The sequence below is a fragment of the Raphanus sativus genome, chromosome 2 (assembly GCF_000801105.2).
Source record: "Raphanus sativus cultivar WK10039 chromosome 2, ASM80110v3, whole genome shotgun sequence".
NCBI lineage: Eukaryota > Viridiplantae > Streptophyta > Magnoliopsida > Brassicales > Brassicaceae > Raphanus > Raphanus sativus.
Window position 1 is genome coordinate 24522762 of NC_079512.1, and position 67952 is coordinate 24590713.

The following is a 67952-nucleotide window of genomic DNA, read 5'->3' on the forward strand; positions in this document are numbered from 1 at the left end:
TGGCGGATAATGAAGCATCCCGAGTCACTACTGGCACAAGTGCTAAAAGGAAAGTACTTCCCTGAGGGTACTTTCTTGGAGAGTGCAGCAAATTCAGGTTCATCACACGGGTGGACTAGTATACAGGCTGGTAAGGGGGTCCTAGAAAAAGGATTAGGCTATCTTGTGGGTAACGGAACTGAGATAAGGGTCTGGTCTGATAAATGGCTCTCTACTTCACGACCAGTAACCCCCTTCGGCCCACCTCCCCAAGCTACTGTTAATCTCTTAGTCTCGGATTTGCTTGACCCACAGACAAACGAGTGGGATGTGGAGAAAATTCGCCAGCATTTACCTCATTATGAGGACACAATCAGACTCCTTATCCCTGGTTCCTTAAATCCAAAGGATAGGCAAGTTTGGCTACCTGACCCTTCAGGACAGTATACTGCAAAAACAGGGTATAAATTACTCTTTGAAGAAAAGACAGAGGGCCAATTTGCTCAATTTGACTGGATGAAGAAGGTCTGGAAGTTGCAGGTTCCACCGAAAATTCAACAGTTCTTGTGGAGGGTTTTAAACAATGCAATACCAGTCGGCTCCTTGTTAGCAATTAGGGGAATCCAGTCGGCACTTAATTGCAAAAGGTGTGGAGATCTAGAAACAATATCTCACTTGTTTTTCTCCTGCCCTTTTGCAGTTCAGTTCTGGTCAAAAGCTCCCTTACTCATCCCTGTGGCAACTGAGGCAACTGAGGACCCGCTAGAAGAATTCAGACCTTGGTTCTCTTCTCACGTGCATAAAGCGGGCCTCCCCCCGCTAGGAGTTACCTCATCTCCTCTCTTTCCCTGGTTTTTGTGGAACCTTTGGATAGCAAGAAACAAATTGATCTTTGAAGGCAAATCTTACCAAGTGGAAGATATCATATCGAAGACAGTCTCAGAAGCTAGAGCATGGGAGGCTGCCATGTCGAAGAAAAAGAAGATCCAATGCCAGTCTCCCCCGGTCAGTCAAGTAAGAAATTCTTCTCACTCTTGCTGGATTGATGGGGCTTGGCAGGAATCTACAAAAACAGGAGGAATGGGATGGATCATTAAGAACTCAGCACGTGAAGTACTCTGTCGGGGATCATCAAACAGGTCACATGTTGGCTCGGCTTTAACGGTAGAAGCTCTAGCCTTGCGGGAGGCTCTCAAGCAAGCAAAGGATCTCCAACTCCAAAGTCTCCATATCTTTTCGGACTCTCAAGTCCTCATCATTACCCTTTGTGAAGGGCGCGACATGAATGAGATAGCAGGTATCCTTAGTGATATAAGGAACCTTGCCACTCTCTTCTGTCATCTATCCTACTCTTTCATTCCTCGTTTAGATAATTCTCAGGCAGACTCTTTGGCAAGAGCTAGTCTTGCTCGTTTAGGTGTGTAATGAACCTTTTATATTGAATGGCAATGCTTGTTGACAAAAAAAAAAGACAAAGTCGCTTTGGAACTAGTTCGTATGTGGAACCACATTCCACGTGAATTTTAACGCCAAGTAAAATATTACTGAGCAACAGAATTTTGGATATATTCGTATATAAAAATATCTTCAGTAATAAAGACGACTCGTGACTGTCCTTGCGTTAAGAAGTTTCTCTGTCGTTCGAAGTCTCTACCGTCATTTACGGGTTTCCCATAACAGTTCCAAAAAAGTTTGTTTTTAGCAAATACGATTTAAATGACACATTGTTAAATTACTTAACATAACTATTTTGTTAATTTGATATGGAAACCTTAACTAAGTACAAAACAAATACTTGAATAAACTAAAAATTATCATCACAGATTTAGTGACAGATTCTTATTTAGATTGTTTAATACGAAAGTTGTGATCATCTTATATGATTTGACTAAAAACTAAACGTAATAGAACAAAGAAACTATTCGAACTTGGTTAGAAATTTTAGCGTTTAATTTGAAATCAGTAAGTCATTGATATATAAAGCTTATGAACAACCAAATCAATTTGGTCTTGGTCTAGTAATAAAGGAGTTCCAGCTAGAGTTTCTGCTCTAGATTCGAACAACATTGACCATCTATAGACGCTTTAATTGGTAAAAAAATCCGGATTTCTAAGGATCTAGTAGGATTAGTCTTTGGGTTTTGAAAGCATTTGGTCCTATGGTTATAAAAAAACTTATGAATGATTTTATTTTTTATACATTATATGTACATGTGTTGTTTTCTTAGTCTATATGTTTAAATTAGTTAAAGAAGAAAAGTCCACATTAATTATGGCCCTAAGGGGAAGATGGTTCCTCGCCAGATTTTAGGAAAAGTGAGTCAAGGTTTCACATCTCGACTTTGACTACATAATCTTCGCCATCGACAACGGAATGTAATTTGTCAAGCCTATTTTCCACGTTAATTAATACTTTTCAATTGAGATGAACATGGAAATTTCGAACAACTTTTTCCAAATATATATTTAAAGCATACTCCAAATTAACATAATGTCTAGTTTTCAACATGTTAATGTTTTGTTTTGCCAATCAACTGTTTGCATTATTTGGGTTTGTACTCGAATGATAAATATAATCGCCGCACTAATATATACATAGAAATATTTACTTAATCATCATAGGTAGAGGATCCCCATTTTTTTTATAAACTCTAACGATTAATCTGGTCGGTCCTCGAAAAAACGTCTTTACTACTATAAAGTGTGTTAGTTCAAAAGTGTGATATACTATTTGACTCTAGTTTGGAATACATTCCGACTAATAATAGAAAGTGGACCGATCATAAAAAAAATTGATTTTACCTCTTTAAGAAAAATCCAAACATTATAAATAGTCATTCCCAACAAAAATAGAATCTATGTAGGTACAATCGTAGCTCATATACCACTAGACCAATTCAACATTAGTAACATTGGTCACAATGATAAATCATAACCATTGTTTTGGAACATGAAACTTTATTTTAAGTTTCAATTGATAATTTGATATACAATATGAAAGTTTATTGATATATTGAGTGAATAGTGGTATAAAACCATCTCTAGGATTATGATTCTCATAAAATGGCGAATTATTACGGATTAACGACCGTAATCTTAAATGCATCGACACTTAAAGTTCAAACGTATACAGAAAGATTGCTTTGTTTTCGTAATGAATCAAATAGATCATGATCGACCCAATTAATGTAACTACGACTCTTCAGTGACTGCCACGTAAACACGCATTGGTGTTTCAATAGTTAACACTATTGCCATTTATCATTGAAATTAAGAAACATAAATTGTATGTATCGATTTATCCTGCTCTATAAATAGGATATTGCTCCAACAGATACAACATCACCCCAAGAAAAACTCCTCTTCTTTTAGGCAAGTTTTCTATCAGCATTTTTCTTTTATATCTATCTTTGTGTGATCTCTACTTTACAGCATGGCTATGAAGACTGTCTTTGTTGTTTCTATGCTTCTCCTTGCCGTCTATTTGCAAACAACACTTGGTAAGTTTCTTTGGCCTGCAAATTACTAATAGCTAATAGTTTCTTATCATACATCATCTTTTTATTCCTTGAGAAAAACAAGGTTTTTTATTTAATTTGAATCGGAAAAAATTATATTATAGATTACTTAATGGAGTTTTTCTAAAACAAATGGAGGTTTTGCATATACATAAATAAGTACCATTGGAATTAATTTCGTAGGGAACGATGTGAAGTGCGAGAATTTGGACAAAGATACGTGCGCATTTGCGGTCTCCTCGACCGGAAAACGGTGCGTTCTGGAACAGAGCATTAAGAGGAGTGGAATCGAGACGTACACGTGTCGCTCATCGGAGATAGAAGCAGACAAGGTCACAAACATTATCGAATCAGACGAGTGCATCAAAGCGTGTGGTCTAGACCGGAAATCTTTGGGTATATCCTCGGACGCACTATTGGAATCCCGGTTTACTCAGAAACTATGCTCAGTTAAATGCTTAACCCAATGCCCTAACGTCGTCGATCTCTTCTTCAACCTTGCTGCTGGCGAAGGTACGGTGTTGTTAGACCTGTTTGGTTAAAATTACACCTTTTATCTAAATACATTTCGGTTTATTTTTTATACTAGGTGTATATTTGCCAAAGTTATGTGAATCACAAGAAGGACAATCAAGAAGAGCAATGTCGGAACTTAGGAGCTCGGGAATTACGATGGACACCCTTGGACCGGTTGGACCTGTCAGGTTGGGCGAGATGGCACCAGAGCCAGCTACTTCAATGGACTACATGCCTTACGCGCCGGCACCAGAGCCAGCTACTCCAACGGGCCACATGTCGTACGCGCCCGCCCCTGCATCGTATTAATTAATGCAAGCCAGCATGGAGAGAAGACGTACCATGTCTCTCATGAGAGATCCGAAGAGAATAATAAAGAACTTTGTGTTTAGTTTTGATGGTTTTATTACATCGTCTAATGTTTGCTTTTTATGTATTTCATAACACACACCAGGATGCATAAGGAGACTGTCAGAGAGTTGTGCTCGATCTGGTGAATTTATACTTGTAATATCGTATTATATGCTAGTAACGAGTTTGAGGTTACTGATACCTAGATAATCCTCAAAACAGATAACTCATTTATCTACTATTCTCTAGCAGAACCGCCCCTAGCCCCAAGTATGAGAGTTGTTTTTTTAACTAAAGTATTAGAATTGTTTTGTGGGTTCAATTAAAAATACATGTACAATATAAACTAGATACAAGTATACTGGCTGTGTTTAAGAATGAATGAAGAAAGTTAGGTTGAATTGCACAATTCTCTGAACTTTCATCACTTGCAATAAAAACATGGTACACAAAATTCAACAGGAAACAAACTGAATTTATTAACAAGAAAGAAGAAATTGTTCTTTTACCGTGTTCAAAGTAATTAATAGAAAAAAACTATTGATCTCAGCTGTATCTTTTTCTTAATTTTTCTGTTTCAAAAATTTCACACATATTAAGAAATATATCTAAAACTTTGATTATAAATGTATTATTTTTTGAAATTAACTATCTTTGTACCATAAAACATAAGGTAGTCAGCAATTGTGAGTTTGACACATGTCATTACAATATTCAAATTAATTTCTATTTGATATTCTTTCTAAAATCTACTCATAATTTTTCTCCACTAATATTTATTTTCCAAAAACTTTTATAACCAAAAAAATCAACAATATCTCCATCATCCATAAATTAACTCCCCAATTCCCATGTCATCACTATCCTAAATAACTCTCCATTTTCTACCACTCACCTTTTACATCTATCTAAAGTCAATTACTTTTTCTATAAAATCTCCAAAGAGAAAAATATTCATTAATTTTTATCAGAATAGCTAACTTTTATTTTCCATCTGTTTGTTTGTGGATATACTGTAACTACTATTCTTTGGGAGATTTAGGGTATTTCCAACATCTTGATGTACAAATAATATGACTCATAAGTTAGTTGAATATTGAATGATAGAGTTTGTATAAAAATTAGAGATAGAGGCTAAAAACAGAAGATATGTTTCGTAATCGAGAAGAAAAGAAAGAAAAGCAGGAGAGATGAAAAAGGTAGAACAGAGCATCAGAGAGAGAGATAGCTAGTAGAAAATAAGAAGAAGACCCCTTGTCTACAACGAACAGTGCAACACAGTGAGATTGCAGGCTGTGTATTAGAACTAGAACCAGACAAATGATGTAGGAATAGGAGAAAAAAAGTCATGAAACAGTTTGAATTAGTTAGAGGGATGAGCGTCTAATTAAGACCTCCCGTATGGGTATGGACACCAATAATCTCTTATTCTTTTATATTTTTCTCAATTTTCTTTCAGATCTATTATTAAAACTCAGTTTCAATGCTACGAATCTTGGATATTTGGAGGATTTTCTTTTAAATTCAGAATGAAAAAAGACCGGAAAATTATATCCTTTACGGAGTATCAAATCTGAAAATTTGCACTCCCGTCAACCCCATTGATCTCTAATTGTGAAGGTTAGTTTTATACTTCTATTGTTAAAGTTATGAATCTACTTTGCCTATTTATACATATTTAGTGATATAAATTTTTTGTATATGTAGAACAAGAAATATCATCATGATGGCCAAAATTTGATTTGAATACTTCCGTTAAGATTGAAAAACATCATATTATGTTCTTTAGCAAATATTTAGTCCATCTCTTGAGAAATTTTATTCTTACAGTTTATATATTCGACGAATTTATATATTTTTTAGTTTTTTTTTGTAATTTTATATATCTTTTAGTTTTATCATTTCTTTGAACTTCCAAATTATGGTTTTGCAATTATATATATAAATATATATAATCTCTTTTATTTATCAAATTAAATGTTTTTATTCTCCATATATTTAAATGATCAGTAGGTTTTTTACATTATTAGAACATGAGGAGGCCATCAAGGCCAGTAAATAAATTTACACAAACGTCAATCATAAAAACAAGAGAGATATCTTTTGAAGCACATAGCGGTCAATTATTAATGATAACAATATGTGTTAAGTTAATTAGATTGTAACCACGAGATGGTGGGCTAGTTGTTTTGAGAGAGCTTTAGCTTCGAAACTCCGTATGGTCATCCGGACTAGCGTTAAATCGTAAGAATACGTGGAATACCGTATGTCTCGTTGACTAGACGGTTGGCTTCGGTTGCAGGATTTCCACGGTTATCAAAAAAAGTTAATCAGATTGTCAACACTAGAGGTGTAAATTCTCAAGAAAATGTCAAAGAATTCTATTAATCTAATGTAGTTTAATAACCCGATGTATTACTCCTTTTATTTTGTACTTTTTTCCTTTCACCTATTAATTCAAGTGTAGAGATAATTTGAAAATTATCACTCAAGTCAACTAATAAGTTAAGAATAGTCTATTTACTTCTGAACCTATATGGTTTCATTAGATATATAATAAGAAAACCATAAACACAATAAGAAAATCATATATTTCAATAATGTTTATAGAACTGTGATGATAATATTTATTTTTCAGTTTGTGTTCAACACAAATTATGTACCATATATTAAACCAATATGTATTTTATAATTTTATTATTTCAATGCTTATCATTTATTAACAAAATATTTTCTGCATGTTTTCTAAATATATTATTTTTTTACGTCTTAGTCATATATCTTTAACTGGATCTATTATTTTTTGTATACAATAAAAAAAAAATTTAATTAAAGTTGTCATATTTGGTTTGCCTAAAGCAAATAACACATGTTGACTCTATTTTCCGGTGAATAGCACCATAAATAATATTAGTTTCTTATAAATTTTAACCAATAGAAATTTAATAAGTTCAATTATTTTTTATTATTTATAATTTAACATTATTGTTTAACGAATGAATTGAAAATGTGAAAATGTACTTTTTAGAAACAGTTTTTAAAAACATTGATTTTTTTGTAACAGAGGGAGTAATAAACTTTCCAATCAACAAATAATTTGCTTGTTGTAAAAAAAAAACTGAAAATAATTTGCTTCTAACAGCCCTGCAAATAAGAAACTAAGAAACTCATTATGTCAAGGCCCACAGATTCAGGTAATCTTTGAAGATCATGCCATTGCTTATAGATTCAGAACAATGTTGTGTAATTATTCAACCACAGCCAATTCTGTTTCAGATAATAATCTCTAAATAGGGCCATTTAAAAAAAATTAATAACCTTAGACAAAACATTGAATATGGATCCTATATATTATTTTTTTTCTTAGCTTTTTCTTGTTACACTTTTTAAGTTAATCTAATAGATTTTTTTCACTTTTGTCAAAAATTAAAATTATTAACTTTTTCACTGGAAAATTAGAAAATCCTGAAACACACAGATTGTTTTTGCTTTGTTATATTTGAATTAGTTTTAGTTAATTATGGGCCTTTTATTATTGTTTTACCAAATATTTAGTCTTTTAACAATTTAAAATAGATCTTTATAAGATCTTTATAATTAATAAAATAACACTAAAAAAATTATGGATCCATGGGGCAAGGGCAACTGTCCCTATTGCCATGGTCAATAGCCGGTACTGTCCTAAACCGATCAAAGAACCAAATGATTTAAACCGCAAAATCGCTTTGGCAAGGATAAGATGTAAATATACTATGCTAAAATTAGAGTAGATAAGTTGTCTGGAAATAGAGGATGGTTAAGCGAATCTGAAGGATAAGAATAGAAGAAAGGATGTGGTTTAATGTTAAAAGAGGAGAGGCATTGATGGTTGTCCGAGTTAGTCTCAGATTAGCCACTTCAAATCAAATTAAGAATCTCTTCTTTCTCACAAAAAGAGGACAAAAAACAAATCAAAACCAAAAAAAAACAAGAAGTCACATTCTCTAATATCTTTGCTGTCTTAGGTTTGCCTCCATCAACCAAACACAATGGTGTTTTCTCTCATTCTCTCTTGTCTCTTTTGTCTTCGTAATAATGTTGTGTTAGAGATGTTCGAAAATTGTTTTATTATTTGCGTTCACATAATTATATAATGGTTTCTTGAATTACGGTTTATAAATACATGTGTTTATGAATTTATAAAGGCGAACGCGGCGTCAGGAATGGCGGTGGAAGACGAATGTAAGCTGAAGTTTTTGGAGTTAAAAGCTAAAAGAAACTATAGATTCATAATATTCAGGATAGACGGACAACAAGTGGTGGTTGAAAAGCTTGGAAGTCCCGAGGAGAACTACGACGATTTTTCCAATTCCCTACCGCCCAACGAGTGCCGCTACGCTGTCTATGACTTCGACTTCACCACTACTGAGAATTGCCAGAAGAGCAAGATCTTCTTCATAGCATGGTAAGAACTCACACTTTTCTAGGATCCATTTGGGTACTGTAGATTTTCGAGGTTCTAGTACCAAAAATATTTTTAAAACCACAAAATTGGTTAAATTTAAATAAATTTTGGTTAAATTTTGACAACTATAACTATTAACTAAATATTTTAGGATATTTAGGTTTTTGGTGTTTCAATTATTCTGTTCATAAAATAACTGATAGCTTCGGGTTAATAATTATAATTTTAGGTATTTACGTTATTTAAATACCTAAAAATGATTAATATTTTTAAAATATTGTTTTTAAAAATTTTGAGCAACAGATTTCGTTCTTAGTTTGATTCTTCGAATATAGGAGTCGCAGACCCACTATGGTATTTAGTCGGGGTTTTATATCCTATTTGGTATCACTTTTCTGGGTCGGAGTTGTTGGATCTGGGTATTTTGCCTAGCCTCCCCTCTCCACCCCCTTCAACAACATGCATTATGTGGATTTGAACATGACACACAAGTTGCTAGATTAATTGTTATAAAGATAAATCATCATGATTTTTTTTTCAAAAAGAAAAGATAAATGATAAAGATTCAAAAAAACTGGATAATGATTGATGCATACATGTGGTAGGTCACCGGATTCATCGAGAGTGAGGATGAAGATGGTGTATGCAAGCTCAAAGGACAGGTTCAAGAGAGAACTGGATGGAATCCAGGTGGAGTTACAAGCCACGGACCCAAGCGAGATGAGTTTCGACATCATCAAAAGTCGAGCTCTCTAGATTCATATTGCCTAATTTCTCATCATATATCCATAAATGATCCATCATCAACAAATTAAAGAACTTCTCCATGTTATGTAACTTTCTTGGTTCATTCTCCTTCCTCTTTGACTTTTTTTGTTTATTTACATTTCAAACTGACATGGGTTTCATACTTTGGCTTGAGAAAAGCCTAAAACCATGCAGTTCTCGTGTAGTAGCTGCATACTCCGTTGGAAAATAAAATATATTACTTTTCCATTGCAAATTGTTGACATGTTAATATGTTATACTTGCTTAAAAGAAGAATGAATGTTATACACTAATAAATGTTAAATCTTTTTTTTTTATAACACAATAAATGTTAAATCAAATAATGTAAATGAAGACGGTATAAAAAGAGATAAGTGATGGAAGTCGACATATATTTTCTACATATACACTCCATTATTCATTGTTTTACTAAATTCTATTTGGTGATTTTTTTCTGTTGGTTTCCGTTTTGTAACATAAGCAATAACAACTAAAATCCAGTTGGAGCAGAACGTATATGAAAGAGAAAACAACAAAACCAGATTCAGTTACAACAGAACATATATAGTCTTTTTCTCTTGCATATTGCACTAGTCATGCCAATAAAATGAACAACATGTACAGATCAAGAGAGGCTAGATTTGATTACTTGAGCGGGCGATTTGCATCTCAGAGATTTTCGTCGGATAAAACGACGTTGGAGTCTAAGAGAAAAAAATGAATTAGAGAATTGAAAAACCTAGGATTAACTTAAAAGAGATTTAAGGATTTTTATTTTCTAATTTCTTTTATTTTATTTTTAACATTTTAATATATACTTGTTTCATAATAAGTGTCATTCTAATGTTTTTTTCTTATTACATAAAAATGTCACTTTACAATTCCAATACAAATTATATTTATTTTCAGCTGAAAATTAATTGCATACTGTATTAATATTATAAATAATTTTATTTATCTCAAATATTATTGGTTAAAGAGTTTAAAGAGCTGTAAATAATAACAACTTACATATATCATTTTTTTAATCTGTGTGAAAATGTCAAAGTGACATTTATTCAGAAAGCGAGGAAGTATTAATTAATTTTAATTGAGTTTAAAAATTTTAATTAAGGGTTTAATTAGGTTTTCTTTTTTTTGTTTTGTTTTGGACAGCGGTTTAATTAGGTTTTCATGAAGCTTTTCCTAATATATATGCCAATAAGGTACTAATAAGACAAGGACAACATTAAATTTCCAACTTTTCCTAATATATATGCCAATTCACATTTATAGGACCTCACAAATTTAACAAAACAAAAACGAAACAAAAAGTACCTTACAAAAAAAAAACAGGTATACAAGAGCTTAAAAATAAATAATGTTGCAAGAAAAAGAAAGAAGAGAATGTACAATAAAAATGGAAACAACCAAATAATAAATTTTTTTTATCTCTTGGGCTCACTCCAAGTCTTGCCTTCGAAGAACTCGTTAAGCATTCGCTCAAGATCTTCAGGAGTGAACCTTATGTACTTCTGTGGGTTCTTACCACTTTCTATCATAGGCCTGAGACACATCACAAACAAAGCAACAACATTTATTTATTGCTGGACACGAAACCACACAAACTAATCTGTTTAACGGTGTATAAGAATTGTACGTACCCGAAACGTTTGAGAAAGGATCTGAACGCAGGCAAAAGAACTTCCGCAACAGCAAGCCTAAGAGATTCACGCAACTCGCTGTCCGGAACTGTCCATTGGCATTGTCTTTGGTGAAGTTCTTCAAACTGAGAATTGAAAGTCTTGAATCTGTCTTTCACTGATGCTCTCGATATATTTGAGTTCTCTACCGGACCGCTCCCACTCGACTGAACCGTTAGACACTGCAAAATCTGCCAAAAGAAATGGCTAATCAGAAAACACTCTTTTAAGCAACTTCAGAGCTATCAAAGCAGCAACTAAACCTTTGCCCAGGAAACCCTCTTATACTGATTTGCGTGTTGCTGCACGATTCTTCTATGTATTTGAACCCAATCATCACCCAACAAATCCTTTGCTTCTGACCTGCGAAAATGCAAAACCTACTTCAGATTTTTTTTTTTGAGGCTTTTGATTCTGTATAAATTTATTGACCAGGAGAAGCAGAACAGAACCTCCTGACAGATCTCACTATGTAGTGAACATTGTTCATTAAGAAGAGTTGAGTTAATGCTGCATCTTTGTACTGCTTCGATTTACCATCCAAATTGTTCTGTAAAGCATGCATGATCCTTGTTGTTACAGCTCCAAGCTCAGAATCAGGATCTTTGCTGTCAAACTCTTGAAAAAGCAGCCTCAACGTCGATTGGTAACTGTCCCGAAATTGCAAAAAATAAAAAATCACTGAGAGATCCAACAAGATTAACGATTTCAAAGCTATAAACATTTCTTTAAGAATTTTAATTATTATTTCTTCTTGAAATTTGGCGGCTTCTATATAAAAGCTTTTCAAAAATTTTGGGAGTCGAAACCAATGTTTTATTCGAACAAGTTACTTACTCGAACAAGAACTTGACGTAGTTTATAACGTAGCTAGTAAGCGGATGCACGGTTCCATCCATAACCGCTGTTTTAGTAGCATCCTTTTCGACAGCTTCTTCGAAATCAGCAAATGTTTCTTGCGCTGTCTGAGCTAATCGTTTTGTCAGATTCAGCGCAGATTCTCTCATCTCGGTACAAGGTTGGCTTCCAAAGACCAACTCAATCTAACAAAAATAATGAAAAGAGATTAGGTGCGTTAATAATAATACACATAGTGTCATAGTGATGGAGTGAGAGAGAGGGAGAGAAAGAGTTAAAAACGTTACTTCGGGTTTAAGCTCTCTCATTATTTCATACATATCTAACAGAACAAACAGTTTTTCGGGCGATCTCTTGCTTTTAGCAATCGCCTCCCCGAAACTAAGCAGGATAGCTACACTATTCGCAGTAACTTCACCAAAACATTGGTCCCTCAGTGACTCGACACCGTCTAGTATTTGGTCGCAGATTTTCTTTTCCGCAGCAAATAACAGTTTCACCTGTCTCAAGTAAAGCAAATGCGTGTTAAATAAGGAACAATAATGGATCTATTAAGGTCATTTTAGAAAAAAATATTTATTTTACAGATATTCGCATGTAATGAATCCAATTCCCAATTTTGGCCTCTAAGACCTCCCATTGCATTCTCTGAACATCATCTTTGCTTAGCCTCTCCACACCTAATTTCTTAAGACTCTGCTCCAAAACTGCCGCACGCGCATCTCTATCATATATTACAAAAAAGGTAGTATGGATTTGGTACATAAATTATGTACAAAAAAACATGCTAAGATCTTTACAAAGGAATTAGCCTTAAAAGCAGCAAATAGCTTAGTTTATTTTATAATAAATTCATTTGAATTATCTTTGTTTATAAAATTTTGTTTTTGTTTCAAAAAACATCCTATTTGGTACATATATTATGTACAAAAAGGCATGCTAAGATCTTTGCAAAGAATCTAGCCTTAAAAGCAGCAAATAGCGTAGTTTTTTTTATAAAAAAATTTCATTTCAATTATAAAATTTTGATTGCTAGCCGTTGTGTTTGAAAAAAAAAAAGAAGATAAAGTGAACCTGTAAGTTTTGAAAAGTTGTTGCTGATGACCAGCTTGAACCATTTGTTGGGCCAAATCATGAAGCAAAGGGAGAACCCTCGGGGGAATGACTGTTGGGACTGTAAAGATGGCGTTTTCTAAGCTTTTCTGATGCGGATCATGAGTCTTACCGCCACCACTTTCACCGTCTGTTGATGGTCGAAGATTGCTTGGAAGACACTCAAACAGGCGATCAGGTTCCATTGGCTTGCTAAAAAATTATTTCGAAAAGAAATTAAAAAAAAAAGTCAAAACAATCCTTGTTTCAGTTAGAGGGCACAAACAAAATCTGTGTGACAGACGAAACCTGTAGTTTTGCAGTATCTGTCTGAACTCATCCTCTAACTTTGATAGAGCTTTAGAGAGCAAATTGTGAGCATTAGCAATAACTCCAGTGGCAGTACTCTTAAACATCTTGTTGTTGCTAAAGAACTTGATAGTGCCTCTTAGTTGATCAATTGCTTCCAGATAGCTTTCAAGATCCTCGTGTGGCCCTCTCAATATTTTAGCTTCAGCCTGACAAAACAAAAAAAAATCATCAAAATCTTGATTCAGCTTAACCATTTATTTTGCCACAAACAAAACGATCTTAGATTTTAGATGAAGACAAAACTCAGTAGTATGTGACCTACTATCCAAAGAAGAGCAACTTAAACTAACAACCTATGCATGCCTTATGCAATTTTGAAGTAAAATGAGGCTAGAGGCAAAACCTTAAAACAGACTACTATTTTTCTAAACTCAGAAAACATCCTCAAGACCACCTTAGGATACATACAGAATGTTAATTCAGAGAATAGCTTAAACATGAACCTCTAGAATCCATCTTGACAAATAAAATCAAGTAAAAATAACCATAAATAGAGGCAAAACCACAGAAGACTCCAGGAGGATCTACAAAGTAGATTCCTTTGTAATCTATAGGGTTCACTCACAGCATGAGAAAGCATAAATATGCTACAGGGATGTGTTATCCATTAAAAGTTTCAGTGATTGACAGAGAAAGGAGAATGTTAACCATCAACAAGAGTAAAATGTTAAACATAAAAAACACCTTAACCGAGCATTAAAAAGAAATGGAGGAAACATCTTTTAGGGGGAAAAAAGAATAATTACTTGAAAGACAAGTAAGCAAAGCAAATGAGAAGCGTAAAGAGTAAACCTTTTTACTGAGATCAAACTGATCCAATATAAGCTCAGCTTGTTTCAACGCCTTGTCTATATTCTCATGAGCTCTCCTTATAGAATGCGTTCTTATCTACACAACACACCCGTAAAATCCAAATGAAATTAGCCAAAATGATAAGAAGACGATGTGAGTCATTAACCTAACCCTAATCCAAAACCTAATATCAATTTCCAACAACAAAGATCAGATCTCAAATTTCCGACAACCTAGGATAATAATGTCCAAGAGAACATGGGGGAAAAAAAGAAAGAAAGACAAAAACATGGGGGACCTGAGTGGGACGCATGGCGGTCTCAAGAGCGGAGAGACGGTGGTCGAAAGAGCCGAGGATACCGACCATGTTGTCGGTAATGGTTTGGCTTTTCTGTAGAGACTCCTTCATCAGACCTGCTCGCTCCGTCAGAGCTTCCATCGCTTGAGCCACCCCCATATTTTTTTTCTCCGATTTAATTATCTTATTTGGATCGAAGAAAAGATTAAATGCGTTGCAGAAATGTTTTTGGGGGAAACTGGAAAATTGTTTTCAGCGATTTGGAGCCGAAGAATGATGAAATGATATTAAAAAGGTTCATGCGATCTTTGCTTAAGCCAAGCCCCACCTAGCGATAGATTCGCGAGTTTCATCTTTTTAGGTGATTTTGTGGGTCCCTTACTTCTTCTTTTTTTTTAATTGTTAAATGAGCCACGGTTTTGGTAACGGTGCTCCTGGTACATTTTTCTAAAATTAAAATTTGATTAAACCGTAAAATACCAAATATTAAAAGTTTTCGGTGGGGGTTGGGTTTTGAGTGTATGGGACTTACTCCAAGCATATGTTTAGGTGTTAGACTGGTTTTCCCGCTACCACCCACAAATGCAGTTTTTGCGGTTGATAGCGGTTGTTGGTGTTTTGTAACAATCACTCAAATCCTTTTAAATCGCTTCAAATCGCTTCAAACCGCTTCGAACCTCATAAATTCAAAAGCTGGTTTCAGCTAACGTTTGCGATTGTAGGCGGTTGCGGGAGGATAAATTTTTTTCTTTTTTTTCAAAAACAATATAAATACAAAAATAAAAATATTCAATAAAACTTTTAAATTAAAATCATTAAAATACTAAAATATATCTATTATATTTCAATTAATACTATAAAATTTTAAAATAAAAGTTTTCTTATAATTTTAAAAATTTTAAAACTATAAATTTTTAAATATAACTTTGATATTTATTACAATTTTATGATTTTTTGTATTTTATAATTATAAAAAAATATAAATACTATTACTTTATTATTCAACCGCTGATTAACCAGTCATAAGTATCCCGCAAACGCACAAATTTCTAACCGCAGTAACAGTCGTACAAATCGCTTAAAACCGCTAGAAACCGCAATCATCTGCATCCACAAACTCCCGCAACCGCAACTGCAACTCCTTTTTAATCTAAAACTAATTAAAGCTGTCCTGAGAGAAATAACAAGCCTTAATTTCAACGATTAAATTTATATAGAAACGCGGGAGTTAGGGCCTGACTGGTTTAACCGCAGCGGTTGCGTTTGCGGTTGCGGGAGTTTACGGGTGCGGATGGTTGCGGTTTCAAACGTTTTCTAGAAATTTGTACGACTGGTACATCGGTTAGTAATTGTTGCGTTTGCAGGTTTTTTATGACTGGTAAACTATCAAACACAACATCTGTTAAATAATAAATTAATAATATTTACATTTTATATATTTATATAAAATTATAAAAATATAATAAATATAAAATTTATATTTATAAAATCATATTATTAAATTTTAAAAATTTATAGAAAATATTTTGGTTTGAAATTTTTATAATATAAATTAAAATATAATATGTATACATTTTACAATTTCTATTATTTCAATTTAATTTTTTTATTGGATATTTTTAGTATTATTTTTATTTTTTTGTTTAAAAAAAAAAATTATCCTCCCACAACCGCCCGCAACCGCAAACGCTAGCTGGAACCAGCTTTTGATTCGGAGCGGTTTGAAATTATTTGTAGCGTTTTCTATGATTGTTTCGAAACGCCAACAACCGCTGCGAACTGCAAAAGCTGCGTTTGCAGGTGATAGCGGAGAAACCAGTCATGCTCTTAATTCTTACGGTATTTTTAAAATTGGATCTGAAGTTGAACCATAAAATATTTGGTTCATAGTTCAATATAGTTTGACCAGATCAAACATGTTTCAATAATCTAGTTTAATATATTTTTATTATATAAAATCAAAAATAATATTAATAAATATGATACATTATTAATATCTAAAAGAAATTTAAACATAAAACATTATTAAGTATAAACTAGTTTTATGTTTATATATAGATGATTTATATAAACTTTTGATAGTTATAATGACTTTTATCAATAAAAAATAACTTTGATGAACCAATTATTAGACCTAATCCAACTATATAACCAATTCATGATCGGACACGATTAATTCAACCATAGGATCAGTCCGATCTTAAAAAAACTGCTTTTAAACACACAAATAAGGATTACATCACATCAAAATACATTCAAGTGACAACACAAAGACACCAACAACACAAACATCATTTAGTAGCAAACCCCAAATCTTAGTTCCCAAATTCTCAAAGTTGTTTCTGAACTGCCACATCTCCGGTAGTACTGCCTGCCCCGCTTTCACCAGAATCCGAAAATCCTTTAGTCCCTACATATGCAACAAAACATTGAGTAAACCACAAGCAAAATATAAACACACCAAAACCTTATTCAAAAGCATTAACAAGGAGTCAAAGGATGCGTAAGTTTTTACCAACGGTGGAGCTAAGTGGTTGTGATGATGACTCATCAACTGAATTTGGAGATTTAGGCTTCACCTCCTCCGTACCACCGAGCCAATAATTGTACACCCCTTTAATCGTCCCCACTATTCCCCCTCCTTCTCCTCCTTTCCCTTCCTCTTCAACCGCCTCACCGCTTTTCGTCTCCTCCGGTAACTTGTCTGAAGGGATCTTCTCCACGGCTACTTCCTCCTTTACCGTTGTCTGCTTCTCTCCTCCAAGATTAATTTTCTCGGCGACCATATCAGAGAAGGCTTTGTCTTCTTCTTCTTCAGGTGTCAGCTTCTCCTCCAGATAATCTCTAGTCGGCACAAATTTGTCTTCCCGTTGTTCTGCCTCATCCGCTTCACGTCCATCGCCAGAGAAAGGCAACTTCGTCGTCACAGGTGATGCAGTTTCTTTGACATTTTCGTCGGTCGCTGAACCAATCATCTCTGAGTAGGTGGTGGGTTTCACCTCTTGTCTTGTCTGCTCAGCCTGTGAATCGAAATCATCTCTCTCTTTCGGACCAGAAAATTCTGGTGAGAAGCGATCATCAGTTATTGTTTCTGTCGACAAGTCTCTTCCCAACCCAATCTCGACTTTCGTATCATCATCACTTCTTGTCACGTCTCCGGGAAGTCTCGTGGGAGAATCTTTGCCGAATGCAGATTCAATCTCCTGATCGAACTCATAGCTTTTCCCCAAAAAATCTTCCCTCCGCTCAGTTCCTGCTTTTCCCGCGCCGTTATCCTCGCCGATCTCAGATCCGATCGTCTGTTCAAATTCATGGCTCTTCGCCGGAAAATCTTCACTCAGCTCATCAGTTCCTAGCTTTCCACCATCGTTCCCAAATTCGATCTTCTGATCATAGTCATGGCTTCTCGCTGGAAAATCATCCCTCGGCCCAGTTTCTGGTTTCCCGCCAAAAACGGTCGGCGAATCGCTGCCGATTTCAGATTCGAAGCTTCTTGTCGGAAGGTCCGTTTCTGATTCTCCACCAAATGTAACTGGCCAATCCTTTTTTATTCCAGATTCGGACCCTAGCTCAGCTCCTAGTCCTGACTTCTTCTGATCATCTTCTCCAGCTTCCCCACTCCCTAGATTAACCACAACAAACAATAGGTTACAGATTTAAAAAACCCTGGACACACACACACACAGAGATCCTTAGTTTTGGTCAAACTTGTTACCTTGTTGGGTGTGATAATAAGTAGATTCACCACCGCTCAGTTCCTCCTCGAATCTTGTGGGCATATCTGTGTTGACTTCCCGTTGACCACCCAGTAACCCATCTTCACCAGGACTCGTCTCATCCTCTGTTGAGGAGAGCAGAGAGACGGGAGTCTTCAGTGGCACGTGATGAGTCTCTCCTCTGCTCTCTTCCCTGTCCTCCGACACGTCTGATGTTCTTACAGGATAAGACGGTGCCTCATGTTCGTAACTACTAGCAGCATCTCGTAACGGTTCAGGTTCGACTCGTCCGGTGTAATCAGTTGAAGAACCCTTCGTCCCTGATGGAATGATCTCCTCCGTTTCTCCGGGATGAGTCAAAGACTCAGGTTGACTCGTTCTATAGCTTCTCACATTGGGAACTTCATTCACTGTATGTATTATACAGATATAAACGTTAATATTACCAAAAAAAAAAAAATAACCGCTAGACATTGAAAGGATGAATCAGAAAGAAAGTAACCTGGTGAGAGATGCTTCTCTTGCTCTGGCTCTGGCTCGTCAGATTCATCTTCTTCTTCTTCGTCCACTACATCGTGATTTTCTTGCTCATCACCATGATTAGTAAGTCTGTTCTTCAACTTCTTAGCTTTTGCCTTTACTTTCCCAAACATTTTAGATGCTCGGCTCTCATGTTGCTCTTCTTCCTCTGTTTTAGAATCGCAATCAATCAGGTAAATGAAAAACCCAAGTTTCTGAAACTAGAATCTAGTGTTTGTATATACCTGGATGGTGAATCTTGAGTGGATCCTCTGCTTGATCATGACCAGAAGAGGGACGTGTCAAATCCATTTTCCAAAGCTTTTTGTTTTTCTCTCTTTCTCTTTTCTTAGCTAACCAATCAAAACTCTTTCTCTGTTTCTGTGTATTGTTTTCTGTTTCTTCTTCGAGAAAATCAGAAGAGGGTTTTATGGACACACTGAGAGAGAAGGATCACTTGTGAGTTATGACTGAAGCAACCTCTGACGCGTGATGCGTCCACTTCCGACTTGCCACGTGTCCGACTTTTGCTCTCTTAACTTAAGTGCTTGTATGTCGGTATCCTTTTTTATATTTTTCTGATGTCGGCATGATATTTTACTCGGGGAAAATGGTAGACTGTCCTGTCCTTTCATTCAAAATTGATCTTTTATGTCGACTTGATCTTTCTATCCGATCTTAAGAGAAGTCTGTCGATGAAACTTCTACTAAAAGTACGTCGACGTATATTGGCCCATTACGTTTTTTTAACATAAACAAATATTAATTGGTGGCCCATTGTTCTCTTTCTCAAGGTCGTCTTATAAAGTTCCAAAGTACATTTAGATACATACTGCGTGCTGTTTTGCAATTATGTACACAACTCGATTAGACCAGAATACATCTTTACACGACAAACTTTTGTTTTCATTGCAACGTTAGAACATAATGTAGGGAGAAAAAAAACTTATAAGAACAAAATCATTAGAACATAATGTAATTAAGTTCAAGTTGGCAAAGTTGGATTATATATTGATATTGACTGTGTTTACAAGATCAATGAATATGAACATGACTGAAACTATCTGAAGAACAAAAGGTAAAACGAACTTGATGTGTTTGAGAGAGAACTCGAAGTCGAGTTGTATTATGTGCGTATGCGGGTGTGAATGCAATTTCTTGCTCTTGTTTTTCATTTTTATACTCGTTCTGGCTATTGATGTCTTCCTATATTCCCTTCTCTTAATCCAAAGATCTCAGAAGATTCTTCTCCTCTCGAATCTCGGTGTTCATTAGAGCATATTTTCTGATTTGGTCTTTTACCAACCTATGCAATTCTACATCAATTCCTGGCTTAACCTACTTGGCCTTTTGTGTTTGTTGAGCTAGGAGCTTCCAAATCCATACATCATCATTAGAGTGGGAACAACAAAATATCTGACTATTATCACCCTCTCTTAAAAGTATTTTGCATTTCGAGTTATAATACTCTTAGAGCCAGTAGCTAATAAGGAAAAACTCCTTAAGCAAATGTATTATTCATTTTTTGACACACACAAGGATTACAGTAAGATACGTCATAGTTGCAAACAAAGGCATCAACATAAACCACACAAACATTCAAAAGCAAACCCAAAGTCTCAGTTCCCAGAATCTTGAAGTCCTCTCTGCCCGGTCAGAGCTCCACCACTGGAATCTGAAAATCCCATAGTCCCTAACCATTGAAACAAAACAATGGTAAAACACATTTAGTAAAGTGCATAACTATTCCAAGCCACATAACAAAGACGATGATTGATGATGAAGTCTTACCAACGGTGGTTCCAAGCGACTGTGAAGACTGGTCAACAGAATCTGAAGACTTCGGTTTCACTTCCTCCGTAGTACCACCGAGCCAAGAACTCACCGCTCCTTTAAGCTTCCCCACCATTCCTCCTCCTCCTACTTTCCCTTCCTCTGCAACAACAGCCTCACCATGTTCCTTTTCCTCCACTATTTGGTCTGTAGGGATCTTCTCCACCGTTACCTCCACTTCCTTTGTAGTCGACGTCCTCTTGTTCTCTCCTCCAAGTTTCTCAGCAATCACCTCCGCTAATGCCTTGTCATCTTCTCCAGGTCTCAGCTTCTCCGCCAAGTAGTCTCTTGTCAACACACCTTTGCCTTCCACTCCTTTATTCTCCTCCGCTCCACTTCCACCACCAGAGAGGGGTAACTTCGCCATCACGGTTGATCCTGTTTCTTTAACCCTTTCGTAGACCGGAGTCAACTTATCAGCAACAGTTCCCGCCACTTTCTGACCGTATCCCGTGGCAGATCTAGGAGTTGCCTCGTCTCCAGTGGAGCTCGTGTGTTGCTCGGAGTAACCTAGCTTTGAGGCGAAGGTGTTCTTCGCAGCTATAGCTTTATCGGTTACAAACGAAGTCGCAGAACCTATCTTCTCTGTGTACGTACTTGGTTTCGACTCGTGCGCCTCTTCATCTCTCTCGACTTTCACATCATCACTTCTCGCCGGAATATCTTTCTCTGTTTGATCAGACTCATTCTTCAGACCAAACTCATGGCTTCTTGTCGGAAAGTCACTTTCAAATCCGGTCACTTTCATCCGACCGAGAGACTCAACAATCTCAGGTACTCCAGCTTCTCCACCTCCTACACAACAAAGAGTTACAAATGTCATAACATAAACAATTCTGAACGCAAGCTCAATGAATGTTCTTTTACCTTCACGAGTGGGATCAGTAACCTTGGACTGATAATTAGACACACCACTAAGGTAACTCGACCCTCCTTCTGGACCAGCTGGATCTTCCTCCAACCCTTTAGGCCTCTCGATGTCGACTTCAACCCTTTGACCACCACCGAGATATTCATCTTCACCAGGAGCAAACGTTCCCGTCACATCCTCTGTTGCTGATAACAGAGACGTGTTCATTGGTGTCTGATCTTCTCTCTCCGACATGTCGAATACTCTAAGAGGATGAGACGGTGCATCTCTTCTCTCACCACTATCGGAAATATCCATCAGATTAGAGGCTGCCTCGTGTCTGTACAAGGTATCTTGTAATGGCTCAGGTTCAACGGGTTTGGTGTCATCGGAAGGCACGACCGGGAAAACTTGTGTCCCTGGTGGAACGATCTCCTCAGGCGCTGGAACATTAGCGTTTCCGGGATGACGAAGTGATACAGGTTCACTCGTTACACCGCCTTGAGTATTGTACACTGTGTGTGCCATATAGATTTGAAACAGAGAAACCGTTAATGTTATAAAAACATAAACCGTTCTATTTTTTTATTTTTTGTTTCAAGCAAGCGACACAAACCTGGAGCGCCGTGCAATTGTGGGTCCTGCTCGTCATTTTCGTCGTCTTCTATTTCGACATCATGATCGTGCTCATGACCGTGACCATGTTTGGTAAGACTGTTCTTGATCTTCTTGGCTTTTTCTTTCACTTTCTTCAACACTTTAGTTGCTCCCTTCTCTTCATGCTCTTCTTCCTCTGTTCCCATAATAATATTAGACACACCCAAATACTAAGATATATACATATGATTGGCTTGGTTTAGTAAACATTAGTTTCTTGCGAATATGTATATAACCTGGATGGTGAACTCTGATTGGCTCATCAGCTTGATCATGAACATAAGGACGTGTCATCTGTGACTGCATATCCATTTTACAAAGCTGTGTTCTTTTTTTCTTCTAAAAATCAACAAAACTCTTCTCTGTTTCAGTGTATTGTTTTTCTTCTTCTCGGCATTTCTCTAAGAAGCATGATCAGGAGGGTTTAATAGAGAGACAAGAGAAAGAAACGATGACATGTGGCCGAACCATCTCCTTTTTGGCTTGTAACTCTTTGTAACTCTCTACTTCTGTAGGATACTGACACGTTCGATGCGTTTGTTTGGTACTGCCACGTCTCGGAGTTTGTTTTATACGTGGCTATGTATGTTGCCAAATTAAATTATTATCCTCAAGAACCCTGTCGACGTAACTTGTATTAAAAGGTAGGTCCACGTTTATTGGCCGCCCATCATGTGGTTTGTTTTACATATGCACTTGTGTGCTGTTTTAAAATATACTTAACGGCACATTGCTTTTGGTCGAGTTTTGAACAATGGGCCAAAGAAACTATAGATTCGATCCACGCTTTGAGGTCATTCTTATACGCAGGACACAGCCATATAAGATAATTGGGTTTATATAATCTTTTAGAGACAAAATGAATTTGAGAAAGATATAAAAAAAACAGTGATTTCTTGACAAAGTAGAAAGTAATGTTTTTATGAGAGAAACGAATTCTATTAACAACACAACCTCATATATAAAGTTATTCTTCGTCAATGTATATGATGTTACAAACAAACAATTTTGTATTAGCAATACAAAACAACTAAAACAACTTCTTACCGTTTCTTGAGGTTTCTGACAGCCATCACAAGCTCTTGTCTTTCTCCTTCAACCTCTGCAAATCTCAAGCTTATCTCTGAATACCTCTCTTCCATCTCTTTCAACTCTCTCTCCATTGAACTGTTTTTGTTCTTACAATACGCCAATTCGTCTGATAGCTTCGCTAGATTCTCCTCTTTCTTCCCATTCTCCTGTGCCCTTGCTTCCATCCTGTTTAATAATTTGTCAATATGTTAGAATAATCTTAACAACAAGAAGTTAAAATCTAAACACTTGTGTTATACCTTGCATCTAGGATCTTAGTCATCTCCTCTTCTTTCCTCCTGATATCTACTTTCAAGTTTGACACTTGTTTCCTCAGCTCCTCGTTCTCCATTTTCTCTTGAACAAAGCTGTTCTGTAACTCACTGTACTGCACGCTTAGACCTTCCACTTCTCTCTTCAGATTCCCAAGCCTGGTCTCCTTCTCATCGTTCGAACTCTTACTAAGACTCAACTCTCTCTTCGCTCTCTCCGCTTCCTCTTTAGCCAAAGCAAACTCATCTCTCTCTTTCCTCAACTCTCGCACCATCTTCTCCCTTTCACCAGCCGCTGCATCGGCCTCGTCTCTCATCTTAGTGAGCTTCAGGACCTCTCCTTCCAGCATCTCCACTTTCATCGACAGAGCTTCCTTCTTCTCTTCCATCTCTCTGTGCGCTTTCTCTTGCATCTCCTCTAGATTCCTCTTCTGCAGACGGAGGTTCTCCGCTTCGGCTGTCAGGTTATCATGCTCGCTCAGCTTCGACTCCATCTCTAGAGAAAGCCTCTTGCACTTCTCCTGAAGCCGCTCTGCTGCTATAGCGTTCTTCCACCTCGTTTTCCTCAGATTCTCCTCTGCTCTGATGGCTCTCTGCTCTTGCTCCGTCTTCTCCCTCATCATCGTCTCCATATCTTCCTCGAAGGCACGTGCTTGTTCCTCCAGCTCTTTCTTTAACTCCTTCACCTCGCTCTCCAGTTCAGAGTACTCCAGCGATTGCTGCTTCAGTCTGCCTTCCAAGATCTCTATCTGAGACTCCAATTCTTCGTCTCCTCCTTCTACATGTTTGTGATTCTCCTCCTTTAAAGACTCGTACTCTCGAGTAAGCTCATCCAGCAGAACCTCCTGCTCTTCGTTCTTTCTCCTGTAAGAGTCAACCTCCCATTCCAACTCTTCAATCTGTTGCTTCAGCTTATCCATCTCTTCACTATCCCTATCTTCTTCAACCTTCTTAGCCTCTTCTAGTGACCTACTCAGAGAAGCTATCTCGTTCTTTTTCTCCTCCAGCAACTCGTTGAGATCTCTCACAGCAAGAATCAGATTGGAGTTGGACTCTTGCGTCCTCTGCAGCTGCAGCTTAAGGTTACCGTTCAAATCCTTCTCGCAGCTCAGCTCATCTCTAATCTCCTCAATCATATTGCTCGAATCCTCGCTGACGCATCTCAACCTGCTCTCAGCGTCAGCTTCGTCTCTGCTCTTCTCCGCCCTGAGCTTCTCGCATTCCTCCAGAGCTCCGTCTCTTTCTCCCTTGAGAAAGCTAACTTCCTTGGACAGTTCTTGTATCCGTTTGCTCTCCTTCGCCGCCTGTTTCCTTAAAGACTGCTTCTCCAGCTCTGATAGCTCTGACTGCCTCCTCAGAGCTTCCAACTCCATCTTTAGCTTCTCGACGGGGTCGCTTGAATCCGTGGAGAATATTCCTCTTTGGAAGGTGTTCTCGGGACTGTTTCTTGACTCGACGTAGCTTTCGTCTGAGGTTGAACTAGCTGACCAGTCCGTGTTTGACCTCCTGTGACCGTTTTGGGTTGCGGGAACTGAGTTGTGACGTTGAGGCAGGCGTGCATTCCCCCCATCCATCCACCCTGATTCACCAATGGAATCAAAGGAACCTCCTCCTATACCACCAACGTTCTTAGCCGTGTTTGCATTCACGCTCCTTTCCTGTAAAATCATTACCAAAACGTTCAAATTCTCAAAGGACTTTGAGAGACAGATTTTAACTATCTGAACCTTACATCTTCTTGGTTATACCCCTCAAGGTCATCATTGCTAGGTAGACTTCTGAAGCTATCCTCATTGGAGTGTGATTGCAAGTCTTTATTTTCCTCAGTAAGTCTGCAAAAGTTTTGCTAAGTCAACAAGAATCTCTTAACTGATAATTAGATATACAAAACTGTTTTTTTACCTTGAATCATTTGCTCCTTGGATCCTCTCAATTGTTATCTGCATTCACCAACACACACAAACATCTTTACTTAATAATCTTTCAACCTTCTCAATACACATCAGATAAAGAGAAGAGAAGAGAGAATGATTTACATTTAAAACAGCACCAGAGTTGGCAAACTTAAGAGGTAAAGAGACAGTCAACGGCTCTGCTTCCGTAAGAAAATCTGCAAAATCAATCGACGCTTCTCCCAAAAATCCAGATTTTGAAGAACCCTGAAAAACCATTTTTTGACAAAAAAAAAAAGCTCAAAAAGTCTTCTCTTTTTTTTTTCCTTTCTTCACAAGAACTATAAAAAAAGACATTAATTGTTGAATTCATTCTACTCACTGTTGCAACAACGAAATGGTAAATCTTTTCACGAACAATCCCAGATTTGGGCTCTTTAATCATTTTCACTGAGACGTAGATTGGATTCTCCCATGAACAGATCCCTTCCTTAACCTCAGCTTTCTCCAGCTTAAAGGTTGGCTTCCCAACATCATCAGGTACCAATGAGATCATCAAAGCTGCTTTCTTCAGCTTTGGTACCTTCTCACATTAAAAAAAAAAGTTTACATTTTTAGTTCTCCACATTCATATATACAAAAGCAAATCTTGAAACTTTGACAGATCTAAGTCAAAACCCATTGTCTGAATATTGGGTTTTTATTTTTAAAGAGACAAAAACACACACCTGAGTTGCCTGAAACTGAAGCTTGAACACAGCTTTGATCTTGTTCTTGTCGTTCCTCCATGACTTAAACATTGTTTTTTTCTCTCTCGAGAAAAACCAAAACCTTCACCCGAGAAATAAGAAGGAAAGATGTTTTTTTTCTTCTGATCTGTTATCAGTTTTGGAAGAATGTAGGGAGGAAGAAAACAAAACACAGAAACTGATTTTACAGTCTGTGTGTCCACTTTACTTGTAGAATATAAAGGTTGATTGCTACACTTTTCAATATAAAACTTAATGAGTGAGATATAAGTAGATTCCATTTAATTTTTTTCTTACTTGTTCTTTTACTTTTATGGGTTGATTGAGTAGGAAATTAACTTTTATTTGTTTAATGTTTGAGTGAAAAGTGCCTTTCTTTTTAATGCAGTAAGGCATATGTAATGTAGGTGTTTTTCTATGGGTCCTTCAATTTTAATAGACACCCCAACCTCTCTTTAATTGCTTGTGTGATTTCCAAAATCTTTTGCCTGTAATAAATCTCATTAGGTGAAGGGTTTAAATCTAAAAATCAAAAGAAAAATATAGATGTTATTTTGTTTATACGATATAAAATGTTTTGATATCTTAAAATTAGTTTTATTATAATTTGTTTGTTCAGCTACTTTTAATTATAACTTTAATGATTAGTTGAATTATTTAATTTATATATTATAATAATAGTTTTAAAGGAAAATATATTTCTTAATTTTTAGGGTTTTATCAAAATATTATCTGTATTTTAAAACAGAAAAGAGTTTGTAATAAGCCGTATACAGAATTTATCTTGTCAAGCTAGTTAAAAAGGTAAAATATATACAAGGGTGAGGAGTAAATATGTTTACGGATTCTAATTGTGAAATTATTAGTCTAGTAAAACGACGTGATCGTTTGGGTTTATTGAGCATTGCGACATTATTGATACTATAGGTGGCGCCACAGCAAGAAAAAAACAGCAACACCTTTTTCTTCATTCTGCATGCCACATCCTCGTCATGATCCATTAAGCATGATGTTACCCCATACAGCTGTCCACACTATAGAATATATGTATGCTACAGAAAAAAAAACTATATTTATATTATATGTATTCATGCATTCCCTTGCAACTTCATTATTCCATTACTAATACAATCTTTTACAAGTTTATTATTTTTTTAGAGATATTAGGCTTTTCTGGTTCTATCACTTTAATAAACCATAATAAATCTGATTATTATTTGAAAGTGAATATCAGTTTTAACACTGATTTATTTTATTATAAATTACGAGAATTATTAAAAGTAAATTTTAATTAAAACTGACAAATACACCTTTATACGAAGATTATTACGAATGCTATATTGAGCGGCATTAGTTTTACTTAGACCATGATATAAATTTTATGTACAGTTCTTTTTAATTAATCTGTATAATTAATAATAAATCATGTTTTTAGGACTCATAATTTCTATTTTAGTATATAAGTATCACAGAACTTTTAATTAAACTACTGGATTAAAAAAATACGAAATTGAAATCATTAGTTTTATTAAACAGTGATTTCAAACAAGGAAACCTGATATTATTGAAATCGAACCAACACAAAATTAAAGATTTTTGATCTTTGTGATTAAAAATGATTAGAGGCTGGAGTAGACGTATATAAAAATGGCGAAAGTATTGGAAGCACATGAAGACATGTGCAGCAACACACTGTCCCTCTCTTGAATGCACTCATTTTCTTTGTCTCCTATTTTTGTTTTTTTTAATTTCTTCCATTTCTTAATATTCGGTTATCAGTCAACAAGATCTTTTTAAAACCCGGTCCATAATTTCTTCGATTAGGTCCAGAACATATTTGCAACAGTACCATTGCCCTTGCCCATTGGTAGTAATAATACAAAAAGGGAATTAAAGGTTATTAACTTTACATATGGAGAAAAGACATATCTTCATTGGGCCCCCCTTGGTTGTTAAGCTTTTGTGACAAAATGTCAAATAACCCGTAAATATATGCGAAATTGCATTCATATACATGAAAATTTTCAATAATTAGCTCAATGAAGATGGAACTGTACACCTTTTTAAAAAATCAATCCAGTCCCTACGTCTATACCTACGAGCAGCTGACAAGAAGATTGGCCGAAAAAATCCATATGAAGTAGTTGACACCAAAAACTCATTATTGCTCATGTGTTTTCTTTTCACCATTAGAAGCCCACTTCTCCCTTCTAATGGCGCAGGCCCAAGCCCACTAGGATTTAGATAGATCATATCAGTTAGATGGGGTGAGTGGTGGCGACTGTTGTCTCGACGGCAAGAACAAAGCTCCTCGAATTGGAGAAAAACATCTCCTTTTCTTATTCTAACCCTCTGTCTCGGTTCGGAAGCGAAATGGACACACATTGTCGTAAAGTGCCTTCTCTGTTCTCCGAGCATTTCTGATTTTATCTCTTAATCACGGTTCCAGAGTGAAAAATCGAGCCTTTCTAGGGTTTTGCGCTGTTCCAGCTTTCAGGTAGAGATTTGTCTGTGTGGCTGTATTTTCTTCACTTAATATTACTTCTAGTTCGGTTGTTTACAGACATTTGTTTTCTTGTTTTTTTTCCAGGATTGAAAGAAGTGTCTTGTTTCAGACAATATCCAACTTTGTTAACTGGCAAAACAGTATCTTTAACTGTTTGTAAAGGGTATGGACAAAATCAGCAGACTCTCTGATGACTTGCTGGTTAAGATACTATCCTTCGTTCCGACAAGAGTAGCCGTATCCACCAGCGTTCTGTCTAAGCGATGGAAGTCTCTCTGGATGTGGGTGCCTACCCTCGAATACGACGATATGGAAGACATCACCGACAACTATCTCTCAAAGTCAACCCCTTCGTTCCCGAGGTATCGAGTCTCCGTCCACGAGAACCTCCTTTCGCACAGAGCTCCCACCATAGAAACCCTCCTCCTCAAGTTCTGTCTCGGATCGCTTCAGCCCGAGGATATCAAACAATGGGTCACCATCGCTGTCTCTCGCTGCGTGCGAGCGCTGAGCATCACCTGTCTCTCCGACTCCGAGCCCGTCAGTGCCTTGCCGAGTAGCTTGTACACCTGCGAAACCCTAGCGGCTCTGAAACTCGACGGAGACAGGATCCTCGTCGATGTTCCTCCGACGGCTTCTCGTCTCCCTTCCTTGACGACGTTGCAGCTCTTATGCGTGACGTACTCCGACGAAGATTCTCTCCGGTTGTTTCTATCGTACTGCCCTGTTCTGGAAGATCTGGTGATCGAACGAGATAGCGCGGACGACAATGTCAAAGGGTTGGTTGTTGTTGTCCCGTCATTGCTGAGGTTTTCCTTGAAGGTAGACGGTGGATGTTCTTATGATGATGAGTCTGTGATAGATACTCCTTCTTTGGTGTATTTCAAAGTTGAGGATTACAGAGATAGAGACAGTAACTCCTATTCGATTAAGGATATGCCTAAACTGGAAGAGGCGGATATCGCCGTTAAGTATGAGCTCCACGTGTTTCTCGAATCAGTCACATCTGTCAAAAGTCTTTCAATAAAAGTATTGTTCAACAATGAAGAAGAGGTAATATTTCAATCTATTCGCAATCAGTTTTTTTTTTCTTGAGAATTTATTATAATTTTTGTCATTTGTGTGTGTGCAGTCTATGTACTGTTCTTGTATTGTCTTCAATCAGCTCCAACGCCTGAAGCTAAGTATATGCAATGACGATTGGTCAAAGTTACTTTTCCGGTTGCTCAAAGATTCTCCTAAACTGCGAGTCCTCAATCTCGACTGTGCTGTAAGTTTTATTTCCCTGGCTCTCTTATAAAGCACTGTGTGGTGTGTAATCTTTTAACTCTCTTTCTCTTTCTCTCTCTGTCTTTTCTAGTCTCGGTACCGACGCTTTGACGAGTACGATCGGATTAGCCGGGACAGTGAATGGAGCGTGATTCCGAACTGTCTGTTGAAGACTCTTGAAACTTTCGAGTTTAAAGGGTGCATGGGAAGACCAGAACAGAGAGATTTCTTGTGTTTTTTTCTTTAAGAATGCTCGTTGCCTCAAATCTACATCAATCTTGCGCTAATCTTGTGATGTTCCACAACAGAGTATGGATCTTAGATCTGTTTTGTTGTTTTTGTTATTTTCACTATGGATGTCAGGTTTGTATTGGAGTATGGATGTTAGGTTTGTTTTGTTGTCAAGGAATTAGTAAAATTTGTAGTGTGACTTGCGACTCAAGCCATGTATTAGAGAACATACCCAACTCAGGTTGGGTTTCTTTCATTTAAATGAATTTTATTTCCTCTGTTTCTAATTTTTGTTGTATTCTTTTGTACTCATCATCTCTTAAATGGTCATATCTTCGTTGGGCCACTTAGATTTTTGGTTAGGCTTCATTGGGCAACATTGTAAAAGTTTCTCTCATTCAAACACTTCCCACTGTAACTTCACAAATAATTGAGTAGACCGTTCAATACAATGGATGTAGAGCTTACGGCTGTTGGGGGAATAAACTTGATGACTAGAGAAACTTGCTGCAAATCAAATCCCAGTAGCATTGCGTTCCAAAAGTTATTCTCTTTGAGTCTAGGCCTAAGGTCTTTCTTTTAAATAACTGGGCTGGGCTCTAATAGGTTAAATTTTGAGCCTGTAAAGTGTAAACAGAATCAATGGCATGTTACGTAAATTCTTCAACCGTTGACTGGTTTGCACAACAACGTGCGGGGGTTAGTAGATAGTCAGATACAATGGTCACGAATGCGTTCATCCAACGGTCACAAATACACAGCACGGTTGAATACAAAAATAAGTTAATTAACGGCAAGTAGCATGTGCGTATTACTGTTAGCCCAAGTCCAATACAACAAAGTGGATAAAAACCAAAAAAAAAGTCTTTAAAGACTGTCAAGAAGATTTCAGGTTCTTCTATCATTTCTCGGACAACAAAGAAGATTATAAAGACCAAACATGTCTGTCGGAATAAACTCCAGGATGGTGGCGTTTGTGGTACACGCGCTCGCCGTCGTCGCCTCGGTGATGGTGTTTGTTTGGTCAATATGTTACAGAGGTGGATTTGCGTGGGAATCTACCAACAAGACCCTTATCTTCAATGTAAGCTCTTCCTCTATCTCCTTCTCTCGTTGATTAATTTCTCAAAGTTCCTCTAGTGATTTTGTCTCATCTAACAAGAATGACATTTGTATTTTTGGTTTTCATGCCCAATATTAATCCATTCTTATTTTTAGTAATTATTGTTTTTAATGATCTTTATCTAGCTTCATCCTGTTTTGACGCTTATCAGCTTAGTAATACTGGGAGGCGAAGGTAAAAAAACAACAATAAGAGGTTTATAAGAAACACAAATAAACAAAAAGATGATATTGTATCTTATTTATGTAGTCTGAAATTGTGTTTTGTTTTGTCTAAAAATATCAGCAATTATAAGTTACAAATCGCTTCCATTTGAGAAACGAGCGAACAAATTGATCCACCTTGTTCTCCACGCAATCGCCATTGTTCTCGGAATCTTGGGAATCTATGCTGCTTTCAAGCACCATAACGAGAAACACATCCCAAATCTCTATACTATCCATTCTTGGGTTGGTATTGGTGTCATTGTCCTTTACTCTCTCCAGGTAAAAATAAATAAAGAATCTTTAAACCAAGAACAATCTTTTGAATGCAAAAAGGGAAAATTCCTTAAAAATATACGTACTGAATTTATTTTGCTGAAAAAATACACAAACTTTTTTGGCTTCCTAAAAAATACACAAACTAATTTCGATTGTCCATAAAATACACGAATTTTTGAATTTTGAAGGTTTCACACCTCGATTTTAACGGTGTAAACAGTGACTAACAGAATAGTAAGACGCCGTTAGACGCCGTTAACTCTAATTAAAAAGTTCATGTATTTTATAGACAACCAAAATTAGTTCGTGTATTTTTTGGGAAGCTTAAAAAGTTCGTGTATTTTTCAGCAAAGTTAATTTAGTATATATATTTTTAAGGAATTTTCAAATGGAGTTTGAATATTTCATATACTATTCAGAGGCTAAATATCTGGACCCAATACATATCCAAAATTTTATATTTGAAAACTTTCGGTTTAGTTTTGGACCGAATATTTTCGGATCAAATCCGGCTAAAATATCTAGACCTAATCTTGACATTTTAGCCGGATTCAAAAACTTGGATTGGAACTGACCCGAAAATATTCGGTCCAAAACCAAACCGAAAGTTTACAAGTATTTGTTGGGTCCAAAACTCTTCCACTTGAAAGAATTGAAACCAAAATGAACTGATCCGAATAGATATGGGCCTAATAAAATCGACACGAATAGATTCAATCCGACAAGATCTTTCTGCTAACAATTTTGTTATTATTTTTGCAATATTTTTTAGTTTTGTTTTTGTAACAGAAACATTTTTAATTAATATGAAACTTTCAATGTAAAATTTAGAGTTGTTTGTGAATTTTTAGATATATATGATAGATTTCGACTAAATTGGACTAAACAAATATTTGTAAACTTTTGGTTTGGTTTTGGACAGAATATTTTTGGGTCAGTTCCGATTCAAGTTTTTGAATTCGGCTAAAATGTCTAGATATTTTACAAATATAAAATTTCGGATCTGTATCATGTGATAGAGAATGTGTTTTTTTTTCAGGTCTTTGGGTCGGGTTTAGGCCGTTTTTTCCGGATATGGATCTTTCAGATCGAAAATATTTGGTCCAAAACCAAACCGAAAGTTTACAAATATAAAATTTTAGATATGTATTGGGTCCATATATTTAGCCTCTGAATAGTATATGAAATATCCAAACTCCATTTGAAAATTCCTTAAAAATACACATACTAAATTAACTTTGCTGAAAAAATACACGAACTTTTTAGGCTTCCCGAAAAATACACGAATTAATTTTGGTTGTCCATAAAATACATGAACTTTTTAATCAGAGTTAACGGCGTCTTACTATTCTGTTAGTCACTGTTTACACCGTTAAAATCGAGGTGTGAAACCTTCAAATTCAAAAGTTCGTGTATTTTATGGACAATCAAAATTAGTTTGTGTATTTTTTGGGAAGCCAAAAAAGTTTGTGTATTTTTTCAGTAAAAGAAATTCAGTCTGTGTATTTTTAAGGAATTTTCCCATGCAAAAATGAACTTTTTTTTTTAACTTTGCAGTGGCTGTATAGCTTTATTGTTTACTTCTTCCCAGGAAGATCATCAACTCTCAGAAGGGAATTTCTTCCATGGCACATTTTCCTTGGTGTCTTTGTTTATGTTCTTGCAGTTGGAAACTCGGTTTTAGGGTTTCTTGAAAAGCTAACTTTCTTGGAAAAGTCAGGGCTTGACAAGTTTGGATCAGAAGCATTCCATGGATCCATGGCTATTATCACTATTCTGTTTGGTACTTTTGTGCTACTCATTGTTTACTCCAAGGCTCCTCCTTCAGATGAAGAAGATAACTATAGTTACTCAGCAATATGACCTCTTCAATTTTACTTTCCTTTGAAGTTTTTTTTTTTTTTTTTAACCTAATAACGCCACTTTCTTCTGTCAGAAATTTTCTAGTATGTCTTCAAACTTTAATTTCTTTAATAAATAATATTTTTTGTTCGGTCTCGGTGAACCGATCGGGTTTGAAATTAAACCGTAATATCTAAATATTAAACTAAAATCTGAAAATGGTTAAAATGAAAAAAAAAACTGATATGGATTTCTTTTTAACTAAAACTAAAAATATATTTATGCAACGCTATAGCTGGGCTCGTAGGTCGACCTCAGCCATGGTAGCCAAAGATTACTCATGCTCACTTCTAATCATTGTAACGTAGTATTTTTTGCTAAATTGTAAATATCATTTCACAGAAATTAAAGTTTTGGTTACAAGATAAGTTGCATCCATGGTCTGCTTTAACAGCCATTCTGATTTTTAGGAGCCGTAAAAATTTCTAAAAAAATCCCTAAGAATCTAACAAGTTAACTCAAAGCTTTCCAAGAAAATGGAGAGCACGAACTAACTAAATTTCTAGGACAAGATACAACAATATAGAGCTCCTATAACCAAAGCACTTCTTGCAAAGTTGGACAGACCTGCAAAGCAAGAGTATAGACTGAGAGGATGTTCCGTCGAACTCACCGAAGTGGCTCCAACAGCTTCAACGGCGATGGCTGGCTCTCACCCCGGGGCACTGCTGGAGGAAGACATCAAACAGAACGAACTCCTAGCTATCTCGACGAAGAGCTAAACGTAACCCCAAGACTACACCGCATGACAAGGAAGCACAAGTTACGGTCAAGCGCAGGCGGTATAATCAGCCTCCATCCGGCCACGCGACACATAAGAACGGCAAGGTCACTGGTGCTACAAAGAACTCACTGTCGGAGCAAAGTTTAACAGGAAATGAAGCACAGAGGAAGTAGAAACTCCCTGAGACAGACATTTCAACCGGTAAAAGAAAGTCTTCGCCTTTTTGCAAGTGACGCCGAGATAAAGGGATGTCCTCAAAGCCCTAATGGACAGCATCGGTAGCAAGAAGAAGAAAACAAACGAGAAATGGGAAACGCCATGGTTGTTGATTCTCGAACTAAGGATTAGAGGTTCTCAGTGGGTTACCTCAGAACCACTTTTCACTCAATCAGAGTGGAGAAACTCTATGAAAACCTTGGATAAAATGTTAGAAGAAACCAACTGGAGCGAGACAACATGTGCAGGAACGGCGACGGTAGCTACGCGTCTGATGTTCCGGCGGTCTCGGATCTTAAAGCTGACCCAGCTTCGAGCGCAGTCGGCGACTAACAAGAGACCCAAGGCCCGGAAAGTAACCCAGACTTCTCTCGCCTCGCCGGTGTTCCAGAGGAATCCAAAAACGCCTTTGAATCCCGTCTATCCAGTGGAGAAAACAACCGGATCCAGAGCCACTGCGCAAGGAGGAAAGAGGAGAGTGGATTAACAAAGGGGTGAGGCGAAGGTGGACAAAGCGGGAGTCTCGTGGGCCCTCTCACGACGCCAGACGGCGACAGAGAGGCTAAGCAGGGGCGGAGATTGGGTTCGAAGAGTCTTAGGGTTTGAGAGAAAAAATTTAGGGGCGCGTTGGGTCACGCGCGTTTATGCTGGCTCAGCTTTTTAGTAACGTAGTTTTGATTATCACCTTTTTATAGCGCCAAACAATTAGAGTAAAATAAAATGGGATTATAATGTATGTATTGGTTCGTACATTCTAGTTTTAGTTATCTGCTTATATAATTGAAAGTGAATAACTGTCGATTCCCGTGTTCTATGTTTAAGAATCTCTCTTATAGGTTTTGTAGTCGAAATCTAAGTTATATATTAAAATACCTTTAAATATAGAAAAAAACTTCTTTTACTGAAGACAGGAAAAGGGACAAGACTTGGGTTCATCCCCTGCGGTGAACCTTTAAATTCACCACTTGACTTATAACCAATCAAAGTGACATGTGGATAATTAAAAAAAAAGCATTAAACATATTTAAAAATAGCTAAAAAAGAATAATGTCAATTCTAAACTCTAAATATTAATTTCTAAACCCCAAACATTAATTCCTATATTCAAACTCTATACCCTAAACTTAAATCCTAAACCCTAAACTCATATCCTAAACCCTAAACCCAAATCCTATACCTTAAATCCAAACCGTAAACCTTAAATCTAAACCCTAGATCCAAATGCTAGACCCTAAACCCAAACCGTATACCCTAAAACCAAATTCTAAACCCTAAACCCAAACCGTAAACCCTTAGGGTTTATGATTTGGGTTTATGATTTAGGATTTGGGTTTAGAGTATATGGTTTGGGTTTAGGGTCTATGATTTGGGTTTAAGATATAAAATTTAGATTTAGGGTTTACGGTTTGGGTTTAGGGTTTAGGGATTAGGGTTTAGAGTATATAGTTTGGGTTTAGGGTCTAGCATTTGGATATAGGATTTGGGTTTAGGGTCTAGGATTTGGGTTTAGCGTATACAGTTTGAGTTTAGGATTTAGGATTTAGATTTAGGATTTAGTATTTGAGTTTAGGGTATAGGGTTTGGATTTAGGAATTAATGTTTAGGGTTTAGAAATTAAGATTTAAGATTTAGTATTGGCATTATTCTTTTTTTAGCTATTTTTAAATATGTTTAATATTTTTTTTTTAATTATCCACATGTCACTTTGATTAGTCATAAATCAAGTGGTGAATTTAAAGGTTCACCACAGAGGGTGAACCCAAGTCTTGTCCCAGGAAGAAAGCATGATCCATAGATCAAATCATTTGAACATGTGAAGAAGACTAACTCTAAGCAAGAAAAATTGTTTCATGGATTAATTATCTCCAACACATAAAGAGTCCAATTGGGATTTTAACTTTGATTGCTTTAGAAGCTTTGGCTTATTTCTAAAGTTTTTAAAGTCTAACTTTTTTACCAATCAGACTTGCTTTCTAAAGTCCTATTCTTAATAAAATTCAAAGCCAAAGTAACTAACTTTACTCTTAATGTGACTTGTTTTTCTCAAAGCCACAAACTTAGGCTTTTAGCAATTTCTAAAATCATTTTAATTTTTTTAAAAGCCAAAAGTTTTAATAGCAAACCTAAAATTAAAAGTCTCAACAGTAAAACTCTTGAAAGTCATAATAACAATCAGACCCATAATATTGATGGTTCAGTCACTGAGACTAATGATATATTTTACTTCAAATATATTGTTTACTTATAGTATTAAAGTTTCTTGTAAAATTTTATTTTCTTTATAATGTTAATGTTTGTTACAAAAAGTTAAAACCAAAAGTAACATGTTCTACAGAACATATTTGTATTAATTTTATTTTGCTTACCAAACAAAGAAACTAGTTTTATTTTACCAAAAAAAATATATTTAAACCTAATAATAGAATTTAGATACAGAGTAGTAAAAAAAATATTAAAATTTAATTTTAGATAATAACTGCAAACTTGTTTGAATTTTTTTTAGAAATAATCGTATTGAAACTAATGGGGTTGATCCAACCATTAAAATGATTACTTTGTGGTGGAGAAAAATGATAAAGTTATCAAATGAAAGAGTTAATCCATCAAAAGTTAATAAATAGTTGAATCAATTTAAATTAAAATAGATTGAATCAATTAAAATTAATTAAAAAATAAACCAGTTAAAATTAACAAAATATTATCAATGAATAGCATACTAAATTTGAATTTTACGTTATAAGAAGTTTAGAACACGTAATATCAATGTAATTAATGAAGTTTACATGCTGTAATTCTCCTTTGGTCACGGACACATGAAGCAAATTCTTGTGGCATGCTAGTTACCTCTTTAATTGATCTAATCCATACCGATACTCACCAAAAATAACTCTCGTTAAAAGCTTTCGGATTTCATCATGACATGTTTAACTGAGTTTTGAATTTTGAAATAAACAATAAAATTTTATTGAAAAATAGTAAAACAAACAAAAATGCAACCGAACCAGGTGGAAATTGATGGAGCTTTGGCAGCGTCTCTGCTGTATGATGATTCTGAATTGACAAGTTGTGATACAGTTACATTAAGGCAGATTCAACAGCAACAAGGTAAATCATTCATAATCTTTGTTGTAATGACTGTTTGATGTATTGCTTTTGATATATGGCCGAATTAGCTTAAATGACATAAACTAAAACTACTTAAAATTTAAATAATTGTTATAAGAAACAAAATAAGAGGCATAAAGAGTAAATACAATAAAACTGTTAAAATTTATATATTAAGATCTTTATGTGCTATTAATATTATACACGAGATTTGAATTAATTTAAATTTAAGAATTTATATACATATTTCAATATACATTAGTAAAAAAATTGAAATATTAGATATGTACTAACTAATTACATTTATTGTAGCCAAATCACAAATATTTCTCCATTTAATTCTATATTATACAAGATTCTGATATAAGTTGGTATACATCTAGTATATAACTCGTTGTACAAAATCAAGAGGTGTATATATGAAACTTTTTTTTTTGCTAAAAGATTTTGTATATATGAAACTTCTAAATTCTTATTATGTCTTGTTGATATCCTAGCTACTACCAAAAGTATCTTTCAAAAAGACTATACTATAGTATTTGTAAAAAAGGTGCGAATCTTTATATATACATGTATGTGTATATATATATATACATTTATATATATATATATATATATATATGTGTGTGTGTGTGTTTGTAATTAACACAATACATAAAAACAATCATAATTGACATTAGTGATCGATGTTTCATGATCCTTAATTACCCTAACTTTCTGTCACACTAAAATATATGTTTTCAGTTTAAGAATTTTATATAATAATTTGATATAATTAAGATATGTGATGTTTGTTATACAATTAGAATAAACTGTTTTGTGTCGCAAAATTCAAAGAAGTTCATGTGCACTCTTCATTACATGACCATGTAGAACTTGCAAGACCTAAAAATCTGATACTATTATAGAATTAGGTTTTTTTTTTGCCAAAATGTGAATTTCATAGTTGATATGAGAAGAATTAAGTAATATGTAATATCTGTGTTGTTAGATGTAGGATCCCTTTACAGGTACACTTGTATATATATATATATATCAATATATCAATCTTCACTCATCAGCTAATGTGAGTTCTTGACGTTGGTTGAAATTTCACAACTCTGAGTTTGTGGTATTTTGTAATATAATTAATTAATTATTTTTTTATTCCTTCCTTCTAAACATATTTTATATGTAATAAATTGAAATCAAATGTTGTATCACTTAACTTGATATTCTTTTCAAACATATTTTCATCTTGTAGTGATGATTCCTCCGTGTATGGTTTGTCCAACTGAGTGTCCTCAGCGATTTGTCTGTCCGTACTGTCCTGTTCCGTATCCTCACGGCCATGATACTCTGCCATTTGTTTGCCTGTACTGTCCCGTTCCATATTTTCACGTCCATGATTACCCTCCGGTAGTAGTAATGACTATATCGTAAACGTTTGTTTGTTTTTAAACTCTACGAAGAAACACATTAATTTACCGCAAAATATTATTTTCTTATAATGTTTTAGTGTAGAGAAGCATTTACTGGCCATATGTATGGTAATAGCTCCACAGACATGTATAGACGTAGTTTCTCGGATATAGGGTCAAGTAGTGGACACGCTGATTCCGAAAATATGACCGTGGAGGTAATCGCAATGACAAACCGAAAATTTAATGCATACTAGCTCCTATTCCATGATATAATCTAATATATATGTATATATAGATCGATACACTTATCAAAAAAAAATTGATCGATACCCCTAACTTTTGTTCTATCGGTGAGCAGGTAGTGAATGAGTTAATAGAACCAGTGGGAGACGTCAATAGAGGACTGCCTCAATCAAAAGTCTCCCGATTACCAACTCATAAGTATGGAGAAACGCCCAAATGCAGGTGGTGGTGGGAAAAGAAAAAGAAGTTTGTCGCAGATGATTCACAGTACGTTCATATCACTATATATTCTTCAACCTGTACATATAATTTTACCGCAACTTCTGTACATATATATACAGCTTGCTGGTCCTCGTTTATATTTTTTATTGTGTATTGATTTACTCTACCAATATCATGCATTATTAATCCATATAAGAAATTGATAGTTTTGGTTAAAATATATTACATATACAAGTTTTGGTTTAGACCATATGCCTTTAGTTTTAGTTTGATATAGTTTTGGGATGATGTTATAGGTGTTCGATATGCCTAATCGACTTTGAGAAGGGAGATAGATTAACCACATTGACCCCTTGTAATCATATCTACCATACAGATTGCATTTCAGAGTGGTTGAAAAAAAGCACGGTATGAACATAAATTCAGTTTAGATTTTCATTTCAGTATATATATAAACATGCTACGTTGGCAGAACTGAAAGTTACTTTATATTTATTTTAAACAGAATTGAAAGTTACATATCTAAAAACTAATGCAATTTATTATTGTTTATGCAGGTATGCTGTGTGTGCAAACGCAAGGTCTATTGTTAAGGTGTTAAATAGTAATTTATCACCAAATAAAATCATGAAACTCGAAAAATTATCATCCATGGTGGAAATTTCTTCTTTTTTTTTTCTTTCTATTTATCGTATTTTAATATTTAAATGTGTTCACTAAGTAACTATATAAAGAATTGTTGTGCATATGATGTGAACATGTTAGAAATATAGCAAAATATGTCAAACCAGATAAGTCAAAACTTTGAAACATAAAATGAAAATGCAAGAAAAAATATAGTAATATAATTTACAGTATAGATAATTAAACGAGTTTTTACTTTTGTTATATTAGAAAATCAAAAGAATTGAAGCGTTGGTTCGACACACCAATCATATCTACTACATTTTCTCAGTGACCAAAATTCTTAGTTCTGAGGCTGATCCAGATCGCACCATATATATATATATATATATATATATATATATATATATATATATATATATATATATATATATATATATTTACTAGAACCTAATTTGTAATCTAATTAACTAGAATGCATTAACAATCAAATTTAATTATCTCATATATTCATGTAACATTAATTTTCTGTTACAGTGATAAGATAACTTACATTCAGGGTCGGCCCTGAAATTTTAGGGACCATAGACCAGTTAAGAGGAAATTTAATAATTTGGAGACTGAAATTTTTTTTATACAAATTTGAAGGCTTATATCCATATAATTTTTTTCAAAAATTTCAAAGACTTGAGGCAAATGTTTCATTAGGCTTGACTCAAGGCTGGTCCTGCTTACATTCATGCCACCAGGAGCGGCTGAACCATATAAGATGCGGAGAGCGAATGCACATGCAATAAGCTTACAGAAGAGAACATGTTCTTGTATCGCTCTTTGTAGAAAGCTCGACCATTGAGAGAAATTATACACACAAATCATAGAATGAGAAGAGGCGTTCCTCAACGGAACCGGGAAAAGTGTACTTAACTATACATAAAATACTGTTCTTCTCGATTAAATTTAACATTTCTATTCTGTCGTATTAGTCCGTAATAATGGCACAGTGAATCTTTTTTCCTCAGTCCACAGTGAAAAACGTAGGAGTAGTGCTAACATTTAATCGCAAAGGAAATGAAATTCAGCAAAAAGAAGATTATACAATGGAAGTAAAGAGGTCAACTATTCCAAAAGAAAATGGAATAAACACAATATATGGCATGTTTATATTCTGTTGAATATTAATGTTTGAATTGAATAATACTCTCTCCGTTTCTAAAAGATGATTGTTTTGAAAAAAAAAAATTGTTTCTAAAAGATGGTTGTTTTATATTTTCTAAAAAAATTGTAAACTTTAAGAAAATTAATTGGTTTTATTAGATTACTATTAGCCAAAAATTATTGAAAATTGAAAATTACAGAAAACAATAAATTTATTATAGTGATTTAATGTATTTTTTTAATATGTGTGAAAACGCTAAAAATACTATCTTTTAAAAACAGAGAGAGTAAACATTAACTATATTATACGATTCTTCTATATTTGGTAATCGGATTTCGGTCATCATTAAACTGTATCCACAACATTAGGTAGGTCAGAGCGTTTGGGTACTCAGTCGGATTTGGCTAGGATATTTCATATTTTGGGTATTTCAGTATATGATTCTAGAACCTGTTTATGTATATATTTTTTACATCAGGTGGGATTCAGATATTTCATATTTTAAAAATTAATAGGTTGAACGATTAATAGGTTTGAAAACAAAAATTTTAAAATACAAAACACTAATTTGTTTTTTTTTATTTCTAAAAATTTGAATGCAACATTTGTTAATACACGAAACAAGAAGTTTAACATGCATTTTAAGTGAATAGTAAATCATTTTGTCTACAACTATATGTATATTATATGATATTGAACCATGTACAATATCAATATAAATATTTTGAATAAAATGATAGAAGTAAATTAAAAATATAGGTTAACTATACATATGTTTGGTTATCTTCGAATATTTGTTCGGGTTTAGACTCCAATTATCCAACTTTTTCTAATTCAATATTCGTTATGGTATTTTACTATTTTGGTTTGGGTTTTTCAGGTCAGATTCGGGTATCGACTAAATATCCAACCCTAATATTCGGGGTAAAGTATATTTTTAGATCCTTGATACGAATTTCTAGCTTTTGCGAGAAACCTAACCATCTCAAAGTCTTTATAAATATGTATTCAAGGGTTTTTATTAGACCATCTCCAATGTATTTCTCTATTTTTACTTCTAAAATAGAGGAATTCTATAATAGAGATGAGTTTTACTCCAATGTATTTCTCTAAAATAGAGATCTCTAAAATATAGAGTAAAATATAGAGGAATGCTATTTCTTCCTCTATAAATAGAGGAAAAAATAGCAATCTCTATTTTAGAGGTGAAAATAGAGGTGGGTTGGAGTGGTTTTAACTCTAAATGCTATTATAGAGGAGAAAATAGGGGTGTGTTGGAGATGCTCTTAGAAAAATCACAAACTTCACGATGGCTTCTAATAAGAAACTCTCTCCGATTAAAAATTTAAGTTATAAAATAAAATATTTAAATATAGACAATCGATGCTTTTAAATTATTTTTATGTCAACCAATATAAAGGATTTACACGTCTTTTAAAATTCAAATATATTTAAATGAATACAAATTTTGAAAACATATATTATTAGACATTATTATGTATTTATAAATTCTTTGTGTTATTTTACAATTAATACAGAATAAATATTAATGAAGATTTTATTGAGTATATAATCATATAAGTGTCGTTTTCGGTTTTCAATGCAAAATTTATTGATAATATTCTATATTCTATTTTTTATTGGTTGATATCTGGTTAGTTGTATTGGTAATAGTGTTTTTATTTTGGAAATATGTAAAATTAAAAGTTTTCTTAATCTGTGTGCATAAATTTAGAACGACAAGTAATATGAAACGGAGGGAGTAATATATTGTAAGAGAAGTATGATCATGATGTCACTCCACTATGACCAGTACAAAGTATGTGAGAAACATATTTTATTTTAAAATAGACAATATATATCATGAATACACTATAATAATGAAAGTATTATGCAATTAGATATTTATATCATCTTTAAATTATAACAAAAATATTACATCCGGTGTTTTTAGTACATACTTAAATCAATAAATATTTCATACGTAATGACCTAAGACCAGGTCGATCTTGAAAATGTGAAAACCCAACATAATTAAGAATTAGAATCATTTTAAATTAATAATCAGTTTTAAATAAACAAAATGAAATCTTGGTAATATATTAAAACTGAAGTTGGAAAATAATGAACATTACATTCAGTAAAAGAGAATTAATGAACATTACATGCTCATTTAGTCACGAGAACATGACACAAATTCTTACATCGTGCTACCTCTTTAATTGATCTAATTAATATCATTAATCACACCAAAAATAACTCTTACTAAAAAAACTCCGGGGTTCTATAAAATGGTTAAGTGATGATGGAATGATTGTGGCCTAATTTCTTTTTAGTTTTTGACGATCTTTCAGTTTGTATATTTTTCCTTTATAAATTAAACAAACGAAAATGCACCCAATTAACCAGTTAGAGATTGATGAAGCTTTGGCAGCGTCTCTGTTGTATGATGATCCTGAATCGACAATTTCCGATGAAGTTACTGCAAGGCAGATTCAACGACGAGAACAAGGTAAACCGTTAAAAGGTTTGTTATAATATAAACACATACGTATAGTGCTTTTTGTTTTCAGCTAACCTTGATTTAGTATAATTATATATTTTGTAGTTCCAAAATTATGTAGACGCTTGTATGATTTCTTTGGTTTCTGATTATGCAATCATCAATTATTAATTAATATTTTAAGTTATTACATACTGTCAAATTGCTAGACGATTAGTTAGGGTATTTCCAACCCAACTCCATTTTTTCCTCCAAAATGGAGTAAAAGTGAGTTTGTAGTAGAAAATGCTCCAACCCCACTCCATTTCTCACTCCATAATGGAGTTTACTCCATAAATGGAGTAATCTAATTTTTTTTGTTCATCACTCTATTATGGAATGAGAAATGGAGTGGGGTTGGAGCATTTTTACTCCATAATCACTTTTACTCCATTTTAGAGAAAAAAAATGATGTTTTACATTGGAGATGCTCTTATGACCATCTATTTTTTTGTTGTTACAAAATTATGTAGAAGCCTCTCTAATTTCTGATGAAAAGCTGGCAAAAGAATGGCAAGATATGGAAGGTAATTTTGTTAGTCTAAATTAAAATCACAGTTTGTAAGTTAATGTCTCAATTTGCTTGTGTTGTAAAAGAATCAAACCATCCTTTTCTTAATTTAATCTTACCCAAAATGCTATAAACTGAATATTAATTCCAGTTTGAAAGTACAATAACTGAAAATTCATGTTCCTAAAAATTATTTGAGATCTGTGTATGTCATGATGTTTTGATTTGCATCTCTATTTGATTAATTGATTCCTTACAAAATTTGGCTAAATGTAGGCTATCCTCAAATTTCTCTAAGTGATGACGAAAAATATGCTAAAATGTTGCAAGAAGAAGAATGTATGTTTTTCTTATCGCTGTTTAGATTATTTTATTTGTCGAACACAAGTTTTAAAATATAGGTTGGAGGTGTTGTACAATTGTATTTCTTGTTGTTGTTGATGTATTCTAATATGATCTGTATTATCCCAAGATATGGAAAATCATGGTTCTCCAACGGACAACGTAAATCAAATTATCAATCAATTCCAAGACATGGAAGGTATCAAACGCATTTCAGCATCATGTATATAAGTTGTAAAGTAATATAGAAATAGTATAAATATGCATTTTGTTTTTAATTTGTAGTGAATCGTTCGCTCACCCATCACCGTGGAAGTTCATCACACCAACAAAGTCATGTTGGGGGTTCCATAGATACTTCATCTCACAGTTTTCAGTCTCCTCCTAGTGGTGATATTGATCCTGACAATATGACTTATGAGGTATTTAAAAAATAATGATAATGTTTTTTTTTTTTGAAAAAGGGCTTAATAATGATAATGTTACTTGACGTTTTTAATAGTACATAAGTAACTGAATGATTTAGGAGATGTCATACTTCTGGTTAGGAACTGAATGAATTAGGAGAATCAATTGGATCGGTCAAAAAAGGATTAGCCAAGAGTAGAATCGATAAAATACCATCTCATAAGTTTGGCGCGACTTCGTGGTTTAGGAAGAAAGTTTCTTCTAGCTCCGGAGAAACTGAGTAAGAATATTTTTTATTGTTTTATTGTTTCGTTTATGAAACTATGAATAGTTTATCTATATATATTATCTGTTATTCTTTAATATTTTGATTACAGAATAAATATTCTTCTTATTCAGTATATTTTTATTTTTACAAAGGAACAAATATATCATTAACCAAAACTATATTTTAAAACCTCTGATAATTAATTTTAATTCAGATAATATATTTCATATAAATAAAACTGAGAACTCGAAAAAATTAAGACTCATTTTAGATATAGAGAATTTTCTTTTTGCATCATTTTTTTTCAATGGTAAATATATAAGCTTGGGCTGGGATTCTTATTGGTTTGTATTGGTTTTGAGGAATATTGAAGGTGTTCGATATGTCTTATTGAATTCAAGAAAGGAGATACGATATCGACTTTGCCATGTGCTCATATCTATCATAAGGAATGCATTTCCCACTGGTTGGAGGAAAACAAGGTATACACATAATTAATTTTGACTATTTTGTCTAGATAAATCTATATGTTTTATATTAAATACTGGAAGATGCTTTTAAAATAACAATAACTAGATTTTGACCCGCGCTTTTGAAGCGCGGGATATCTTACGATGAAAAATTTCACTAATAACTTAACAAATATTTTGGTAATTTTAAAGAGTGTGTATTTAAAATATTTTTGCTTCAAATCAGTGTTTTTAAATTCAACCCGATTGTGACAATACCGGTTAATCCGGAGATCTGACAATTCAATTTATGTTTTCAAAATATTCATATTAAAAATCACTAAAACCCGAGACTAACCGATTGAACTGATGGATGACCGATATGTAATCTAATTGGATTTAAATTGTAATAGTTTCATAATTTGTAATCTTATAATCCAAATTTTAAAGTTCATTATTTGGCAATTTATGAAATTATGACGTTTCTACAAAATGATAGATATAAAATAACTAAGATTACTTATTGTATTGTTTGGAAACATTGATAGTAGTATAAAAATATATTGTTTAGAAACATTGATAGTAGTATAAAGAAATAAGTATATTGTTTGGAAACAGGGATAGTAGTATAAAGAAAGAAACATTAGTGATTTAATGTATCTTTAACTATAAAGTATAAAAGTGTATTTAATTTAAAAACTTACAAAATAAATGTTAGGTCCATCAGAATGTTTCTGTTTTAATAAGATAGATTACATTTTAAATACTATTGTTTTGTATATGCAGTTTTGCTGCGTTTGCAAAGATGAAGTTGGACCATAATGCTAATACCAGTTGGACTGTTATGATTTAGAATTGAGTGGGTAAATGAAAACAAATAAATTGTATTAAAGTTAATAACAATTCCTAGACTTGTTATTAGAAATAGTAAAATTATAAATAAACATATGGTTGATAATATAGAATCATATTTAATTAAAATTTCAGTATTGAATTCGCTATGTATTTTCGTATGTCGTTGAAGATATTTAATATGTTTGATAATTATACTTAACCTTCAAAGTAATAAATGGTAGTAGCTAAAATGATGAGAATACAAGATGAAGTAGGCGTTTGCATATAAAATAGCATGATGCACTATAAAAAATCGTCAATTTTCAGCATTTAAAACAGATAAATATTTTTTTGACAACAAAAAACTAAACTAATATAAAGGTCCTACAAGATGGAAATAAAAGGGATCGAAAGGCAAAATTGTTATCGTCTTTTTTTTTCCAATAATTGTTTCTCTCCGAGCAATAATGAAGTCGATAGTATACAAACACCATTTCATTTTTGCAAGCACCACCAGTGGCTCCGGCCGCCGTTTCTTCATTCTGCTTCCACAATAATCTAATGAACTTTATGAGAAACAAAAGAATATATGGTCAATTTACCGGAGTCACAAAAGAAATTCTATAGAATCTACTTTAATACAAAGAACAGTACTATGTTGACGCATGTTATGGATACAAAGAGTATTTATTATATGATATGGAAAAGGATTAAAATGGCAAAATAACATACCTATCGTATCAAAATAAAGACGGATTCTAGAGAAGGAAAATAACAGATCACATATTCTGTTAGCGTGCTTACTGCAAAAAAAAAAGCAACGTTAATTTTCACTTCTACAAATAATTTGTTATCAACATATGTCGTATATAAAAAGAAAAAAAAACAAACATATGTCGTATATTTTTGTTTATATAATTTATTTTATGTTGCTGCTTTGTATAGTATTCTATACCTCTATTTGTACATTGGTATATCATTTATTTTTTTTGGGTTCACCAATATTCAGTTATTTTAGATTTGATATTTTTTTAAAAAAAATAAAGTATTAAAAAAATTCAAGTTATATTATATATCAAAAATAAATAAAAATAGTAGTAATTGCCAAAAAATATTTTTTAATATTGTTAACGCCGCCAGCGAAATACTAAATCCTAAACATTTAATCTTTGGATAAATTCTAAACTATTGGGTAAATCATAAATTTTAAATCATAACACTAAAAACTAATTAAAATTTTAAAACAGTAAACTCTAAATACTTAACCCTAAATCCGAACCATTGTGTAAACTCAAACCCTATGGTTTATAATTTTACCAAAAAGTTCAGGGTTTATCGAAGTATTTAAAGTTTAATTAGTGTTTAATATTTAAGTTTTAGAGTTTATTTTGTTGATGTTAACAATATTAAAATATTATTTTTGTAACTATTGATAGTTTTATTTATTTTAAAATATAATGTAATTTGATAAATTCGTAATATTTTGTTTTATAAGATATTGAAAATAGAATAATTAAATACTATCTGACGGGATGAACTCCAGAAAAACTCGAAAAAGGAATCGAAAAGGCTTGCATGGATAAGGCATATATAACTTTGAGAAAATAGAAAATGGATCAAACATATAGTCAGAAGAAAAAGGCTCACATAATTTACAATAAAAAAAGCTCATTAACTAAGTTAATAGGATAAAAAAAACAGGAGAAAGCGGAAGATATATTTGATCTGAGAGTCAGTTTGACAGTTTCAATTCTTCTTTTTATGGGAAAAAGTGAAAGAGAGAAAATAGAAAGAGCTTAAGCCAATATTAGAAATCAACCTGGAAAAAAAAATGCATCTATCGGGTGGTGGGATCATGACGAGTGTAAGTAGGTTATCTGTAATGCGATGGGTGATGGTGTGTTGGTGGTGGGGTTCGTGCATGGGGAGGTTCGTGGTTGAGAAGAACAGCCTGCGAGTGACATCTCCCGAGTCCATCAGAGGAGTCTACGAATGCGCCCTCGGCAACTTTGGTGTTCCTCAGTACGGTGGAAGCATGTCCGGCTCCGTCGTTTACCCCAAAGCTAACCAGAAGGCTTGCAAGACCTTCGACGATTTCGAAGTCTCTTTCAGATCTAGAGTCGCTGGTTTGCCCACATTCGTTCTCGTCGATCGAGGAGGTCTCTCTCTTTGATTCACTTATGACTTGCTACGCAAGCTAACTCTGTTTTTTTTTTGTTGTAATTTTCCCCCGCCAGATTGTTACTTCACCTTGAAGGCATGGAACGCGCAACGAGCTGGTGCCGCTACCATCTTGGTGGCGGACAACAGGCCGGAGCCACTCATCACCATGGACGCGCCAGAGGACGAGACAGCAGACGCGGATTACCTCCAGAACATCACGATCCCTTCAGCGCTGCTGAGCAGATCTCTAGGTAGCGCCATCAAAACGGCCATAGAACAAGGAGAGCCCGTCCACATAAGCCTCGACTGGCGGGAGGCTCTTCCGCACCCTAACGACCGAGTGGCCTACGAGCTCTGGACCAACAGCAACGACGAGTGCGGACCCAAATGCGACGCGCAGATCCGGTTCCTCAAGAGGTTCAAAGGAGCTGCTCAGATTCTCGAGAAAGGAGGCTACACTCGCTTCACTCCCCACTACATCACCTGGTACTGCCCCGAAGCGTTTCTGGCTAGCAGGCAGTGCAAGTCGCAGTGCATCAACGGAGGAAGGTACTGTGCTCCTGACCCTGAGCAAGATTTCTCCAGAGGATACAACGGGAGAGACGTGATCGTTCAGAATTTGCGCCAGGCTTGCTTCTTTAGGGTGATGAATGAAAGTGGTAAGCCTTGGCTTTGGTGGGATTATGTCACCGACTTCGCCATCCGTTGTCCTATGAAACAGGAAAAGTATAACAAACTATGCGCTGATCAAGTTATTCGCTCTCTTGGTAAACGCAACATCTTCTTCTTATTCTATATCTCTTGACAATATCTTATTCTATCTATATATGTCTTTCGAGTAGGAGTCGATGTAAGTAAAGTAGACAAATGCATTGGGGACATTGAAGCAAATACTGAGAATCCCGTTCTCAGAGCTGAACAAGAAGCACAAGTGAGCTCTCTTTTTTCCCTCTTTTTCCACAAATGTAAACCTTCTTCTAACTATTGATTGCTTATTTTAAGGTTGGGAAAGGCTCGCGAGGAGATGTGACAATACTACCAACTATTGTGATAAACAATAGACAATACAGAGGTGAGGAAGTTCTTCGGAAAATTGCCTAAAATACCATTTTCATAGTACCGTTTTTCATGTTTAAATTGATTAAGGTTTTTTTCTATTTAATAATCTCATTATCACAGGGAAGTTGGAGAGATCGGCAGTGCTTAAGGCCCTTTGCTCAGGGTTCCGCGAGACGACTGAGCCACCCATATGCTTAACCGAAGGTCCTCTTTACGTCCTATACATACCTCTATTTGATATACACTACTTTTAACGTATGGTTCTTGATTCTGTGATTGCACAGACATAGAAACCAACGAGTGTTTACAAAACAATGGAGGGTGTTGGGAGGATAAGACTACCAACATTACAGCTTGCAGGGTGAAATTAATTTTTCTTGTTTTGTTATATTATGCCTACATATATATCTACTACGTATATGTTTCAGTAAAAGAAGTATCATTATTGCAGGACACTTTCAGAGGAAGAGTATGTCAATGTCCCATTGTTCAAGGTGTCAAGTTTTTGGGTGATGGTTACACACAATGTGAAGGTAAAAAAAACTCAAATGTATTTTATGATCACCTTAATGATATTATTTTTCACATGTTTAAATTTGGATATTGCAGCTTCAGGGGCACTGCGTTGTGGGATAAACAATGGAGGATGCTGGAAACAAACTCAAATGGGAAGAACATATTCGGCTTGCCGTGTAATATGGCATATCTCAAAACTAACTAACTTCCATCCTCTGTTTAAACATTCCCTCTCTTTTATATATATATATATATATATATATATATATATATATATCTGACTTACATTGATTGATTCTTAACTTTTATTTTTGTTGGTGTTGCTGTTGTTCAGGATGATCACTCGAAAGGCTGCAAATGTCCACCTGGATTCAAGGGAGATGGGCTCAAAAACTGCGAAGGTATTCTTTGAATAAACTATACATATGAAATATGAGAGCTTGAACTAAAAAACTAAAATCCCCACATGTTGTTAATGTGTTACAAATACAGATGTGAATGAGTGTGAAGAGAAAACAGCGTGCCAATGTCGCAGCTGCAAATGCAAGAACACATGGGGAAGCTATGAATGTAGCTGTAGCGGAAGCCTGCTTTACATCAGAGAGCACGACATTTGCATAAGTATATTATTTTTACACACCATTCATCGAATAATTATTGGAAACAATGGTCGACCATCAAGATAAAAACGTTTAAACTGCATTGTAACTGACGACACAGGTAAGGATGCAAGAGGAGAAGTAAGTTGGGGAGTGATATGGATAATAATAATGGGAATGGGAGCAGCTGCTTTGGGAGCTTACACAGTTTACAAATACAGAATCCGGGTATGCCTACTAAAACATACTAGTTCAGACTTGGATATATACATAATAAACTAATTTTGACTGTGGACGGTTTTGCTTAATTGATTATGTGCTGCAGACATATATGGACTCAGAGATAAGAGCGATAATGGCCAATACATGCCTCTAGATAACCATCCCAATAGTCAACCTTCTTCTCAGCTTGAGTTGTAAGAACAGAGGCTTCACTCACTGCACCTTCAAACTTCAGGCCTTAATTTGATCATATAAATTTTATTTATGGGGGTTTCTACACTTAATTTAGCCATTGTGGGAAGTCCGTTTATGCTGCTTACTGTTTTTTATATCATAGATGCTATAAAACTATACTGGCCAGGTCCATCAGATAGTTGGGCCATCCTTTTGGTGTCAGTTACTCATTTATTCGTACACCACAACGTTTTCTTAATAAAAGTACATCTAACTTTGAAATAAAGCTGAAGATTGTTATTGAATCCTTGTAATGTGTTTTTTGTTTGCTAAAACAAAATCAAATTTAAGTTTTTTTGGTGAACAATTGAAATAAAATTTTGTGCCAATAAAAGTGCATGATATTTGTTTATAGGAGTATGGAATGAATGTAAAAAATGTTAACATAATCAATGTGAATGTTGCTTGGGAATGAAACAAAGGTAGAGAAGTCTTGAGATGGTTTGGTAGGCATGTGTTTTTATCGTCATCATTTAACTCATTATCCCTGTTTTTTTCTTTCTTTAACTTTTTTTTTTTGTTTATTTCCACGATTCAGTATAACAAAGGAGTTATTTTCCATTGAACCAGTGTGATCTACACTGAAAAAAAAACAATTAAATCTTTGTTTCAAGTAGATATAAAGAAAAACAGGGCGAGAGAAAGTCAAAGGGAAGATACTATCAGTTGTAGTGAGCACCGTTTACGGCACTGTGTGCATTGAAGTGGTGTTAATTAAATGACAAGTAATCAATTCTGATAAGAAACACATGCAACTAGTAGTGCTTGAGGCGTGGTGGAAGCTATACGCCATCTTCATAAATCATTTTTCAGCTGTAATATAAGTATTTTTTATAAGAAATACATAGAGAAATGATGGCGTAGCATTGCATGCTCTGGGACAAGAAAGAAAGAATCCCTTCTCTTCTACTCCATCCGCTTTGCTCCTTCCATATATACTATTATTATTTGATTCAAAATCTATGATCATACGCGTGACCGGGTTCACGATTATTTATTTTCGAAAGATAAAGAAAGAAAAAAAAAGTAGACAAAAGTGTTAAAGGCGAGGAGAAGATTGTCCCCCAGGACTTGAGAAGTCATAAAGCCTCCTCTCCGGAGCTTACGCCGTTTACAGCACATTCTCTCTTTTCTCTCTCTCTGTTTCTCCACTTTCCCAAATTCTCTCATCTCTCTCACTATCCGCTAAAATAAGCTTCTACAAAAATTTTAATAACAAAAAAAACACTTTGGATTAGCCCATTACCTTCCCTTTTACTCCACCTGCTTTTGTATTTCATCTCACTCCTTTGTTTAAACTCTGCCTCTTATTATCATCAGTTCCCTGAAACTTCTTTTATTTGGGAAGCAGATGTTAAAGCACTTAATCTCCGGTATAGAAAAGCTTTTTGGTTGGTTTCCCTCTCCAGCATCCATGTCGGACTAGCCTCAGCCTTTCTTCTCTCTCTCTCTCTCCTTCATTGTTTTGTTATTATTTAAAAAAAGAAACGAAAATAATTCCGTTACTGGGCCTGAGGAAATGTCATTGCACGACGCCCTTGTTTCACTCCTCCTCTTCTTCCTCGCCGTTTCATTCACTAGTGGAGCGGACCCCACCTTCAACGACGACGTTTTGGGCCTCATCGTTTTCAAATCCGGCCTCGAAGACCCTCACTCCAACCTCGCCTCTTGGAACTCCGAAGACTACGACCCCTGCAGCTGGGCCGGATGCGTCTGCGACCCCGCCACCAACCAAGTAACCGAGCTCCGCCTCGACGGCTTCTCTCTCTCAGGCCACATCGGCCGTGGCCTACTCCGTCTCCGTTCCCTCCAAACCTTAGTCCTCTCCAACAACAACCTCACCGGAGCCCTGAACTCGGACCTCACCCACCTAGGCACCCTCCAGCTCCTCGACTTCAGCGGCAACAACCTCTCGGGCCGGATCCCGGACGCGTTCTTCGAGCAATGCGGGTCGTTGAGGTCCGTCTCCTTGGCTAGAAACAGCCTCAACGGTCCTCTCCCCGCTTCCCTCAGCTACTGCTCTACTCTCACTCATCTCAACCTCTCAAGCAATCACCTCTCCGGGAGGCTACCGAGAGAGCTCTGGCTCCTCAGGAGCCTGAACTCTCTCGATTTATCTGATAACTTCCTCCAGGGAGACCTCCCCGACGGGATCGGCGGTCTCTACGATCTCCGCCGTATCAACCTGTCGAAAAACTGGTTTTCCGGTGAACTTCCTTCCGACGTCGGAGCTTGTTCTTCCTTGAGATGGATTGATCTCAGTGATAATTACTTCTCCGGGAGCCTTCCGGTTTCGATGAAAACACTCGGCGGCTCGTGCAGGTTGCTCCGACTCCGAGGGAACTCTCTTGTCGGAGAGATCCCTGAGTGGATCGGGGAGGTCGTTAACCTCGAGACTCTGGATCTCTCGGCTAACAACTTCTCTGGGAAAGCTCCTTCCTCTCTGGGAAACCTCGTGTCTCTCAAGGAGCTTAACCTCTCAACGAACTTTCTCTCTGGGGAGATTCCGCAGAGTATCTCCAACTGCTCCAGCTTAGTTTCTCTTGACGTCAGCAGGAACTCGTTCACCGGGGATGTTCTCAAGTGGATGATGTTCTCTCAGAGTTCCCTCCACAAACGATCACGTAACGTCACTTTTCTCCCCTCCAACGTGGGATTTCTTCAAGGTCTTCGTCTTCTGGATCTTTCCTCCAACCGTTTCTCCGGTGAGATTCCGTCTAACGTTTGGATCCTCACGAGTTTGGTGCACCTCAATATCTCCGACAACTCTCTCTTCGGTTCCGTACCCGGCGGCATTGGAGGACTGAAACTCGTTGAGATTCTTGATCTGAGTAGTAATCTTCTCAACGGAACACTTCCTTCTGAGATCGGAGGGGCCGTCTCACTGAAACAGCTTAACCTGCAGAGAAACCACCTCACCGGCCAGATTCCCGCAATGATCTCAAACTGTTCGGCTTTGAACACAATGTAAGTACTTTTTTTTTTTGACATCACAATGTAAGTACATAGCATCTTGTGATTTTGTTTTTTTTTTGTGAATGAATATTAAATTTAATCGAATCAAAAGAATTTTGTATACAAAGGTCTATTTAAGATGTTTTTACTATAAAACTAAATTTGAATCATTTGTGTTTCATTTTTCATCATGTGGTTCATTCTCAACAAGTCTGACGGCAGTTAGTTATTTGTCACTTTTTTCAAGCTATGTTAAGGAACTGTGTGTGTGTTTTTGTCATAACATCTCAGGATTAATAATGAAGTAATCTGTGTTTGTGCAGAGATCTGTCGGAGAATAAGCTATCCGGTGCGATTCCAGGGAGCATTGGGAGTCTGAGCAACCTCCAGTACATAGACTTGTCGAGGAACAATCTCTCGGGAAGCTTACCCAAACAAGTAGAGAAACTTACCCACCTGGTGACCTTCAACATCTCTCACAACAACATCACGGGGGAGCTGCCAGCTGGAGGTTTCTTCAACGCTATCCCTCTCTCCGCCGTCACCGGAAACCCATCCCTGTGCGGCTCCGTCGTGAACAGATCGTGTCTCTCTGTCCACCCTAAACCAATCGTCCTCAACCCCAACTCCTCCAATCCAGCCACCGGTCCGCCTCTCGGCGGTCAGATCAGGAAGAGCGTTCTGAGCATATCCGCGCTCATCGCCATCGGTGCGGCTGCCTTCATTGCCGTCGGAGTGGTGGCCGTCACTCTGCTCAACGTGCACGCCAAGTCTAGCGTTTCCCGCCACGACGCAGCAGCTGCTGCCGCTGCGCTCGCCATGTCGGTTGGCGACACGTTCAGCTGCTCGCCGAGTAAAGATCAAGAGTTCGGGAAGCTGGTGATGTTCTCCGGCGAAGCGGATGTGTTCGACACGACAGGCGCGAATGCGTTGCTCAACAAGGACTGCGAGGTGGGTCGCGGTGGGTTCGGAGTGGTCTACAAGACGAGTCTCCAGGATGGGCGTCCTGTGGCGGTCAAGAAACTGACGGTCTCGGGTCTGATAAAGTCGCAGGAGGAGTTCGAGAGAGAGATGAGGAAGCTCGGCAAGCTGAGGCACAGGAATGTGGTTGAGATCAAAGGGTACTACTGGACGCAATCCCTGCAGCTCCTGATCCATGAGTTTGTCTCCGGGGGAAGCTTATACAGACATCTCCATGGGGACGAGTGCGCTTGCCTGACTTGGCGTGAACGCTTCAGCATCATTCTTGGGATAGCGAGAGGTCTGGCTTATCTGCACGGGAGTAACATCACTCACTACAATCTGAAAGCAACGAACGTGCTCATAGACGCAGAGACAGGGGAGGCCAAAGTCTCTGACTTCGGACTGGCCAGGCTTTTGGCATCGGCCCTGGATAGGTGTGTCTTGAGCGGGAAGGTACAGAGCGCGTTGGGGTACACAGCCCCGGAGTTTGCATGCCGGACGGTCAAGATAACAGAGAAGTGTGATGTGTACGGGTTTGGGATCTTGGTGCTGGAGGTGGTGACGGGGAAGAGGCCGGTGGAGTATGCGGAGGACGACGTGATGGTGCTGTGTGAGACGGTGAGAGAGGGGTTAGAGGAAGGGAGAGTGGAGGAATGCGTTGACGGTAGGCTGAGAAGGAACTTTCCGGCGGAGGAGGCAATACCAGTGATTAAACTAGGGTTGGTATGTGCGTCGCAAGTGCCCTCGAATAGGCCTGAGATGGAGGAAGTGGTGAAAATATTAGAGCTCATACAGTGTCCCTCTCAAGAGTTTGAGTGACGAGACAACAAGATGGAACAATATTTCTTTATTCCTTCTTCAGTTTTCATATATATAAAAGTTCCATCTTCTTCTAAAGGAAGGTTTTGTTTTCTTATGAGTTTATCAGGTCAGCTGAGCTCACTTCGAGGAATCTTTCTCACTTGGGAGGTTTCATTGTAATCAAAATGTTGAAGGTTGTTTTCGGTTCTTAAAGTAGATCAAAATGTTTGAGGTTTCTCTGTTTGCTGTGCCCTATCTATCATTCCTACATTTTATTTGAATCTTTTAACATACACTAAACATATTCAAAAGATGTGGACCATAAGCGTAATGAAGAATATATAATACATTTGAAAATCTTGATTGCGAAGAGACGTAAAGTCAGACAGCAAAACGATAAAGCAAAAATAAAAGGGTAAGAGAGAAGTCCACCACCAGCACCATTGTGAAGTGAGAGTCCCAAGGGTCCAAGCATAAGCTTTTTTCTCTAATGCGTTCATTATTGTAGAGTTGATGAGTTATGGAGTGTCCCCACACACTTAGACCATCTCCAACCCACCTCTATTTATATCTCTATATTTTTTCTTAAAATAGAGAATCTCTATTATAGAGGTGGATTTGCTCCAATGTATGCCTCTATAATAGAGTTCCTTTATTTATAGAGAAAAATATAGAGGAATCTCACTTTTTGCCTCTATATTTAGAGATGAAAATGACAAATCTCTATATTTTCCCCTATAAATAAAGGAACTCTATTATAGAGGCATACATTGAAGCAAATCCACCTCTATAATAGAGTTTCTCTATTTTAGAGAAAAATATAAAGGTGTACATTAGAGATGCTCTTACTCATTTCTCTTCGCTATTATTTACTCCCAGTAAGCTTTACATTCAAAAATGTATACTTTTGTCAGCTAATTTACAGACATTCATAATTACTATTATTACTCAGTGCTCACATTCACACATGATGGTCCAAAGAACGTATGTATCTCTAACTGATACAGTATTATTAAAATGATAGGCGTAGGCGATTTTGATTTGAGACACAAGCACCCTTTTAGCATATCTTATTTTTGTATGCAAATTTTATGTCTGCGCTTTTTCTCGTGTCATGTCTATTCTTTATTCTCCACGTTAGACACTAAAAAGTGCATTACTAGTATACAATGTATGTACTTTACCCTACTTTTTTTTTGTAATTTACATTATTACTTTTATAGTTCCACTTTTTTGCTTCCACTCTCAAAAGAGGGAAGCACGTTCGTCTTCGGTTTTGTACTGCTTTTGATATTTTACAAGTAAACAAAATCGATGTTACTGGACTAATGGACCAACTTTTGGGTTGTGTTGGGCCTATACCTCTCAGAGATGCAAATAATGTTTTGCAATTGCAAGTAATTTGATTAAGCATTGCGCACATGCAAAACAAAGTGAGGAATCTCATACTACCGCCCTCCCACCGTCTCTCGCAGGTAATAATAGCATTATTATAGAACAGCAAGCCCAAACGGCTGTAATCATATAGAACAGCAAGCCCAAACGGCTGTAATCACTCAACTAAGCACACTGCACACTCTAACGGTCTAACCAAGACTGCTCTCATGCATCACATTCCTTAGTCCTTACCATAGGAGATGATGCGTCACATCTGGCTCATATACGTGCCCGTTTCTCGTGTCCACCATTATGTAATGATCACCTACAGTTACTGATCGTCCCATGTTGGTTCTCTTGGCCTTGAGCCCTACTCTATGCGATTTGGAAACCGACAATGTAAGCATTATGCATGTGCTCTGGTTTCACTTAAACTAAAACATCACTTACCGATAATTCATACTCCCTCTGTTTCTGAATAAGTGTCATTTTAGAGTTGTGCACACGGATTAAGAAATCATTAAATTTTTCATATTTTTCATACAAAAACATCATTATCCATACATCTCAACCAATAGAAAAATAAAATGCAAAATAAAATTAACAAATTTTGCATTGAAATACTAAAACGACGCTTATTTTGCAACAAAAAAAAATCTCTATAACGACACTTAATATGAAACGGAGGGAGTGTGTTTTTTTAACTACTCAAACATTTTTGAAATTTTCTTTGGATAATTGACCTAAAATATAGATATACTTTGTAAAAATAAATAAATAAATAAATAAAAAATATATATATATAGTACAATACTCTCTCATATTGTACTACTTCGCCATTTATAGAAGGGACAAAACTGACGCACACTTCTCTCTTAAACACTAACTATATTGATGAAAAGAACAACGGCTGTGACTCATAAGTTATCACATGCTATCACACACGGACAAAAACACAATCTTATGTAAAAAAGATCGTAGCTTAAAATGAGCCATATACGCTGGTATTGCATAAAAGCCTCCTTTCTCATCTGCACATCTTAGCCTACCTATGGTTCTCCAAAATTTCAATATTATTTTTTGTAAGAAATATTAATTTAATAAAAATAATAATATAATCTACAAAACAGAAAAGTTAAAGTAAATAAAAAATTTCATAAAACAAAATATGATAATAATTTACGGTTTAAAATTATTTTTAAGTATTATTAAACAAAAGCCAATGAAATAAAAGAGTGGATTTAAAAAAAAAACATTTTTAAAATCAACAAGCGCAAAAAAGATTGACAAAAAATGATAGACATTCACAGCAAAAAAAAAATACATAATCAAAATAATATTTTTAAACTAAATTCTAGTATAGAGAACAAGAAAATAAACAAGTATGACAAAAAAACAAGATGAAGCCCACACTCCTTAAATATGGGTTATTCACAATTCATTCAAATAATCCGAGAGTTTTTCCACCAGTTATTTTTAAAAAATAAAATAGTAATATGGGCCTGTTAATTTTCCAGGTAATTATGCTCAAATTATTCGGTCTCATATTTTCTTTCGGGCATTTCGTATTAAAATAATAATTAATCACTCCCCGTAAGGCGTAAACCATGATGTATGCAAACTGAGTGATTACTAAAAGAAAGTCTAAAACTGTAATAGACTATTACAACTGCTAAAGCTACCCCGAGTCCATAATCTATAGCAAATAACCAACTGCAAATAACTAAATCAACTTATGACTAATTACTCTGAGCTGCCTGCCATAGACTACTATTACAACTGCTAAAGCTGCCCCGACTCCCGAGTCCATATATAATCTAGCAAATAACTAAATCAACTTACGACTAATCACCCTGACCTGCTTACTATAGCTTAGGTTGATCCTGCCACGTGTAACTCGATGAGCGAGTGCCGACAAGTAGGACATGAAGAGTGAGAAACAAGCCACGTGTCGATACAGGACATGTGGAAGCTGTGATTACACGGCGGAAGAACTCGGACCTTCTCACCGTCCGCGAACTCCCCCAGACAGATGGCGCACTCCGTCGTAGCTATCTCCACCCCGCTCGACCCGTACGCCGCCACGGGAAACCTCTTCAACTCTCGCTTCTTCAACCCGGGCCTGTCCGCCGCCACAGTCGATGCAGCTGATGAGGATAGCCCGAAGCCGCATCGCACCGCACACCGGAGTAACGAATTGAGCCCAAGCGCAAGTATCAAAGCGCAGAGCAGGGCAGAGAGTATGATCACCATGTTTGCGTCGAAGTTCATGTCCCTCATGTACCCACCTCCTCCTCCACCGCCAACGTTGGATTCAAGTAGCAGCCGGTGCATTCTTGTGTGTACGGTCGACTAGGAGGCTCCCTCTCAGCTTCGTTAGGTTTTGTGTGTTGAGAGACGTGTTAACGAGGATTTTCAAGTCTAACGTAACTGCTTAGTCTCTCTCTCGGTTTGTGGTTATCTGTTTAGACAGAGTGGGGACCTCTACCCTTTTTTTTCTTTCAGATTTTGGGTTATGTGGATGAACAATTTGTAGGGCAGTAATTACTATGAAAGGAGATAATATAGATTACCCTCTATTCTTGGCACCTTGCCGGATATTTTGTCTCTAGTAAGAGAACCGATGTAATGAACATAACATATATATTTATACACATGTGAAAATGCGCATATAATTCTGTTGGGTCCCTCGAGTCAGGATTGTACATGTGATTACATTACAAACAAACTGAAGAATAGTGAGTAATAAAAATTAAAGGAAAGGAGGTGGTGAGTAATACATGCACAAAGCACCGAGAAGCAATAAAACAGTCTTTATAATTGAAATCATCAGAAATGGCTACAAACTATTTGGTGATTCATAACAACGCCCACTACACACGTCATTTCAATAATCGATGAATCTATTTGTTTAGGTGAACTAGGATTTGTAGCTCCCTCGTTTTTTTTGCTACTCTTTGAAAAATTGAAGAGTTTGGTGTCTTGGTGAGATTTTTTTTTTTTTCCATCAAGATTTTAAATATATGAAAAAGGCCAAAACCCACCATTACAACAAAGCCCAAACAGACTCATTACCCAAACCAACTACCAAATGGGCCTAGACCCAAATTGAAAAACCTTAGCAAAAGGAATGAAAAACAACGGCGCCGTCGATCAAAGCCACCGTGTCTCCACCTCTTCTTGCTAACACCCGGAGCATTCACTCGGTACACCGGAACTCACCGGCGCTCCCGAACCTCCACTCGTTCCCTGCAAACGCCATCGATCTCTCGGTGGACCAATATCGGAGAGAGTCCATCACCGCTGTGAGATCTCGTCCGTTAAACAATCACCACCACCAACCGAAGATAAGGCTTTGCATGCAAACACACCCTTTCACGGCGAGCTTTATCGTCTTCCGACGATAACTTAAGCGACTCTTTCCAAACGAACCAATCAGAAATAAAAAACAAAAAAACAAGAGAAACTAAACCCTAAAAACCTAGGAAACCGAACCGGCGAGACAAGATTGTGGGCACCTTCATCCGCCGGGAGCTAGAACCGACGACGGCGAAGTTGAAGAAACTCCCCGTCCCGGAGGCAAAAGCCGGCGTCGACGGATCTGTTAGAGACTCCGTCTCTCGGAAGTGGAAACCAACTACTAACCTCTTCACCGCCGTCCTTCCCGCCACCGCGTCATTACTCTACGAAAAGAACACCGCGATTGGTGACTAGGCATAGCTCTGACAAAGCGAAGACCGGAGGAGACGACGAAGATACAGAACAAGAATGATTTAATCTGAAAAAATCGAAAGGAAAAGGGAACCGACGGCGGCGCGGACGCTCACGCGCCGACCGCCGGCCCCTCCCTCGATCTGCTTTATCTCTTTTCTCTCGGTGTCTTGGTGAGATACTATCGCTTATATAATTATGTAGTATACTTATAAGTGTGATAATGATTCATTTAGTGAAAGATAACATCATCTTTTTCCATTATCTTTTTGGGGTCTTAAAAATCAACTTTTATATGGAAAAGTATGACCTTTAAGCAAAATCTGAAAAGTGACATAACTAGAACGATCTTAGAAGAACCTGAATCGTTTTTTCTGGTTTTAATGTTAAATAATATTTGAATAGGCAGCAAATAGATTTGTTATGGCATGGCGTTGGTTTTAGTTGTTAGAAGCCTGCCTACCCATCAAGTATCATCAAGCTCTTATTTCAGGATGAAATCTCTGTTTCAACTCAACCACACTTACCCATCACCTCTCATCTCAGGTTGCCAAGGTCAAGGGTATTTGTTCGTCATTCTCGGTTTCAACACATCAATTGACCCCACCACTGCCTATGTGCCTCTGTCCCTGGTTATCAATATGCTCTCTAATACGTTTAAAATTCACCTAGTCTCTTCGAAAAGTTTTGTCAGTGTTAGTGCCAATCTTGCTTATCTAATTGGCCATTAGCCAAATCCAGAATCTCAATGGACATGTATGCCTTTTTCAAATTCTTTGATTTGGAAGGCATCAACGTGGATTCGATTATATGAAGCTCGTTTGAGCAACCGCTTCAAGGGTACAACTACAAGTGAAGTCTTTCCACAACTTTTTTACATTGAACAAGTTTCTTCCTTTAGCATTTATAACTCTAAACCCCATCCTAATAGAAATGTTTTCGTATTCACATCACAGTATTTATCTGAATTTACCACAATTTTGCATGCTCGAAATATTTTAGCGTTTACGTTGCAATCTTCTAAGGTAAGGTACACCTTGCATATCTTTTTGTATTCAATATTTTGTATTTAGTATGTAAGCTCTACATATTAACAACTAAGTATGGTCTTGGTGAGGTAGAGTAACATTTAATGAGCTTTTAGTTGTAGCTTTTGAAAAGGGTCGGTTTTTTCTGCATATTTGCTAATAAGTGATATTAACTGTTCAACATCAAATATTTAAAGGATTTGGATTGCTCTCCCATATATTCTAGTCTTTAGTTATCATTTACTACTCAAATAAGCTACACACAAAAATGAAACGTTTGTTAAATTTCGAAATTTAGAAGTTAACGGGAAAAAAAGAAACACTTTTATGTATCAGTTAGTAGAAGATTAGCGAGATTAAAGTCTGTCTATATAAAAATATAAGCTTTAACATTACGAGTAAAAACACAATATGAAAGGATGCAGAATTAAGAAACAAGTGCTAAACTTTAACCAAGAATAAATATAAAAGCAAGCTACAGCTTCAGAGACAAGTCAATCTCAGTATCCTTGCAAGTATCACTGTCCGACTGATCTTCTTTGTCACCTTGGTCCTCCTTATTCATATGAATGCTGCCTTCTAAGTTTGAAATCAGATTTTTGGAAAGATCGTCTGTCTTTGGGCACGAGAGTTGAGACATGAGAGGGATATGGGAATTAATGTTGAGGCCTCTGTACCCTAAGCGACATCTGAAGATGTTTAAGGGATATGCCTTATATTTACCAATGTTGGGACTGCAACGAACCCCAAGGTCATACTGTGAGGTGTTGCTGTTGGAAACACCTCTTGGTGGGTACTGGCCGTAGAAGGAGAGCCCAGGATAGTTGATTTCGATCTCCTTACGCCTTTTGGCCAATGATCGCTCTTGCTTGTGAGCGTTCTGATGTCCTCCTAGTGCTTGAGAAGTAGAGAACTCTTTCTTGCAGAAGGTGCAAGCAAACACCCTCGCTTTAGCCTCGTTCTTCGTCCCTTCTGCCTCATCTAAAACTCCAAAACCAGAGTTTCTTATGTTGTCGTTGTTGAACAAAAAGCTAAACTCTAGCCTCGGAGTCTCAGTCGCTGGCCCATCCGCAGTCTTCTCTTTCGTTTTCCCTTTGGTATCGGTTAAGAAACCCATTTCATGCGAAGATGACGAGATACTGCTGGAGGAACATGAAGTTGGCGTAGTGAGGTTGAGTTCCATGGTCAAAGGAACAAAACGTAGTAATGTTTTTTTAGGGTCTGTATTTGTCTGTGGACAATGAGATCAGAGAGGAACACGAGTTGCTTCTATTTATTGGGTGTTAATCATTAATGTCTAAAAATCTTCATATTTATGGTAGAGAATCCCAAGTTTAGCAAGTACTAACATTCAAGTAAACGGCTTAGTTAGACTAGTTTTTTGTTTTCCTTATGCATTTGATTCTTTAAACATAGTTACTCAAAATTTATGCCTAATCACTTTTCTTCTTTCCCAATTTTCATCCCCTACGACTCTCTGTTTCCGTTTCTCTGTACTTTCAAATTATCAATTAATATCTTTATTTGGTAATATTTTGTTAACTTTTGTCCGTTTCAGTTTACACTTTCTTTAATTAAATATATTATAATGGTGTACATGTAATCTTTTATTTGGAAAAGTAACTCCACCAAGATTAAGCAAGTTGCATTTAGTGATCTTTTTGTTTTCAATTTGAAAACAGAAACTCCAGTTTCAACTTTGTATTCAAGGATCTGTCACATTTATTTTTCTCCAGCTAACTAAGTAGATTTTTTTACTTGAAAAGGAAAATATTATATGTTTTTCCAAAACACAATCAACCATTTATTACAATATTTTTAGTTTATTTTTTTAAAATTTCAATATATATTTGTGTGCGACATGTGTACGAATACTGTTAAATTAAATATTTAAAAAGTAAACTAAAAAGCAGCAAACATAATATAATCTTACAATAGTAAGAACTAAAGTAAATAATATATGCATATACTTTTTTTTTAACTGAAGATATATGCATATACTTATAGCGTTGAACTCACTAAGACCATTTTCAATATCTTTTGCGATTTTATATTTACAATAAAGAAATTCTATAATAAGTCTGGGGAAGGACCAACACCCTTTGTCTATGATTTTGAGAAAGATCCATCAGATTAGATACGTGAGGAGATAAGTAAATTGTGCAAACGGTTTCCCAAACTTCTAGAAAATTTAAAATTATATATTGGATAATAATATACATATCACTTTTGTCTTTTGCTTTTAGAATTAGAAAGATAAACAAAGCAATTTGAAGATGTGAGTCCAATTAATTAGTTTGGCATGTGAGGCTACTACTTAATAACTTGGCAAAGAAGAAGGAGAAGAAAGACAGGGTGGCTAACTTACTCTTAAGTCTAACGCTCTACTTATCTCCTGCTAATGTTTTATTTAGTCATCCCCAAAGCAGTGGCAGTTTCAGACTCCTTCCTAACATCATCTTTCTTCTTCTTCTTATTCTAAGAGTCTTTGTTCCTCTTAGCAGCAAAAAGCTGGCGAATGAATGCAAACTTGCCTTTTGCGCGGCTGGAGAACTCAGTGATAGCTCTGATTCTGTTGGCCTCACCCTCAGGCAGAGGCAGAGGCTGAGGAGGAGGAGAGAGCGTGAGGATGAACTCGTTGAGCAATCGGATAATCTGACTGAAGCTGGGCCTCATGTTTGGGTCCTCCACCCAACACGATTGCACTATGAAGGCCAGACTCGGAGATATACCATCTGGCAATCCGGGCCTCTCCTGCTGCATTGTTTCAAAACAACAACAAAACTAAGGTTGGATTTTTGAAAAGAGTTAATATTATTAATACACATAAGAAGAGAGATGAAGGAAGGACCTTGAAAGCTGCAGCATAGGCGGCTTGGAGGTTGGACATGCCCTCGAAAGGCATCCGGTTAGTAAGAAGCTCCCACAGGACGATTCCAAAGCTGTAGACATCAACCTTGTTGTTGTAATGCTTCTTCTCTCCTTGACGCAGCGTCACTGTACTGTAGAGCTATAACATGGCATGAACATAATAAGGTTTTGTATTCTTAATTAGATGATAATAATAACTAGAACAAACCTCAGGAGCCATCCAACGGTAAGTGCCAGTCTCAGCGGTCATCATCTCAGTGACGGTTTCTTCCCGAGCAAGTCCAAAATCAGCAAGCTTGAGGGATTTTTGATCCTCCGTGAGCAATAAGTTGTCTGTTAGTTAAGATTAGAGGAGAGTGGAAACAAAACCTAATTAGTAAGAATGAAAAAAACAAATGATGATGATTAATACATACCAGGTTTGAGGTCACGGTGAATGATTCCATTGGCGTGTAAGCAGTCCAAGGCGCGAGCAATGTCAAGGGCAAAGGACAAAGCGAGAGGGAGATCAAGGAGGTGAGGTCGGATGCTGGTGAGATATTTACGGAGAGACATCCCTGGGAGCAACTCTGTTACAATAACCATTAAAGGATCTTTGCAGGCTCCGATGAACTTTACAAGATTGTGGTGTTTGACTCGGGACATCATATTGACTTCGCGGATGAAACGGCTTTGGAGGGATGACTTGTCCTCTGGACTGCTCCCACGGTTTAGAACTTTTATAGCAACTATCAGGGAACCATACCTGACAGGAAAAAAAATATATAAAACAAACAGCAAAAGAGAAAGAAAAAAAAAAGAGGAAAGAGGAAAGGCAGAGACCTTCCTTGATAGACTTTGCCGTGAGCGCCTTCGCCAATCTTGGAGCCGATGAACAACAACTTTGGATCCACCAGCAAACTCTCCTCTATCCTCAATCCCTTCTCTTCTTCGTTACTACTCATTTTGTCTCTCTCTCTCTCTCTTTTATCTCTCAACCATTAGCCCTAGTTCCATGTACGGACTCCCCTTCCACTCAGTCGAATCTTCTCCGACGACGGCGACGAATGTTTTTTTTTTTTTAATCTATCTTGTCTTTAGACAAAGTAAAGGAACACGCTAATATATTTTTATTTTTTAATTAAAAAGACAAGAAAAATGGTGGGAGTTAATTGTTTTCTGTTTCGCGAATGACGCAGTGACATGTGGCAAGCACCCGAATTGGACATTCTCCCTCTCTGACTAACCAGAGAGCAGGGCTTGTAATTATTACTCGTTTCTCATCTTAAACCCAATAGTTAATTCGTATCCGCTTGAAAATTCAAATATTTGGTATCCCCTAGTCTATATTTGAGAAGTGATTTTGCCACATGTCATCTCCATAATCAATTTCACAAAAAAATGATGACATGGTTACTAAAATTGATGACATGGCTTATAGTTAAATATGACATGGACAATAACATTTATTGCTGATATATATTTTTGGTAAACTTTATAAAATATGGCAATAATTCATACATTACATTTAATGCGATTTATATTTTTGGTAAACTTTTTAAAATATGGTAATAACTCATAAATCATCCCTAAAATAAATATATTCAAATATGAATTATAAATTTCGAAATTTTATTTAATTTTACTTTTATAATTATAAAATTTTTATTACTAAAATTTTCAAACTTTTCTACATCTTTTAAAAAAGTAAATAAATTTTTAATCGTAATATAATTAGTCTCTTTTAGATATCTAATTTTTTTAAAAAATATTGTTTAGTTTTAATCTCTATAATATTATTTGAGAATTTAGTTTTCTATGTGTCGCGCTCACGTTAATTCTTATGATGGTTAATTATAATAGTACCCTTAATGAATCAAATATATCTATTTGTCATTATTAAAAAGAAAAAATTACTTTTTATTTTGGTTTCCTTCTCTAAATAACCTATATAATGAAAAGAAATTTGTAAATTTTAAAAAACGAAAAAATATCTTTTATATATAATGCGATTCATTAAAAGCAAACTTAACAAAATAATTTTGATTTTAGAGTAACTAAATAATTATCCCTTTAAAAGATAATCTTAAACAACATATTATATATTTTAATATAATTATTTTATTTTAATTAATCTATTTCTCAAATTTATTACAAAAAAATTAAGTAACATAACACAAGATATTTTAATGAATAAAAATGCATCTTTTATTTTCTAATTAAGTATCCTTTTATATTTTTCCAAATCAAATATATAATAAAGAAAGTAATTAGAAAATTTATAATGAAAACATTTTTATATGTGATGTGATTTCATAAAAAAAAAGAGAAAGTTCAGAAAAATAATCTTGACTTTATAAGTTTATAAGTTATTTTTATGCAACTTCGTACCGATCATGACTTTACTTTCTAATTTTGTTTTTGCAAATTAACATATACCAAATTATAAAAGATAGTAACATACTTACATATCTATGATGAAGAACCAAAGGAATACAATTAATTTAATTTGGTTGAGTTAAACTAGAAATAATATATTTTAGTTTGAAGGAATATATGTAACACAATATATCCACAAAATGAGTAATCGGACTAATCTAATTTTTAATAAAAAATCAAACACTTAACTAAATATAATGTATTATTGTTCATATTAATATTTTATAAATATAAACTATAGAACAA

General features: G+C 35.7%; 14 protein-coding genes across 16 annotated transcripts; 7 read left to right on the forward strand and 7 right to left on the reverse strand.

Moving 5' to 3' along the window:
- Positions 1–3313: 3313 nt before the first annotated feature.
- Positions 3314–4559, forward strand: LOC108841706 (uncharacterized). The gene is made up of 3 exons (XM_018614467.2): positions 3314–3479; positions 3681–4010; positions 4087–4559. Exons 1-3 carry the CDS (start codon positions 3413–3415, stop codon positions 4320–4322), a joined length of 633 nt encoding a protein of 210 aa, XP_018469969.1. The 5' UTR covers positions 3314–3412; the 3' UTR covers positions 4323–4559.
- A 3679-nt stretch (positions 4560–8238) lies between these two features.
- On the forward strand, positions 8239–9804 carry LOC108840514 (actin-depolymerizing factor 12). Its single transcript, XM_018613339.2, has 3 exons — positions 8239–8395; positions 8549–8808; positions 9414–9804. The coding sequence occupies exons 1-3, from the start codon at positions 8393–8395 to the stop codon at positions 9562–9564; spliced, it is 414 nt and encodes a 137-aa protein (XP_018468841.1). The 5' UTR covers positions 8239–8392; the 3' UTR covers positions 9565–9804.
- Positions 9805–10862: 1058 nt separating this feature from the next.
- Positions 10863–15002, reverse strand: LOC108840159 (exocyst complex component EXO70A1). The gene is made up of 11 exons (XM_018612987.2): positions 14671–15002; positions 14373–14468; positions 13518–13726; positions 13191–13421; positions 12702–12840; positions 12404–12616; positions 12096–12301; positions 11711–11908; positions 11522–11621; positions 11220–11449; positions 10863–11121 (listed from the first exon to the last, which is right to left on the reverse strand). The coding sequence occupies exons 1-11, from the start codon at positions 14827–14829 to the stop codon at positions 11004–11006; spliced, it is 1899 nt and encodes a 632-aa protein (XP_018468489.1). The 5' UTR covers positions 14830–15002; the 3' UTR covers positions 10863–11003.
- A 1868-nt stretch (positions 15003–16870) lies between these two features.
- On the reverse strand, positions 16871–19346 carry LOC108842718 (low-temperature-induced 65 kDa protein). The gene is made up of 5 exons (XM_018615716.2): positions 19151–19346; positions 18889–19074; positions 18386–18796; positions 17186–18292; positions 16871–17080 (listed from the first exon to the last, which is right to left on the reverse strand). Exons 1-5 carry the CDS (start codon positions 19215–19217, stop codon positions 17001–17003), a joined length of 1851 nt encoding a protein of 616 aa, XP_018471218.1. The 5' UTR covers positions 19218–19346; the 3' UTR covers positions 16871–17000.
- Positions 19347–20438: 1092 nt separating this feature from the next.
- On the reverse strand, positions 20439–22813 carry LOC108841940 (low-temperature-induced 65 kDa protein-like). Its single transcript, XM_018614729.2, has 5 exons — positions 22482–22813; positions 22205–22381; positions 21606–22103; positions 20697–21533; positions 20439–20598 (listed from the first exon to the last, which is right to left on the reverse strand). Exons 1-5 carry the CDS (start codon positions 22555–22557, stop codon positions 20525–20527), a joined length of 1662 nt encoding a protein of 553 aa, XP_018470231.1. The 5' UTR covers positions 22558–22813; the 3' UTR covers positions 20439–20524.
- Positions 22814–23118: 305 nt separating this feature from the next.
- Positions 23119–26437, reverse strand: LOC108842785 (uncharacterized). The gene is made up of 7 exons (XM_018615809.2): positions 26209–26437; positions 25863–26063; positions 25625–25747; positions 25491–25528; positions 25321–25420; positions 23577–25246; positions 23119–23502 (listed from the first exon to the last, which is right to left on the reverse strand). The coding sequence occupies exons 1-7, from the start codon at positions 26278–26280 to the stop codon at positions 23289–23291; spliced, it is 2418 nt and encodes an 805-aa protein (XP_018471311.2). The 5' UTR covers positions 26281–26437; the 3' UTR covers positions 23119–23288.
- Positions 26438–28466: 2029 nt separating this feature from the next.
- Positions 28467–30522, forward strand: LOC108836119 (putative FBD-associated F-box protein At5g56700). Its single transcript, XM_057002712.1, is given in 5 exon segments — positions 28467–28726; positions 28820–29788; positions 29868–30005; positions 30096–30239; positions 30241–30522. Coding segments are annotated over 4 exon segments (1221 nt in total). The 5' UTR covers positions 28467–28726; positions 28820–28900; the 3' UTR covers positions 30292–30522.
- A 565-nt stretch (positions 30523–31087) lies between these two features.
- Positions 31088–39234, forward strand: LOC108836120 (transmembrane ascorbate ferrireductase 1-like). Of its 2 annotated transcripts, XM_057002713.1 has the most exons (5): positions 31115–31319; positions 31484–31532; positions 31644–31843; positions 37688–37787; positions 39031–39234. In XM_057002713.1, exons 1-5 carry the CDS (start codon positions 31176–31178, stop codon positions 39207–39209), a joined length of 672 nt encoding a protein of 223 aa, XP_056858693.1. In that variant the 5' UTR covers positions 31115–31175; the 3' UTR covers positions 39210–39234. The 2 variants fall into 2 exon arrangements, with proteins under 2 accessions (XP_018464822.2, XP_056858693.1); XM_018609320.2 differs by lacking the exons at positions 37688–37787; positions 39031–39234 and adding an exon at positions 33398–33866 and having other exon boundaries at positions 31088–31319.
- A 57-nt stretch (positions 39235–39291) lies between these two features.
- LOC108841321 (E3 ubiquitin-protein ligase BIG BROTHER-like) lies at positions 39292–40645 on the forward strand. The gene is made up of 4 exons (XM_057002715.1): positions 39292–39405; positions 39549–39700; positions 39952–40063; positions 40213–40645. Exons 1-4 carry the CDS (start codon positions 39310–39312, stop codon positions 40246–40248), a joined length of 396 nt encoding a protein of 131 aa, XP_056858695.1. The 5' UTR covers positions 39292–39309; the 3' UTR covers positions 40249–40645.
- A 7975-nt stretch (positions 40646–48620) lies between these two features.
- On the forward strand, positions 48621–51546 carry LOC108840322 (vacuolar-sorting receptor 2). Its single transcript, XM_018613156.2, is given in 13 exon segments — positions 48621–48948; positions 49027–49719; positions 49795–49883; positions 49955–50024; positions 50132–50215; positions 50296–50372; positions 50463–50544; positions 50621–50703; positions 50862–50928; positions 51020–51148; positions 51248–51354; positions 51452–51482; positions 51485–51546. Coding segments are annotated over 13 exon segments (1902 nt in total).
- Positions 51547–52568: 1022 nt separating this feature from the next.
- LOC108842807 (leucine-rich repeat receptor-like protein kinase PXC2) lies at positions 52569–56542 on the forward strand. The gene is made up of 2 exons (XM_018615835.2): positions 52569–54549; positions 54861–56542. Exons 1-2 carry the CDS (start codon positions 53102–53104, stop codon positions 56317–56319), a joined length of 2907 nt encoding a protein of 968 aa, XP_018471337.2. The 5' UTR covers positions 52569–53101; the 3' UTR covers positions 56320–56542.
- Positions 56543–57719: 1177 nt separating this feature from the next.
- LOC108840637 (RING-H2 finger protein ATL74) lies at positions 57720–60179 on the reverse strand. Its single transcript, XM_057002714.1, has one exon. The coding sequence runs from the start codon at positions 60010–60012 to the stop codon at positions 59551–59553; it is 462 nt and encodes a 153-aa protein (XP_056858694.1). The 5' UTR covers positions 60013–60179; the 3' UTR covers positions 57720–59550.
- A 2593-nt stretch (positions 60180–62772) lies between these two features.
- On the reverse strand, positions 62773–64196 carry LOC108841069 (uncharacterized). Its single transcript, XM_018613852.2, has one exon. The coding sequence runs from the start codon at positions 63598–63600 to the stop codon at positions 62893–62895; it is 708 nt and encodes a 235-aa protein (XP_018469354.2). The 5' UTR covers positions 63601–64196; the 3' UTR covers positions 62773–62892.
- Positions 64197–64597: 401 nt separating this feature from the next.
- LOC108842832 (serine/threonine-protein kinase STY13) lies at positions 64598–66371 on the reverse strand. 2 transcript variants are annotated; one of them, XM_018615868.2, is made up of 5 exons: positions 66111–66371; positions 65705–66033; positions 65497–65621; positions 65269–65427; positions 64598–65171 (listed from the first exon to the last, which is right to left on the reverse strand). In XM_018615868.2, the coding sequence occupies exons 1-5, from the start codon at positions 66230–66232 to the stop codon at positions 64896–64898; spliced, it is 1011 nt and encodes a 336-aa protein (XP_018471370.2). In that variant the 5' UTR covers positions 66233–66371; the 3' UTR covers positions 64598–64895. The 2 variants fall into 2 exon arrangements, with proteins under 2 accessions (XP_018471370.2, XP_018471369.2); XM_018615867.2 differs by having other exon boundaries at positions 64598–65174; positions 66111–66370.
- Between the last annotated feature and the right edge of the window lie 1581 nt (positions 66372–67952).

Bases quoted from the DNA above. Each gene is read 5' to 3' on its own strand.
- LOC108842718 (XM_018615716.2), bottom strand. From the start codon at position 19,217: ATGGATTTGACACGTCCCTCTTCTGGTCATGATCAAGCAGAGGATCCA. The intron at 18,797-18,888 runs GTTACTTTCTTT...TAATACATACAG, and splicing joins AGAGAAGCATCTCTCACCAG to TGAATGAAGTTCCCAATGTG. The intron at 18,293-18,385 runs GTAACAAGTTTG...TGGTTAATCTAG, and splicing joins TTATTATCACACCCAACAAG to GGAGTGGGGAAGCTGGAGAA.
- LOC108840637 (XM_057002714.1), bottom strand. From the start codon at position 60,012: ATGCACCGGCTGCTACTTGAATCCAACGTTGGCGGTGGAGGAGGAGGT.
- LOC108836120 (XM_018609320.2), top strand. From the start codon at position 31,176: ATGTCTGTCGGAATAAACTCCAGGATGGTGGCGTTTGTGGTACACGCG. The intron at 31,320-31,483 runs GTAAGCTCTTCC...ATCTTTATCTAG, and splicing joins ACAAGACCCTTATCTTCAAT to CTTCATCCTGTTTTGACGCT. The intron at 31,533-31,643 runs GTAAAAAAACAA...TAAAAATATCAG, and splicing joins AGTAATACTGGGAGGCGAAG to CAATTATAAGTTACAAATCG.
- LOC108840514 (XM_018613339.2), top strand. The intron at 8,809-9,413 runs GTAAGAACTCAC...TACATGTGGTAG, and splicing joins AAGATCTTCTTCATAGCATG to GTCACCGGATTCATCGAGAG.
- LOC108841940 (XM_018614729.2), bottom strand. From the start codon at position 22,557: ATGGATATGCAGTCACAGATGACACGTCCTTATGTTCATGATCAAGCT. The intron at 22,104-22,204 runs GTTTGTGTCGCT...TGGCACACACAG, and splicing joins ACAATTGCACGGCGCTCCAG to TGTACAATACTCAAGGCGGT. The intron at 20,599-20,696 runs GTAAGACTTCAT...TTCAATGGTTAG, and splicing joins GTCGCTTGGAACCACCGTTG to GGACTATGGGATTTTCAGAT.
- LOC108842785 (XM_018615809.2), bottom strand. From the start codon at position 26,280: ATGTTTAAGTCATGGAGGAACGACAAGAACAAGATCAAAGCTGTGTTC. The intron at 26,064-26,208 runs GTGTGTGTTTTT...TAATGTGAGAAG, and splicing joins TTCAGTTTCAGGCAACTCAG to GTACCAAAGCTGAAGAAAGC. The intron at 25,748-25,862 runs GTGAGTAGAATG...ATGGTTTTTCAG, and splicing joins ACCATTTCGTTGTTGCAACA to GGTTCTTCAAAATCTGGATT.
- LOC108841069 (XM_018613852.2), bottom strand. From the start codon at position 63,600: ATGGAACTCAACCTCACTACGCCAACTTCATGTTCCTCCAGCAGTATC.
- LOC108841706 (XM_018614467.2), top strand. From the start codon at position 3,413: ATGGCTATGAAGACTGTCTTTGTTGTTTCTATGCTTCTCCTTGCCGTC. The intron at 3,480-3,680 runs GTAAGTTTCTTT...TTAATTTCGTAG, and splicing joins CTATTTGCAAACAACACTTG to GGAACGATGTGAAGTGCGAG. The intron at 4,011-4,086 runs GTACGGTGTTGT...TTTTTATACTAG, and splicing joins CAACCTTGCTGCTGGCGAAG to GTGTATATTTGCCAAAGTTA.
- LOC108842807 (XM_018615835.2), top strand. From the start codon at position 53,102: ATGTCATTGCACGACGCCCTTGTTTCACTCCTCCTCTTCTTCCTCGCC. The intron at 54,550-54,860 runs GTAAGTACTTTT...GTGTTTGTGCAG, and splicing joins TGTTCGGCTTTGAACACAAT to AGATCTGTCGGAGAATAAGC.
- LOC108841321 (XM_057002715.1), top strand. From the start codon at position 39,310: ATGTATGGTAATAGCTCCACAGACATGTATAGACGTAGTTTCTCGGAT. The intron at 39,406-39,548 runs GTAATCGCAATG...ATCGGTGAGCAG, and splicing joins CCGAAAATATGACCGTGGAG to GTAGTGAATGAGTTAATAGA. The intron at 39,701-39,951 runs GTACGTTCATAT...ATGATGTTATAG, and splicing joins TTTGTCGCAGATGATTCACA to GTGTTCGATATGCCTAATCG.
- LOC108842832 (XM_018615867.2), bottom strand. From the start codon at position 66,232: ATGAGTAGTAACGAAGAAGAGAAGGGATTGAGGATAGAGGAGAGTTTG. The intron at 65,622-65,704 runs GTATGTATTAAT...CTTAACTAACAG, and splicing joins TCACCGTGACCTCAAACCTG to ACAACTTATTGCTCACGGAG. The intron at 65,175-65,268 runs GTCCTTCCTTCA...GAAACAATGCAG, and splicing joins CCTATGCTGCAGCTTTCAAG to CAGGAGAGGCCCGGATTGCC.
- LOC108840159 (XM_018612987.2), bottom strand. From the start codon at position 14,829: ATGGGGGTGGCTCAAGCGATGGAAGCTCTGACGGAGCGAGCAGGTCTG. The intron at 12,841-13,190 runs GTTCACTTTATC...AATATATGATAG, and splicing joins CAACTTTTCAAAACTTACAG to AGATGCGCGTGCGGCAGTTT. The intron at 12,302-12,403 runs GTAACGTTTTTA...TATTTTTGTTAG, and splicing joins TGAGAGAGCTTAAACCCGAA to ATTGAGTTGGTCTTTGGAAG.